Here is a 70,909-nt window from a genome sequence, read left to right as displayed (position 1 = left end):
GTGCTGACTGACATCTACTGGTACACCGAAACAGGCTGATAAGGTAACTAGAAGCTTGGCTGTATTTGCATTTGTGGGGTCGGGGGATTTATGTGTTCCTTTTAAACATGAAGTTAGGCTTGCTCATTGTTAAGACTATTGGCATCATGTTCTTGGAGAGACATGACCAGGAGCTGTCCGTGCTCATGGCCACGGCTGGTTGGGGCTGCTTATTGCCAATGCCTGAGCCTCCTCTCAGACATCACTGCCATGCCCTTCCCTGCACACATCCACGAATCTCTCTCTGCCTCGCCTGTACTTTGGAATCATGGCTAGGACACCTCTTCCTTCCCCCTTGGCTCTGAACCAGGAGCCGACCAGGAGCTCTCCGTGCTCGTGGCCACAGCTGGTTGGGGCTGCTTACTGCCAATGCCTGAGCCTCCTCTCAGACATCACTGCCATGCCCTTCCCTGCACACATCCACGAATCTCTGCCTCGCTTGTACTTTGGAATCATGGCTAGGACACCTCTTCCTTCCCCCTTGGCTCTGAACCAGGAGCACACACAGCACCTGCCACAGTGGGCCTCAGACTACATCCACTGCTAGTGCCAACATAAATAACAGTGATAACTGCTGATATCTCTTCAAGCACTTCATGCTTTTCCAAACCTCTTCCCAAAGATTTTACCCACTTCAAGGCACAGCTGGCACAGTGCAGTTTGGAAGGCTACCCTCTACAACTGAAATAAAACACAATCATGCACCTTTTTTGGAGGAACAAATACTTTACTTTACCCATCAGACATGTATAATCTAAGTAATATCAGCTCCTGATGGGAGGTCTGACCACACATATTTGAAAAGAAAAGCTGGATGAACTTACCATTTGGTGTATTGATGTTATAATTCAACCAGCTTGAAAACACAATTGCACAAAAGCAAATACTGGGGACAAGTAAGTTCCCTGCCTGCTCTAGGACACATCATATACATGACAGCATTGACAAAGAAGAGACAAGGCACAGTGACATAAAAATGTACAAGAAATATGAGATTAATGCAGGCACATGCCAGTAACAGAGGCTGTTTTACACTGAGAAGCACTAGCACTACAAAAATCACCACAGGGGGAAGTGGTCTTTCTGCCAGGAAGGGGGAAAAGAGCTGACCTGGGAGACCACTATAGCCTGCAGTTCTTGTCTGATCACAGCCAGAGCTGGTTTAGGGCTCCTCAGCAGGGCAGACTGACTGCTGTCCCCCAGGTGCCAGGCTGTCCTTGCCAGAGAGAAAGGGACAGCTCTGGCAAGCTGGGACTGTCATTCAACTACAAGGAGAAAAGAGCTGACCTGGGAGACCACTGTAGCCTGCAGTTCTTGTCTGATCACACCCAGAGCTGGTTTAGGGCTCCATAGCAGGGCAGGCTGACTGCTGTCCCCCAGGTGCAAAGGAGAGGAAGCTGCTTGCCAGAGAGAAAGGGACAGCTCTGGCAAGCTGGGACTGTCATTCAACTACAAGGGCCAGTCAGGAGCTGTGAGAAGGAGCTTATTGCCCAGCCCACAGGGAGCTTAGATTTCAAACAGGAGCTGTGGAGGCAGGAACTGCAGGGTCTCATGACTCATTTCCCATCATCAGCTGGTCCTGCTGTTGGGAACAAGACTTACCTGTGAGATATTACCATGGTTCTTCACTCCCACTGTCTTGTGGCTGTGGCAGCCCTGAAACCTGGGCCATCTGAGGACAGGGCTCATCCTGAGGTCCTTCAGGCATTGCCAAAGAGGCTTTCCCCAGAATGCAGTGATACATCCATCTTAAAAAAGGTGGCAATACAAGATGCCCCTCCACAAGGTCCCCACTAAACCTGTCACTGCACAGCACACTAAACAGTGTAGCACTAATGAGAGCTGTTAGCAGTGGTCTGGTACAGCTCACATTTCTATTGGCTTTAAGCCTATGGAGCCTATTTGAGATTAACTATTCAGAATATCAGTCATTAAGGTATTTGAAATATATTTACAATGGCCCTGTAATAGCAGCAATAGCCTGCACCAATTACAAGGAAAGAGAAGTCTCAGGAAACAGAAGAATGCTTGGAAAATAAGTATTTTGCATGTGGTAAAAAACTGACACTCATCTGATTTTTACAATATTCTTCAACACAAATGGTGTCAGCACCCAAAACTGCGAATTTGTTTCCTTGACAAAAACAAGAGGCATCAAACTTCATAAATGGGGTGCTAGTTTGCAAGGTGCAAGAACCTTGAGATGCAATTTAAGGAGTGTGAAAATAAATGACAGATTTCTTTGTGTCAACAACTGTGTTAGAAATCATATAACCAGAAGTTTGCTCCCTAACACTCAGACCTAGGACTTCACCAACTGCTTCTCATTTCAGAATATTTCAAACCTTCTCCAATTACACTGGTGTCAACTCTTATTGTAGTTATCCAGAGTTAAGTACTAGTAACCTCTTTCCTCAACACCTGAATCTAAGGTACAGAGGGTTACCAAGGTAATCTGGAAACAAACTACAACAGAACAAAACTGGCTGTAGCCAAGTAGAAACAACTACATTTCTTCTTCCCATTTCACACTGGTGATTATATTCTGCTTTCTTTACACGACAGCCATATCTTTCTCCTGCAGACCATCGTGTGTTGGGAACAAGTTGCAATATGCCTATCTGGACACAAACGGTCAGAGTTCTGGGGTCCTTACTTTTTGGGGAAGGTTAGATAAAAAATGTTGGGCCGGCCTCTTCAGAGGCAGAAACCTAATACATCACCTAGTGCCAAATTTCACCTCTTCCTGAGATATGGGTACGGGGGAGAAGGTGAAGGGGGACAAGTGACATGATACATCATTACATTGGAGAAAAACATCCCTGATTTTTCACATTAAGAATTGCTGGCAACAGTAGTGTCTGTGTCCAGCTCTCTGCATTATCCTAATAGTGGGGGGAAAATTGGCAGTGACTCGGTACCATGGCAGCCAGACTAGGAGCACTGGGCTGTTGAGCACTGCTATAGAAGTGCACTTCAGACTGGCTAGAGGTTGTTGGGCACCTGAGACCCCAGCACACTTGACTTGGGCAAGATGTGATAGACCCCATTTTGGGAAGAGTTGCCACTCAGGTTGTTTCTCTGTATGTGTTCCATCCCCCAACTTTCTGCTTCTTTTCCCAGCTGGTCTAGGCTCTGGGAATGCAGCTCTTCCTGACTGGCTTCTTTCTCCTGTGAACAAGAAGAAAGTGTGACCTGCAATGTCAGCAAGCTACCAAGAAGTCTAGCAACACTCTAGGAGAGAGGCAAGGTGTGCATGATACTAAAATATCTTCCCACTTTCTCTCAGAAATTAGAACAAGCCTGCCTGTCTATTAAAGATCCAATACACTGCTGCGATACATTGATGAATGCACATTCAAGCTTTAGACAAACAAGGAGAGATTCATCCCTTTTCCTCCTTTATGAGCACCTTCACAGAAATTCTGTGGCACAGCAAATCTGCAAACAAACACTTGCATAAGATTTTGGGCATGTTCACATGAGTAGGACCTCCCAAAACACTCTTTCAGATGTGAAGGGATTGCATGACTACTCTGCAAAAGGGAGACTTCTTTCTGACTCTGCTATGTCACTTTGTCTGTTTGTCTATTCTCATTATTGAAGCCACAAAACCATGGAGTAGTGACATGGCTCCCACATGCCTTGCTGCCTTTGACTTTAAAGCTGGAGATCCAAAATACACTGGTTGACTCAATATGGGCACTCTTTGGCAAAAGTCACAATTTGGCAGTGATAGGTTATAAGCACACAGTTGGCCAATCTTCCACCACACATGTGATAAATAATCCACAGGCAAGATGTTAAGATCACAGTCTTAACCATGAGCACCATGAGCTGCTCTTGCTGGAAAGGACAGTTTGATCATTTAATATCTGAGGATGAAGAGCTAGAAAGCAACTGACGACAGGCAAATTTTATCCACTGCCACAGGGCTGAGGCTGGCCTCAAAGGAGCCAGAAGGTGTGTTGAAAGGTATTAGAGTTAACTGTGGGGACACGAAAACAAGAGGTTTTATGTCATTTTACTTAAACAGAAAAGGATTGATCATACACCCTGCCCAAGCATTTTTATCTTAAGTCAATGAAGATTGGAAAAACAAAGATGATACCAGGCCCTTTCTCCCAGCAGAGCTAGTCACCTGATCTGAAGCTGGTCCAAATGCATGGTGGAGGGCTACCAACCTTGCTAACATCACCCAGTGGTTTGCCCAACAGATCCTTCCTCTTCAGCTCTTTTCTTTCTGGCACATTGAGCTTGTTCACCACTGCATCAATCTTGGAGCCAATGCTGTTTATGGACTGTTCCAGCTGCAGCACACGATGCAGGAGGCTGAGGGAGACATGGAGAGCATTTGTAAGCTTTTTCTTGTGATTAGTAAAGGGATTTGCTGCAGACATCTCCCAGAGACCTCAAACAGAAGTGAATGCTCCCAGATCACTGATTATGTCACCTACTGGTGACATAACTCCCTGCTACACTGTGTTTTCATCTGTAATCAGTGGTTCTGCTTAGGATGGATCCCAACCGCCTAAACACAGCATAATTGCATTATTAAATATTGCACCTGCCTCTCCTTTGATATGGCCCTGTGTGGTTTGCTCAGTGTTTCTCAGTAGCAGAATCAAGATATACTGATTCACTGTGCTGTGTTTATCCTGTGCTCCTCCTATGGAAGAAATAGCCAAGTGTTATTCTTGGACCTGAAGGATAAAGGCCAACTAGGCTATAAATCAAGGATATTTATTGCTACAGGACCTTCTGTAAAGGTATCAGCTTTCCCTGGCCCAGTTATTTGGGCCACCTCTGACCTGAAACATGACAGCATATTGCCTCTTGAATAACCTCTGCAGATGATAGCTGCAGAGGTTATTCAAGAGCAGAAAGCAAAATTTCTTAACTCAATCTTTTACACGAACAAGTAAACTACCTTACTAGAACAGTCCCAGTTATCTCCTGAGCTGTTTATTTACACACGTGCAAGATAAAAGGGACAAGTCTTACTGAAACTGCTCAGCACCACTGTAAAGAGTTACATCAGAGAAGGAAGCAGTGGAAATTGGACCCCTCATTTGCAGGGTGTTTAAACTACTGACAGCACAAACATACACTTGGAACTCTTCTTTGGAGACCCAGGTGGCCTTATTGGTGTGGTTATTCCTTGCTTCCATGTAGGTCACATTCTCATCCGGGTTGTTGTCACCATAGGATTTCCCCAGATTTTCAATCTCTGTATTCAGAGCAACCTGGAAAACAAAAACTCCTGCAAATATGGATACTAACTCTGTGGCTGGCTTTACTGTCAATGACACAGAGCTTCACAGGCAACAATACACTCAGCTGCATGCAAGTAGAGTTGCAACTATATTTTAGTTGCCTTCTTAGTTTATACCATAAATCCAAAGATTCCTGAGGCCACTTTGCAGTGATGTCTACCAAACAGAAGATTTTTTTTTTTTCCTTGCCCCTTTTTTTACCCTTTTTGCCTCTAGGTCACGCTTCATCTGCTGTTGCTCCTCCTCATCAAGGATGTGGTTGCCATCTTTGTCAAATCTGGAGAAAGCTGCTGTGATCTCATGGTCTGCATGGCCCAGTCTGCAAAAGAATAGAAATAGAAAGCTCAAAGCATAGAATCATACTGTTAAGCTGTAACAGAGTGGGAATTCTGAAATCAGTGTATTGTTTCCTCCTGCCAGTGATAAAACTAAACATCCCAAATGGGCAAGAAATAGTTACACAAACCTATTTAGAACAGGAAATTTTTAAAAAATTATCTTTCCTCAAATATTTAATCTTAAATTGCCTAGATCTGAGCTAATTGCTCTCATCTTGAAAAGCAGAAAATTTAAATTACTGTATTACTAAGAGAAAAAACTAAGTATCCCTCAAACTGACTCACTCACTCCTTCAAGCTGTTCTTGAAGTCTTCAAAGTCTAGTTGTTTCCTTCCATTCTGCAGGGCTTTCTGCACATCAGAAATCCTCTCCTTCTTCAGCTTCAGCCTCGTGAGTGTCCGGTTGTAGCTCTGTGACCGAAGATACAGACACAGAATCATGTACACAGAGCAGTGAAAAGTAGAGCAGAGTGGGCAGTGTGATACAGGGAGGATATGCTAAGTAATAGCAGGAGTTTTCAAGATTTCCACAAGCAAAAAATAAAGCACTGTGGTATGAACCTCATCTCTAAACTAGAATCGCGCCTCCAGAGCGACACTAACATGCTAACCCTCTGCTTTTCTCACCCCAGTTCTTCTTTTATCTGATTTCCCAACACATCAGCTGTTTAAGATAATGTCTCAAATACTGTTTCTTGTAGAATAATGGTCCCATAGCAGAATTGTGACCTTCCAGGAACTCTTCTGTAATTTGTCCATGGGAAAGACAGATTTAACCTGCTAGAATTGTGCCACTGTAACAGGCTCAACTTAGCACAGCAGGACGTGCCATGTTATTGATCAATGTCCATTTTATGAAGGACTGAAAGAGCTTTGTCTACAGACCATAGTGGGAAGAAAAGTCTCTCAGAAACACTACATGGATTCACCCAACACCTGCTTTCTCATCTTCCCATTGCCAAAGGGTCTGTCAGCTTGATTTATCCCAGAAAGGAATTGTGACTCTAGTGCTCACAAAGAAAGGGGATCTGGAGATGGCAACCATTGTTTCTCTCTAGTAAATTCCACTTAGGTCAGGGACTTCCAAAAATTGCTTCATGATTTAGCTAGAAAGTAGCACAGCTTTCACCATTCATCACCTGCTTCAAGATGTCAGAGAGCTGCAGCTCATCCTTCTGGCTCGAAAGCTCCTCCTTGACTTCGGAGTAGGTGTCATTGATGATGGCCAGAAACATGTTCTAGGAAAAGGGGAAGAAGTGAGATGAGTATGCGTGAGACATCTTGCCTGCTCCAGCAGCTGAAGCAGCAAGAAGCAGGCACAGATGAGCAAGACTTAGTTAAACAAGGAATTGTTTCCCTATGGGATATCTCTTGGGCAAATTAAAGAGGGTCAAGAAAAGGCCTACTTCAGCCACACCATGTTTTCTAAAGTGTTTGCGGTTAAAGCAGTGGCTGAAAGTACAATTGTTCCCACCTCAAATACTACCTTTGGTAGCTTCTCTTGCAAAATCTTAGGTTACATATGGACTCCTGACACTGCGTGTTTAAGCTGATTATTATGAGCATCCCTTTACATCCATTGCCTAGGAAGGCAATAAGTTTCAGTCTTCACCTTAACAGATGTAGGCCCTTAATCACCCTAATAATCAACTTCCCAATTGTAGTAACACACTTTGCCTACTGTGGTCTATTTGCACTGCAAAGCTATTGTAACTGAAACTCCTTTTCTAAGCATTTGCACCTAACCCAGGGATTGTCAGGAGGGGTCTCTTAAACATTGCTTTCAGTACAGGGACAAGGAGGACTTTGTTGCTTACCAGAAGCACAAAGAAAACAAAGAACACATAGGTGACAAAGTAAAGAGGCCCAAGGACCCTGTTGGCATTGTCAATGGAATTGTAGTCAAAATCACCAAGAATGATCCGAAACTGGGTGAAACTGGGGGAAAGAAAGAGCACAGGGTCACACAAAGGCACACACAAACAGTCCTGAGGTGAACCTGAACCTCCCTGCAGCCCCGATGGGCACAGGCACAAACTACAGCAGGGTCTAAGTCACTCCAGAGTGGCAAATTAAATGTATCCATAGTATTTCAGGGGTGAGGCAAGCTGATCTTGTTACAGCAAGAGGAACTAAAATGTGGTTTCCACACAAATTCACATTATCCAGAGTGTGCTTTGGTATAAGTAGGAGTGAAAAACAAAACAACCTCAATTTTCCCTGATTAAAGGCATTTGACTCAAAGTCATCTCTTGCAAGAGAGTTTGTGAGACTCTGGAGGGATATTAGAACTGGATAGTGCTCTTCAACCTTTTGTAGTTCATAGCCCCTGTAATGACGGACATTTAAGTGTATTGATCCTAAGCTTCCTTATCTCTGTTTTCTCTTGTGGACTCTTCAAAGGCAGGACCTGGATGCCCAGAGGTCTGTGGAACACAAACTGAAAACCATTTCTGTTAACATCACACATTACTTGAGCAGGCCCATGGACTGCAGGATTGTCTGAGATGGGATTTTGACTCACTTCCCCAACACTCCCTTCCATGTGTGCTCATCCACCCACTGGTCATCCTCCATTTCAGATATATTGATCAGTATCTGTGGGACTTCTATGGAAATAGATATCCTTACCAATATCCACCATATCTCTTGTACTTACTGATAAACACCAGACAAACAGAAATCTGTCTGTAGCCCTCAGTTTTCTTATTGCATTCTTTTGTCCATGAAGAGGTCAAAGCCAGAAAGCTGTGAGCAACTTATTAACTATTGGGGCTTTATTACAATGAGATACAACAGGTCTCTGATTGTCATTGAGATTTGCAACTGGGGGAAGAGTGGAAAGCACTTAAAATGATTTTGATAAAATTATGGAAACGTGGTACTAACTTACACACTTACATGCATTTAACAAAGGTACTGAAGTTTTCCACTTGTGTCCCAAAAAGAAGGTAACCCAGCTGGGCATAGGCAAAGAAGACAATGAAGAACATAATGGCAAAGCCCAGGATGTCCTTGGCACAACGTGCCAGCGTGGAGGAGAGCTGGGTCATTGTTTTGTTAAAGCTAATGTACTTGAATATCTGCAGGATGGAAGAATGGGGACAAAGTTAGGCCAAACCGTCAGCTAGGTCAGTCTCTCTCATGTACACACATGCTTACTAAGACAAGAGGTTCACTACAGCACCAAAGTACTGAAGAGAAAGGTGGCTAGGGAATGGTGGCTTAGTCTTCAGGGCATTTATCCCAGGTGTGCCACCATCCTTCTCTGGGTTCATAAACATATGACTTTGTTTCTTTTGTCAAATGAAAATATAAACAGGAACTGCTAGAAGCACAAACCTCTTAAGGCTGAGGAGGAGCCCCTGGGTGGCTTTCTGCCACACCAAGATGCTTCAGTTGAAATGCAAGGTCCATGTTAACAGATGAGTCATTTCCAGCTCTTGAGTGACCATCATGAAAAAAACCATGGTTTGCAGATTGTCCTCAAGAATACCAAAAACAGTATAGGATGGAGCAAGTTACATGGTACTCAGCATTTTCTATAACCACTTTTACACCACAGTGTCTGAGTTCATATCCCTGACTGTTACCTCTAAATAACTGACCTCAGAATGAAGGGTGAAAAATTGCCCAGATTTACTGCAAAACAGAGCATGTGACTTCGTGACTTTTGAGCTGTTCTACAGCTGTTACACTCAGTTACTCAGAGGGATGGAAGACACAACCCTGAAGCCATCCAGAAGGAGAGGCCTGACTGGAGACCTGGCACCTCCCAGATCCCCTACAGTACCTTGATCCAGGCAAAAAATAAGTTGACTGCATTCATGTTGTTGTACTGCGTCTGCCAGAATGCCAGGAATTCAAAGTCTGCATAGGTGTCGGGGTGCTCCAGCAGCTCTCCCAGCAGCCTGTTCACCTCAGTGGTGCGAAAGATGTGAAACCCAATAGCAACAATGGAGAGCTGCAAAGAGGAAGAGGAGTAGTCTGCAGTAATCACTGTTCCTATGCTTTCCATGGAAATCAAAATGTCACAGAACTCATTGCAGTCCCACTTCAGAACTGCAGTCTAGCGGTGGGCTATGAAAATATGGTCTTGATGTGCTGAATGATACCCTGACTTCACAGTCTGTTGGGCATCTCTAAGAAAGAATTTTCTCCTAGCAGTTCTTCCAGACACAAGAGCATGGGCTCATTTACTCTGCTGTTCATTGTAGTATTAGAGCAAAACATGTGCCAGTTGTCCCATCTAGACTAATTTCCACTTTCCTTCATTTATTTTGGCTCTTACACATCTCTGCCATTCCTCCCCCCAAAAAATGTGCCAGGATCCTCACCAGAATGACAACCACATCCAGAATGTTCCAGATGCTGGTGAAGTACTGAAACTTGTGGATACGGAGCTCCAAAGCTTCTTCCACCACATAGTAGAAGATGAAGACACAGAACACGATTTCACAGGCAACAATGAAGAAGTCCCATGTGCTGACATATCGTATAAGCTTCACTGTCCGGATTTGCCAGGAGGGAATGGCACCACCAGTTGCTGGAAACTCAACCACTAACCTTGAAGGGGACAAGGAAACAATTTCAAACTAGGGGATGGAAGCTCAGAGATAATTTTGTGAGGCATCAAACTTGAGCATGAGTTATCCACCAGACCACGAGTGGAAGTGTTGTGTATGTGTTTATGCAGCCATATTTCTGCTGCTTCACTGTCTGTGATAGGAAGGGTGAAAGGTGACAAGAAGTGTGACTGGTTATGGCAGGAAGACCAAGACTTCTCACTAAACCATACAGTTTCTACTGACATCGCTCAGTAGTAGTAGGGGGGTGGTCACCACCCCACTGGTGGACCATAATAAAATATTTACATTTTAAGCAACACACTGAGGCATTGAAGAAGATGCAAAAGGCTAAAGAATTTTCATCAGGACTCAGCTTACCTCAGAACACAGAATAGATTGATATTTGCATTATACACAGAGAAATCAATAAAGACAACTCGTGTTCCCCGGTCCAGCCACAGTTTCTCCTTCAAGACCTGCAGGGCTTCAGCACTCTCTTCTCTGGTCATCTTGAGGTCTATGTAGTATCCTCCCCCACTGTAACTGGTTAGTCTTCCCCAGTGAGATGAACCACCCAGCTCCTCCTCAGAATGGTACCTCCACCTGCAACAGACAAGGCACAAAGAAAGGCTTCAGCTGCACAGGCTTGAATATGGCCTTGTGCCCTGGAAAAAATATATCTTCAAGGGGCAGAGCAGTTTTCAATTGAAGATCCTGCACAATACTGGTAACTATTTTGGTTAGTTTTCTGGTTTAGTGCTTCCCAGCAGTGACACAACATGAATTGCAATACTATGGAGGGAAAATGCTGAGGTTTGTTTGCTATATCAGTCTTGTTTTTATGGATTTACTCTATTACCTTCTACCACTTCACACACAACCATTTGCTTAGAATACTCTTGTACTAGTATTTCCTAATGAATAATAGCTTCTCATTCATGGATCAAGATTCATGCAGTCAGCAAAGATATTAAACTGCAGCTACCTCACATTATTATAGAGAAACAGGTTGTCCAGATGAAAGGGATGCACCCACTTTTCTCTGGCTCCTGAAATCCCAGAGGAAAGCAAATAGTAACTTGCCAGCTAAATGCCAGATTGCCATTTGATGGATCTGGGCCCAAAGGTCATTATTTATTCTCACTCTCTTTAAAATACACAACAATTTCTTCCTATATTCCCACTCGATTTTTTCCATGGCTTCCCAACATGAAAACTCATTCTGTTGTGTTTCCCCACAAAGAGACACTAGACCTTATTGATAGACAAAAAGGACTTTCTACCTCTTACTGCAAGGGGAATTCCAGCCTTATGTGAGAAACTCACCCCAGCATCCTGCAGCTCAGCAGCTCTTATTTGAGCTAGAAGAGACTAATTTGGATTAGATGTACTTACGCCGTTCCATTGATGAGCCCAAAGGAGACCCTTTCCTCCTTGTCTTCAGAGTATACATCATAGCAACCTGAGATTTCCTCCTTGAAGTCATCGTGAACCACACAGGAGTTATTCTTCACCTTGAGTTGCCTCATGCGTGGGACGCCCAGCAGCAGGTTCTCGTAGTAGATGTACGACTGGGTGCTGCGCGCCGCCAGGGACTCGTTGTTGTACCACTTTGTCCAGTACAGGTTATCCAGCAGGGGACCTTGTGCATACTGCAGAGGAGGCAGAGGAGAACAGCTCCTTTGTAGCTCACACATCAGAGGAATTTTCTTTGTCTGGGACTGATGTAGTGAGACCTGACCCACCCCTCTCCGGTCGCCAAGATGGAAAGTAGCAGAAGGTTGTGTTGCGTGTATGTTAAGGAAGACCAGGGCTGGTGGTAGAGGAGGGATGCTGGGCACCAGGGTCATCGTTGGTTTTACAGGCCTGTAATGTATCTGTGGCACCTTCTGTGCCTAATGAAGAGAAAAAAGCCCTACAAGTCTCATTGTCCCTTCTACTTCAGTCAGCACAAGTCTCAAGGAATTGCCTTGGCACAAGTTGTGAATGATGAAAAGTGCATGTGCCAGTGTCCTGGAAACAGGGGTGGGGAAACAATAGGGCCATTGTTTGCTGGAGTGTTTTAATACAACAGAAAAGGGCAATTCTAATTGACAAATAACTTCTGTCTGTCAGAGATAAGTGGTTGCAATAACTCAATGGCCTTCACTGAGGCTCTTGTTATTCTTTCACCCATTCTTTGACAGAAATATGTTAGACCCCAGATGTTTGTCCCCTTTATTCTCTTTGACAAAAGTCACTGCAAATTTTAATCCAGCTTCTTCCTAAAGAATCTATAGATTAGACAAGCACAGACGTGAATTACAGGTAGGTTAATTTTGATGTTCTCAAAATGCCATGAAAGTGGACATAGGCTATTACTAAGATACCAGCTTGAAGACATTGAACTCTAGGATTCAAAGCCACTTGTGTCACATGGAAACCTGAAGTAAATCCCTTGGCTTCTCTAGGCCAGTACTTCCTATCTGTGCAATGAGCTGATGCCTGTATCACTAAAATTATTTTGTTATGTCCTGCCTGTTTTACTGGGAAATGGACTCTTCTGGGCACACACAAAACTTAGCATGGCCAGTATTCTGGACACAGTGCTCAGGGATAAACTGTACTTTAAATCAGTTAATGTTTTGCATGCAAATGTTATTGTGACTATTGCTAGTCCAGCTGGCAAAAGCTTGTGGCAACAAAATGTCTTGCTGAAGTCACTAGATAGTACTTCAGAGGGAACTGAATACCCCAGTCTAGCTGAGTTTCAGGGTTCCCCATGGCAGGCCAGATTTGTACTCACCACCCAGAAGTCAGCCATGCTGCCAATGGACTGGAAGGAGACACGACCATCTGTAGAGGTCTGCAGGAAGAGCTCAGACATCACTTTGGTGTAGTAATAGGCATTGGAACTTGTCATTCCGTATGTCACTAAGAGAACAAGAGGAGGGTCTTTTCTTATACCTGAATATTGGAACCTGATATAACTGGATTTATATATTCAGTTTCTATGTACTTTATATTTTCACAGGTAAGCTGAACAAGACACAAGAGAATAAATCTTAGGGCTTTCTGCTTTCTTAGGGATTTCCAAACTTATCTGCTCTGTGTTGCAGAGTTTAAACTGTCAGACTGACTGACTATAAGAATTAAATATTAGGAGAAGACCATTGGAGGATACAACAGAACATTCTGGATAACACTTTTTATTCCCAGACAGAATTTCTGAGGGAAATTTTATTTCTCAGAACCAAGTCCATGACCTATGTTTTGAATTTCTGATGTGAAGTCATCAAGGCACAAAGACCACTTTATTTTCCCAAGTTAAAAGCTCCAGGTAAGTTTTGAAATACCAAGAAACCCCAAGAGGAGCTCTGACTTCCACAAACATGTTGTTTCAACTTTGCAGTGCTCCTTCCTTCAGAAAAACATCCATCATGGTGATCACTAAGAACATGTGCTACTCTTGAAAGGACACCAGGAAAAAAAAGCACCTGACATTCAAGACACAACCCCCCACACCTCCTGGATGAGTCAGTGTGTGACAACATGAACGTCTGAGCATGACAACGTGTACGTCTGTGTGCGTGTCTTGGTTCTTTAGGAAGAGTGACTGAAGCATTGTCTCCCTGGGCCAGCATGATAGTAACTTAGGGTGGTATTGTCTGTCCATCTCTCCTGCCATAGGGTACATGAAATATAACCCTCTCCACTGTCCCATGCCACAGGTGCTCACTTGTGATAACGAATGAACCTTTGCAGAACCAAACAGCCATTGTCCTTCTGACACAAAGTCCATATTAGCATTACCATTCAGTACAGGGACACATTACATTCACTCACGAGCAACAGGGTGAGCTGCCATCTGCTTTATCACCTCAGCCACCCATCCAGTCTCAGAGGGGAAAATCTCCCTGAATTGTCTTTGCCACCAGGAAGTTTCTAGAGGTGCTCTTGGGGGGTTGAGCATTTGCTGTGAAACTGAGAAAAGTCCTTGGGCAGATGCTCCTAGGACTGTGGAATCAATGGCTAGAACTGATAATGCCAATCAGATAATACTGCTTAAGTCTAACCAACATCAGTTAGCATTGGTCACTAATTTTACTTCTCTGTGCAGCATCAATTCTGTAAGTTAATGACAACTTCTTGCTGCTGTGAGCACCCATACAATAAGTGTAACATTTACAGCAGAGCAAGGAAGACTAGTAATAAAATCTCACATTATTCCCTTCACGCTGCACACAGAAATGGGGCCTGTGAGATAAGACAGCTACTTACAGAGGCAGATGTCCACCAGGAACATAACATAGACCAGCAGCTCTCGCAGGGTGGTCTTCACATACAGCTCCCTGTTTTCAGCTGTGTTCTCCGTCAGCGTAGTGCCCCACAGACCTGTTGGGTATAAAGAAGGGACTGTAGAGTTTTTCATGGCCATTCTCAAGGGCCATGTTCCAAAAAAGTGCTGTTGGGAGTTGAAGTTCTGTGGCTTTTCAAGGCCAAGCCACTTTTAATTTCAAAACTTGACCTATAAAAATTTGCTAAATACCCCTAAGAATAACCATTCCATCATGAATAAAAGATTTGTAGCTAACCAACACTGAAATATACTGGCTTTTTATTTTGCTACATCACTATTTAGTTTTATGTTTCTTCTGTTTTCTGTTCATTATAGCCTGATCTTTTCCTGACTGTGTTTCAGCTTACTCTTTGCAGAAGTTCAGTCTTTGTCACAAATGCTCTTGAAACCATAATATTTCATCTCAGTCACCCATGTGCCAACAGCTGACCTTCTGAGAAGTCTTCCACTGCAGAACTGCATCTGGCGTTAGCTTTACAACTATTACTCCTTTTAGTGTGTACTGAACCACTAGGCCCCAAATATTTGTCTCTTGCTTTCCTAAAAACTCTTGCAAGTTTTCTTCTTGGTCATAAAACTCAATCAAATAACCCAACTCAGTATTTTCAGCATAACATTTAGAGCCAAATTATCTTCAGGACATCTAACAATGGAACTTAGCTGAATCCAATACACCAATTGCACCAGCTAAAGATCCTATTTCTTCACACAACTCATTAAATGTCACCAGGGTTGTCAATCAATAAGAGAGAAATGCTTCCTTTAAAAGAAGCCTTGATATTTTGTGTTTAATGAACCACCTAATGCTATTAGCGTATTTGTTTGTTCTTTTTGTAATGGCTTTCTGTTGTGATTTCTGGAATGCTCCTGAAGTTGAAAGGAATAAGAACTTTCAATTGAAAGCCTAGTGATGAAAGCCTTGTCAATAATTGTCATAGTCTTGCTGCTTTCTGCAGCTCCTAGAGAGCTCAGCCCTGATTCCTATCCCCAGTAGGATGGAACAACCGTCTTCCTGCAAACCAGGATCAAAGCTGATCAAAGGCCCTGCATTTGAAGTCATCTCTGGCAGATGACAAACTTCTTTTTTGTCTGGAGTAAGCAAAAGTGTTCTAGTGGTCTGTGTGCATTTATCCTGTCATTTTGATAGCACTTTGGCATCTCAAGAGGTTAGAGAGTTTTTTGCACCATGAACTACCATAGGGGCTGTTGCAGCATCTGCCATCACATCTGGGCAGACAAACCTGGACAATCCAGATCAGCAACAGAACTGACAGCCTGGAGATGATCTGGACTAACTCCTGTGGAGGGAAAAGTATCATGTGATCTACAGAAATCTTCACAATGGACTAAAACATGGGGAAAAAATCTGCCCATCTCTTCAGGTCGCTTTTAAATGACTACCTTCATCCTTAGCTATGACTACACCACAATCTTTTAACAGGTTTGTTTGGGGTTTTTCCATGAGCAGGGAACCCCTACTATCTATATGTTTTGAGCAAAGGCACAGACCTTATTTACTTTGAGAACAAAGTGTACTCAGGAACACCTAAATTCAAGGAGACTCAAATGTCCTTGAGAACTTGGTTCAGACTCAAAATGGTACCTGGAGGACCATGAGGCTGCTCCAGTCCTTTCAAACTGCATGCAGTAGTTGCAATACTGTATCAGCTGAGGTTTGTTTTCAGCTATGTCTTTAGGAAACATGCCAGGGAAATCTATCATCTCATACATGAAGCATGTCCCCATCTGTGTCTCCTTTGGCACCACCTACCCCCTTGGGGATGCAGCTATTTTGGACATGACATTTGGAGTAGAAGGACTCAAGGCTAGAAGATATCCAGTCTTCCTTATGGCACCTTGAATGACCATCCAGCACTCACATGGCTGAGCAAATTAAAAATAACAGAATCTAGAAAATAGGCTATGAATGCAATCCATTTATAAGTCTCACCTTCCTGACAGTAACAAGTGACTGATGAGAGTTACTGGCAACACCTGCATCACCTTCTGAGTGTGCTTTTAAACCAGACTTGTGACCCAGGTGAGTGACTAGGTCACAGTCTCAGGTACAGCTGGAGATCCTCTTCCAAAGGCAGTGGGAAGCTGGGTATCCCTCATCAACCACCATGCACCCAGATACCCAGCAAAGGGTGCCCATGGGCTGGCCATGAACCAGCACAGGTGGCAAGAACCAGGACACAGAGGTGCTTGGACACTGCTTAGAGAGGAACAGTCCTGAGCAGTGGCACTAGGAGCAGCAGCTACTCACTACTAACCCAGCACAGTAACTGATGAGGACAACAAAAAGAGGTTAATAATCCAACTATTGCCACTAGCTATGGACATGTAATCCCAGGAAATGGTTTTTAAGCAAAAAAGCTCTCAAACTCTCATTGACTAACTTATATGTACTACTTTATTTTCCATGTGAGACACCAAGGTGATTAAATGGAGAGGCAATGACAAATGATGAGCACCTAGTAAAAGATGCAAAGGAAGGAAGCAAATTCTTCAAGGAAAATGCTTCCACTTCTGCAAGGCTCAAAGACACCTTTGCTCTGTCTAGACTGGCCTTTAGATTCCCAGCTTCGGAAAGCTATTTACCTATTTACCACCCTTAGTGTCAGGACACACTGCTGCAACAGTACGAAGAAGAAAATGATGTAGTAACTTGACAGTTACCATCATTTGCATGCTCCAAATTCAACTTTGGCAGCTCAAAAAAGGAAATTTGATGTTAAAGTATGGATATGTTTTTTCCATATTAAGTCTCAAACAATGCCTAGAAGAAAGCATTTCAGAATAAGCCAGGTAAATTATACACTACCTAAGAGTAATCTGTAATTAGCTACCAAACCCACTCACCACTGTTCCTTGGCCAGGAGAAATCTCTAAAGCCTCTGAATTCCATGTAAATTAGTAGTGTCAGACTGTAATGGCAATGACAAAAGCACTGATCGTAGAGGGGCTGTGCAATTCAGGACCAAGCTGTGCTGTTATTCACCCACTCTTACTGTTAGAGGGTATGGCTCTGAGAAAGGCTCTTGCCTTCCAAGTAAGGAAAAAGAAGACACATTGGCAATAATTTTTTTCTTTATCTTTTCTGTTTTTAAAATATTGGGATTTTATGCCTTCTATGAGAAACTGTTCAAATAATGCCTTTACCCAGGACTGTGTTCTGACAGGAGACTTATCTTGCCCCCAGGGTTTTGTTTGCCTCTGAATAAGCCTACATAGATATTTCATTCCCCTTTGTCTTTTAAACTGGAAAACAGCACCACTTTCAGCTATCTTCAAGCAAAACATCATTTGATGCATTGCTGTAATCCCCTACATTTCAGTCCTGACAGTGCTAGACTTTCTCTGGTAGATAGGTCTGTCAGTTCTTATCTTGCTGTAGCACAGGGACCAGTACCATTCTATCTAGAAAATGCACACAAAGACAGAATAGTCTCACCAGCACAGTGATGGCTCCTGGGGATTCAGAGCACCTAGGCTGTGCCAACAGATTCACTGCATGACCTTGAGCATGAGACCCACTGAGTCTCTTACCTTGCAGTAAAGGACAGACCGTGAAGCTATAGCAAGGCACACAGAACGAGGATGCTCCTTTCAGCTCAGCCAAAGATGATTTTTGGAGTAATGCTACTGCATATTGAACAGGTCCCTGGCTACACAGACACTATGAGGTTTCTAAATTCTGCATCCCTTCTCTTCCTCCCCTCACCATTGCTCTGAGGGCTAATAAGTCCCTTCTAATGAGATAGAGATTTACCTCGGATGCCTCTGAGGATGTAGAAGCAGCACTTGAGGAAAGGAGTTGTCTTCCCATTCACAGCTTTGCTCTGTTCTTCCTGGTAGGGCAGTGGATCCCCAACCTCTTCAAAATTCTCATAGGGATTCTCCAGGACAGACTTGGGGTTGTAGATGGTTTGAATTTTCAAGGAGGTAGAGGGAGAGCCATTGTAAACAGGATTGTCCCAAGCTTTTTTCCCCACTGTCTCCAGTTCATGCACCTCTGACACTTTAAAGTGGCTCTCAGCTCTGTTGTTTAGGTGAGACAAATTCATGACTACTCGCTGCCAGCAGAAGTACTTTTTGGTTGGAATTGTGACAATTGCCTGCCCAGACTGGGATTAAAAGTTAGCAGAGAGATAATCAATGCCAAACAGCTTGTCTGCCTCAGCAGCCAGGAGAGGGCACACCAGCAGCTCCCTACAGAGAGTAAGCATCCTCTCTGTCTTTTATATCGGCTCAGCTGGTGACACCGATCAGAGGGGTGGCACTGCCCCTCGCTAGGAACCACCGTCAGCCCTGTCATCCCAGTCGCCCTGGGAGCCCCGGCAAGTCCAGGAGTCCTCCTGTGCTGCAGGAGGCAGTGACAGAGCCAGCTGCCGCCGTGAGCAGAGGAGCTGCAAGGAGCCGGCCCTGGGGATGTCCCGGACCCCGAGAGAGCAGGAGCCGGCCGGCAGCCCCTGCCCGGGCTGCGGGACTCGTCCTTGCAGAGAAGGGCGAGGAGCAGGAGCTCCCCGAGCGGAGCGCCCGGGCGGCGCAGCATCCTCCGCCCTGCTGGGTGGAAACGCGGCGGTGAAACGCGGGATGAATGGAGTGGTCCTTTTGGAAACCAGGGCGTGCAATCTCCTGCTTTCGCGGTATTTCCACAAGCCCTGCAGTGCCTGCCAGCTCTGAGGCAAGCCTGATTTAAAAAGAAAGGGGAAAAAAAAAAAAGAGAAACAACAAAAAACACCACAACAAAAAACCCCAAGCAAAAAAAAAAAAAAAAACCACCAAAAAAAACCCCCAAACAATAAAACCCAAACACAAAAAACCCCAAGCAAACAAACAAAACAAAAACAAAAAAAAAACCCAAAAAAACAAACAAACAAAAAAAACCCCCAAGCATAAAACCCAAACAAACAAAAAACTGCAATAACAGTGGCTGGGAGCTGCCTGCATCCACCTTGCCACTGGCCACCAGAGAGAAGTCATGCCAGGCACCACAGGTGCTGCAGGTCTGTGACTGTACCCTGAGGGGTCCCGGGGCTTAATCCCAGGACACCACACTTGTCTTGGTGGTGAGACTATAAAAGAATGTGTAACCTGAGCCTGGTGCTTCCTCAGGTCTGAATGCATAATTCAGAAGAGGTGCCTCTCCACGGGTACTGAGGGTTGCTCTTTTTCCGGCATTAGCCAAGGAAGCAGCATGTCTCTCACACCTGTAGGCCCAGAAAAGGATGTTTTCTTTGGACTCTGATGTTCATACAGGTGATGTTGCCAAGCCAGCTAGGATATGCAGAGATGTCCCCTAGATGCCACCTAAGATCATGGCACTAAGCAGCTGCTTGAACAACAGTGAGACAAGACCTAACTTGGCACAGGGCACTAAGAGGGCAGCCTTAGTGGCTGAAAAGTCACTGGAAGTCTGGGTTGGATCCTTTGACTGAATTTGGTATTTTTAGAGTCCGTTGTGTTTTATTACTTGCTAACCAGGTGAAAGCAGTGGCTTGGAATCTGCTGGTTCAATGGATGGGAAGCACTTGCAGAGCTCCCTGGCAGCAGCAGCGCTAAGGAGTAAGGTGAGCCTCAGTGAAAGGCCACCTGCCAGAGGTGCCAGTGCACTCCTGGGACCATACAGCAGATACCCCTGCCCAAGCACCAGTAGCACAACTTACGTGTGGAACTGCTGCTTTGGGGGAATGTGGGGTTTTTTCACAGTGCAGCTCTTGCTGCCTGTGGCACAGCACATCCCACCCCATCCTTCAGGAGCCAGGTACAGATCTGCCTTCTCAGAGGCTGGGGCACAGAGCAGGTGGTGAAAGGGGTCACACTGTCCTGTATTGAAAGACCAAGTCACCCACCTAGCTCAGCAGACAGATCATGTCTGTGTCACCTGATTTTGAAGAGCCTAACACAAGGCAGAACCAAGAGCACTCTATAATTAAGGAAACACATGCAACTCTTTACAGGCAGCATGAGGTGACTCAATTTATGTGGGTCTAAAAAGCTCCTTTTCAGCCAGTAAACTTGAATGAGGAGATGTGTCAGCTGGGGGAGAATGTGATCCAGACTTTAGGACCTCATAGATCACTCTGGTGTGCCCTCTGTGGTGTTTGATGTAAGCCCATGTGGAGCAGCAGTATTTCCTGGCTAAGTGTGTGTCTGGTAGCATCTGTGAGCACTTACCTCCCATCTCTTTTCCTTACAGTGCCTTGGGCCTTGTTCACCAAACTTTCGTTCTTGTGAAAACCAGCCAACAGAATTTCTCTTCTCCATTCTTCTTTTTCCCTTCTTTGTTGAGATTCATTTTTCAGCAGGCCTAGAAGAAACCTTTCAGAGATATCCAGGGAAGACTGTTTCTAAAACCAGAAACCACATGACAACAGGATTCAGCATGTTAGAATAAGACAAAGCACCACAGCCACTGAAGTTTTTCTGTCAGTGTGCCAAGCACACAGACCTTTAAACAATATCCCACACTTAATTCCTTTGTTTAAAAAGAAGAGAGTACCAAAGAGTTCATAAATTCCCCACCCCCTCCAAAAAAACGCTCTCAAACACTGAATTAGAACTACAAAGAATTTAGATGTCATGGTTAGAAAAAAAGTCCTACCAGTTAACAAGAACTTGTTGGTACTGAAGGAAAGTCTGCTCACAGACCCAAGAGGTCAGGCTGTCCAGGAGCTCACCAGCCCCCGCTGAAGTGGCCCTGGTGGGAATGTTTCACCAGCTAGAGGAGATGCTGCGACACCAGCTGCAGACCAACTTTCTGTGCTGAATAGAGCTGGTAGAGGACCAGGACAGAAGTATCCAGCTCTATAACAGAATCAGTTTTGGCACAGATTTTGAAAAATACTTTCAGTTTTCTTCCCAGAGTTTAATCAGCATCACTGAGGTTTAAAGTTTTGCAGATGCCTTGTTCTTGAGAAATCTTTTATATAAGTTTAGCAATACACAGTATTCTATAGTCATTCTTCACTGCATCTAAAACAAACAAAGAAAGAGACACAACCATGCATAAACAATTCTATATCCAAGTTCTTGTTTTCTTACTTAGGGTGCTATGTTAATTCTCTTGGCAATAATCCATTTTCAGTGGGTTTTCATCAACTCAAGCATTTGGTTCCCACTTCCAGGCAACATAAACAGAGTTAGAGATAGTTGTTATCTCTATGGATTGCATCAGGAATAGGGAAAGGGAAAGTGGTGGTGACACCACTAATCAACTGTTAAACATCAGAAATAAAAAAACAGACTTCCAAGCACAGTACCTTGGTGTTGAGTAAACTGCTTATGAGACATTTTGAAAAATTTCCCAACACAATATATTAATGTTCATGTGTTTTCATTACTTTTCATCTAAATGAAGTCTTCTCTGTCGATCTCTTTTCTTGCAAACAGGTGGATTTTATCTACATTTTAAAAATACCATTCTTATTCTAGTTATGTTCAGAGGCTAGAGAATCCAACCATCTCATGAAAGACTTGTTGAGGAACCAGCACAAAAGGTGCTTTCTGCAGACTAAGATATAAGAACTGTTGCAGAAAGCAACCCTACATGTCTCCAATCTGTCAAGATAAATTGGCCTGAGGAGGAGAAGGTGAAGAGAGTAACTCTTAGGACATTTTAGCTAAGGACAGATTGAAATTGACCTATAAAAACTTGTTACCATGATGTACAACTTAGCAGTAATTTTCATGAACATCTGTACAAAGACACATTTTCTAATGCTTACAGATTTGCTAACACATTGGAGAGCTCTCTTACATTCATGTACCTGTGCAGTGGCCTTCAGTGGGGACTTCACTGGCTGGGTGCAAATTCACAGGGACTGTGCATGTGCAACTCCATCTGAGCAGAAAGAAGCAGGTTTAGGATGAAGTTATCAGGTCCTTTACAAGATAATGTTGATTTTTCCTATTTTTTAGAACACAGAACTAAATTTTCTTGATCTCTAAATACAGTTTTGATTACAAAGAACCTTTACTGTCACTCTGCAGGGTGTTGTTTAGTTGAGACTTCGCTGTGATACGTGCAGCTGTGCAGATCCATGTGTGGGCATGTTAGCACACACACGTGCAGCAGACACGCTCTGTGCTCCTAGGAACTGTCTGGGCCAGCTGGCACTGCTGGGAGAAAGTCTGTGTTTGACACACCGTGGGCAGTGATGAACGCCCAGCTGAGCACCACGCCTAAAAATACAGAGGTGCCTCAGGAGGACCAGCTTCAAAACAAAAGGTATTTCTTCCTGTGCAATGAAGCCAGCTCTGGGGTGGCAACCAACCCACAGTTTACTCCCAGAGGTGACCCCACTTGTCACAAGTCAGGGAGCTTCCATCAAAGGGCTCAAGGAGTCACTTCTCATAAGCTGGGCTGCTGTCAGTAACAGGGTGCTTGGATACAGGCTGCTCTTTTTACCCAGATTTATCACAGCCAGCAAGAAGAAGGACACACACGGTCTGTGTCCCATGGCATATCACAAGCAAACACCTGCCACTGTCCCTACAAAGACAAAGCAGGGCTCAGACCAAAGATTTCTTCCCCAATCCAGCTATCTGCCAGATGCAAGAGAGTGTCTGTATAATATCCCTGAGAACACAGCAGGCTGCAAGCATGCGTTGAATAAGTGTGATAAGAAAGAATGCTGATCCCTTGGTTTTTGGGAAATGTTGGATTAATACATGTTGCATTAACACATTGGGGAAAAAAATAGCAGGATGCATCAGATGTGAGAGAGGAGATAGTTTCCATCAGCTTTGTTAACAGAAGCAAGCACAATGGAGAATTACAGTGCTATATCCAGCTTTCTGATGGAATAGAAGAACTCATATAATGGGAGACTCATAAGGGAAGGTCTCTGCTGAGGAATTGTCTCCCTCCTCCAGAATTTGTGTGCCTGCTGGTGTTCCCACTTTTAAATGCACCACCACTTTTTAAAGCATTTAATCTCTGAAGCGTAGGTAATGTCTGTGGATTTTTTCAGTTTATTCACAGTAAATCTTGCACCAAAATATTGTTTGGTTTCATTAGCTATTATTTATATTTCAGTGCTTTTCATCTACTCTTCAGTTACATGCTTATGAGTTTGGTAAAGCACTTAAACTCACTGTTGTGACCACCTAGGGTATACTGGGCAGTTATTTGCTCGTGGCTACAAACTGGCACAGGGTTGTCCTGTTTGGAAAAGCTCACTTGGAGCATCGCTGATCTTTTCCGCCTTTTTGGAGGAACCCCACGAGGATGGTGTTCAGATCTCTCAGCGATGGCAGTCCAGCCCACCTCAGAGACGGAGAGGTGAAATTCTCCGGCTGAGCGCCGCGGGACGCTGCGAGGCTCCGGGGCGGCTCCGGGCCGGGCGGGACCGCCAGGTGGCGGCAGCGCTCCGTCCCGCTCTGTCCCGATCCTCTCCGCCCCGCGTGTCCCGGGCCCCGGGCGCCGCCGCTCCGCGCCCCGGGCCTCCGTGCAGCTGGTCCCCCCTGCCGGCACTGCTCCCTCCTCAGACTGCTCTTCTGCCTGGAACCACATTCCCCAGCAGACACAAGCCCTGCAAATCCCAATCCCGCCAGCGCTCACCTTCCATACCACACTGGGCTTGTCCTTTGTCAAACTCAGTCAATTACTGCCTGTCATCCCGCATAACAAGAACAATATGGGCAGAGCCAGCACAGCCTCAACAAGACCCAGCCTGTCCTTGCCAGGACAAAGCAGCAGCAATAGCCTACAAGCAGCAGCCAGGCTTCTTTAAATGCTCAGCAGAGCGCTCAGCTATCAACCAATCCCACCTGAGGACCAGTGCAGGTGTCTGTGATGAAGGGAGTGCAGTTTATTCCACATGGGAAAACTTTCTCTTGCTGATTACTAACCCATGCATATTATGCACAAGCTACAGCATGAGTGGCAGACATGCTATGAAGGACATACTGTGGCCATCTGCTAAAAGTTGCCAGGTTCTTTGCAGTTTAATCATTGCATGTTGACTTTAGGAATGCTTCCACCTCTCAGGGCCTCTGGTAGGGGCAGACAATGGTGATATCCCATGTGGAATAATTTAGGGAAAGTCTAAAGGGTGGGGCTGGGGGTATAAAACTGGATTAGCTGTTCAAACATAAACCCTCAGCACTGGTTAACTGTCATGTAACTCACTCCTGGACTGGGAACTCACCCTGCCTGTTCCTGTCATGCCTGGAGCAAACTTTAGCAATGAGAGATACTGAAATCAGGGTCATCCAAGGCAAAACTTCAGGCATCTCTGATATCTGCTGCAGGAGTATCCCTCTCCCCCTCCTCTAGCAGTTGTCAAGTGTCAGCAGTTGACATCTTGATGTTGTTTTTCCCATAGTCTATAGCTAAAGCTCACTTTAACACACGATGAAGAGGAGATACCCTGTTCCCAGGGGTGAAAGAAATGTCTGTGATTCATTCAGCAGCAGCACCAGAAGAAAGGCAGGGTCCCTGCATCTGAAGGCCTGGCACCTCCTGAGATCCAGCTGTGAGCCCCAGGGAGGAAATGCAAAAGAAGGAATCCTGACATTTTTGGAAACCAAGACCGGAATACTCTGGACACTAAAGAGCTGCTCTAGTTTTACGTCAGCACATCCTGAGCTCACTCCACTGTTCTGGGGAAAGGTGCTGGCCAAGTGCTGGCTGGAGACCAGAGAAGCAGATTCCTCAGGAGCTGCAAACAGTTCTCTGGTTTTCTGAACCAAATAACTGTTTAGATGAAAATCATTTGTCTGCAGTGAATTATACCCATTCAACCTGCACAGTCCCATGCTGCACAGTACTTATTTTTCTCTCCTTATTCCTCACCATGTAATTCCAAATAATCCCTGACGTTTATATTTTATGGGTAGAAAGACAAGATGGGAAAGACTTAGGTGGCCATTTGAACACCAAGAGTCTGTCATCAGTTTTGGGATTAGGTGCTGCATGTGATTGATATTCAGGGATGAGCCAATCACCTGATTGAGCCAATTTTTTAAGGATATACTTGAGTGATTGAGCAAGAGGAGGTGAAGAAGGAGTTGGGGCCAAACCAGTCTCTGGCAGCATTGTGTGTTTGCACATCAGTTAGCTCCTATCTGTGTTCCAGTGCTTTCCAGACTCATTCTATCTCAGCATTCAGGCATGTTAGCTGGGATCCTGGAGTATCTGTGGGGTGCTCTCAGAATATTACAGAAGCTGTGATGAGGTGGGGACATCATTGGGCAGGAGACATTGCAATCCCTTGATAGGGGTTTGAGAGATACCATCCTGACAGGCACTTATCCCCCAAAGCTGTACAGCTGAGTATCACACATGAAACCAAAACTTTGCTGCTGCAGGATAGGCAGCAAGTGATTCTGCCTGGGTTCTCTCTGTGATATTTTTGCTGTTCAGGGAGGCTCTTTAAGTTTTAGAGTTGCTAATCTTTACATGCAAGTCCTTTTTCAGAATTGTTATTCCCAAGGCACACCACCAAGTCAGCAGGCTATTTAAAAAGCAAAATGGCACAGTGGAAAAACAAAGAAAACCCTCAGGCCTTGGGTGTCCCCAGAGCCAAGCAGAACCAGACAGTCACTCCCTGTGTCTGTCCTATGCCACTATTTGTACACCTACAGTTCGCCCTGCTTGTAGTGTTGCATTGTGAGCACACGTTCCACTCTGGTCACAGACTGATCTGCAGAACTGCTGTCTCACCAAGATACTCTCCCAGTGCAGGTTTGGATGGTTAACTCTTCACCTCAAACTAGAGCTTTGTACTTTCCTAGTGAATTGCATCCTATTATTTAGTTCAGTCCATGTATCCCATTTGCAAGATCTTACTGGAAATCTAAGCAGGGTGATCTCCAACACATTTTCTACTCCTCCTAGTCCACTACAGTCTACAGAAGGAAGAAGTTTGCTCTGTCTTTCTTCACGTGTATCAGTGGGGAAATTCAAAGTAGCTGTACTGCAGCTATGCATCTCAGAGCTGTTCCAGCAACCCTCAAACTGAAAGAGGGGACTCTTAGCCCAGCTTCTCAACACCTCCACAAAGGAGGAAACACACACCTTTGGACAAAGGAAAACACACACCTTCCAAAACATACCAAATGTTTGTGTGAATGTGTGTGGTGATCAATCATCTGCTCACCTCTCCAGTGCTATGAGGACCAGACTTTGTAAGAAGCCTTTGTAGACTGACATTTTGAATGAGACTGCTGTGTTAGTACTGTCACATGATTTTAGAGACAAAATGAGGATGCTTTAAAAAGGTAACAGAAGTAGCTAAAAGCAGATTATCATCTGCTTGGGCCGCAGGGTCCCCTCAGTGTTACCTGCCCAGGATTTCTTTTATACTTGTAACAGAACTTTCTCTCTATTAACATTCCAAACACAAACACCAGGTTAATATGGGACATGTTTACCCACCAAAACTAACAGGAACCCAGAAGTCTGCAGCCCTTTACTTTATGTGAGGAGGTTGACATGGAAAGGGAAGAGTATTTGCAGCTCCATTCTTTATAGCAGACAGGGTAGACAAGTTCTTTAAAGACCTGAAAAGGCAGCAAAACCAGGCAGGCAAGTAGAGAAGCAAGAAAGGAAATCTAAAAATGTTCCTGGCCAGAAACCTAACAGCTTATGAGACCTTTTGCTGGGCAGAAACATAACAGCTTGTAGGATGTTTCTCCTTGAGGACTCAAAATGTCATTTACTGGGCCAGCCATGCACACTGCTGCAGCCTATACACCATGGTGAGGAGGCACTCTGCTCAGAGGGGAATCCTGAAGGATTTTCAGTTGCAAATGAACATAAACAAAGACAGGAGCACCATCCCTGTAGCCAAAAAAAAAAAAATCCCCAAACCAATAAAATGCTGCTGACAATACAAAACTCTTCACTGGGATAAGCAGGGAGCGAAAAGAGGAAAAGCAATGCTGGCTTCTGGAGGAGTACAGAACTCTGCCCTAGTCCTGTTGTCCAAGAGGAAAGAAAACAATCACTTTAAAAGCACCTGAGGTATGGATGTAGATAAAGTCGGAAGCAGCAGACAGGGAGAGGCACACCCCATCTTTGAGGCTTTCTTCTGTATGCCATTGATAAGACTAGAGTAGGGAGGATTGGGTTGAGTGTCCAGCAAGTTTCTCCTTTGTCCTTCCTGCTTCTTATCCCAGCAGCAGGTGTGCATTCTCAGGGCAACCCCACCAGAGTGTCCCTGTTGGGGTATGCCTGCTTCCCCTAACAGGAGTCTATCAGAAACCTCTCCAGGATAAAAAGGAATATCTGAGATTCAGCCAGCAAGTATGTAAGGGAGATGTCTCCCAAATCTTTAGACCCCAGGTTATTTTTAACTTTGGTAAACTATTTTTGTTCTCCTAAATGTTGGGACAGTCATCAAAAGGTCAGGCTGCTGTTGCAGTGGGGAGGCAGAAAGCAATGATGCAGAGCACGCACACAAACAGTGCCATGGGACACCGTGCTCTGCCCAAGAGGCAGCTGCAAACTGACCTTGGATGCGCCCTCCCCATCCCCCGGTGCTGCAATTTCCCCCCGTGCTGACGATGTGGCAATGTGTCCCCGGGGCTCACGCTCACAGCCACGCAGCATCGCCTCTCTGCCCACACGGAGGAGATCCGCTTGTGTCGCGGCCGTGTGAGCCGGGCTGGCACCGCGGAGCAGGGACACTGCGCCGCCTCAGCTGGGCCACATCTGCCACCAGGAGGGGCATTCCTGCAGATCCCCGCTCGGCACTCCCACGGGCCGGCAGCAGGGCAGGGGGTTCCCAGAGGAGCCCTGAGGAGAGGGGCAGATGGAGGCTGCAGACGTGGGGAAGAAGGCACGCAAGGGCTGGAGGAGGAGACAGGCCGGCTGAGATGAGGCAGCGCTGCAGCCCGAGGAAGGGAGGCTGCAGCAGCGCGGAGGTGCCGCTGCCCCAGAGCGGGGATGGGCGTGCGGCTCCTTGGCACCTGGCCTGCCGTGTCTGCTGTGGGCAGAGGGACACCAGAGAGCACCAGCGCTGAAGAGAGGGTGGCAACACAAAGACCGCTGTGTTCCTCTGGTCCCCATCCCTTTCTCCCCCTCCTCTCCCAATTTATTTACCCGAGTTCCAAAGACAGCCTCACAGTCCCGAGGGGCTGGCTGAAGTGGCCAAGGGGTGGGCTGTGAGGTCATCTTCAATGAGGGCAAAAATCCAGTACCAACAATGCTGCCCATTGTATGGCCCTGTTTAGACAATACCGGCTGGGTTCTTGCTGCTGGCAGCCCGAGGACTGGGAGCAAAGCCTGTTTGGGGTAACAGGAGGGGAGGAGGGTGGGCAGAGTGTGTGGCATTGAGTCAGACCGCCAGGGATGGAGCAAAGTGCAGAGATAAGCACCCTACCCCAGTCATCAGCATGTTATCAGCCTTTTTCTTGATGCTGATAAGATTATCTTGACGCTTATTCTCTCATCAATGGCAGGGAATTTAGCCATCCTGGCCATAGCCTGGAGCCGTGGCCGTCACCCCAGTTACATTTGCATTCCCTTCTAACCCTGGCAATGAGACTCGAGTGATTTCAGCTACTTTATTGACTCCCTTTAACCCCACATTTCCCACTCAGCATCAGCAGGGTGGCAATGTAAGCATCAGCTTCTTCTTCCAGCCCTTGCCCTTCCAAAGGCTGCTGGGGGTTTGGCCATTGCTACTCTTGTGGGTGCTCCCAGCTGAGGAGCCCAGGTGATCCATACTGAGCTTGGCCATGCTTGAAGAGTGAGGAGGGAGCAGGGGATCTTCAGGAATTTGTGGAAACTGTTGAATTTATAGAGCAACAGTTGATGTTTTAAGGTGTGTGTGTGGTGGGGGGAACATGATAGAAAGCAAGCAAGTGACCAGGATGCTGCCAGTTCTTGTAAACATAAATAGCACTTTTGGTAAATGCCATGACACCAGGCTCCTCAAGTCAATGTGTCTGGAGCCATGTGACTAAACAATTCTTAGCTTTCCACTTCAAATATGAAAGCCATTTTCTATCTCTCCTGGAGTGTGTGAAAATATAACAGAGATTCATCACCTCCCAAAGAAAGTGTGGGGAGAAAACAACATTAAACAAGGGTGGTGATCCCCCTAGCTGGCATCTGATCCCTGGCACCTGAACTCCTGAAACACACAACCCTGAAAGACCTGCAGCTGCCATCATCCTTCAAGCAGCCATTAACTCTGAACTCTCGTAGTCTGAGCCAACTGGTCCTGTCCCAACTCATTCTGGAGCCATGGTCCCCTACCCTATTTCTCTGCAACACATAACTGTGCCCAAAAGTCAACTTGTCAAAACCAGAGACACCATTAACCTAAGAGACTGCTGGCAGCAGTGGTGAATGATGCCAGTGTTCATCTGCTCTGCAGAGTGGGCTCAGCACCTTTGAAGAGCAGATTCTTTATGAGGGCAAGGAGGAGAGAAAGCATTGGTGAAAGGATGGAAAGCCACCCCAGCACTGCTCTTTGAATGGAGCACCCACACCCATGGCATGATTCTCTATCTCCAGAAAAAGTTCTAAAGCTGGAATTGCTTCATATTTCTTCAGGAAATCAATTTTTGCAAACCTTTATTTTTGGCATAGGGTTAATTTCTTTCCCCAGTTTTCAGCTTATTCCCTCATTACTTGAGTCCCCTCTTCTTGTCTCAACTTCCAGCTGTGAAATAGAAGACAAAGTGGGAGACAGGGAATGTTGTTAAAGATGAATAAACAACATTAAACAAACCTTGCAAAGCCCTTGCAGCAAGCATTTTTGTGTACATGGCTTTTTCAACAGTTTTGGGGGGGTAACTGAGGAGATCCAATAAAATTTCCAAGATGTCAACACCAGATGAAATAGATTAAATCTCCTTGCAAAACTTACTGCTAAATGGAAAAAGGAAGGAATGTGTTATGGTAAAAGAATGTTAGCTTAGTTTTGATGTGTTTATCTGCATTCTGGCACTGTGGTAGCAAAACCAGGGTGGTTAGTTCATCCCAGGACAGGAATGTGACAGTTCTTTCTCTTAAAGCATCTGCTCACTGATACTGTCTTGTGGTAAACCTCACTGCTGGTTTGTGCCTCATTGTCTCCAATCTTGATGAAAAACTGTGAAATCCTCTGACAAAAAGAATTCTGCAAGAATTTTTCACTAGCCCAGTGCCTCAGCTGAGTTGTGAATCAGTGGGGAGGTCTTAGGAAGGTGGAAACAGCCTTACATTAGACCATGTATTTCTAAAGAAATCCAGTGCTGAAGTTCATGGCCTGAGCTGCCCATGACACTGGCTCTGCTCATTGCTGCCATGCACCATGGCCCTGGCATTGCATCAGCTCTTTTATGAAAGACTATGACCCTGGGCAGCAGTCACCAGATGCAGAAAAATTGAATCAGTTTCCTGAGGACGATGGCTGAAGCCAAATCTTCATGAAGCAGTGTTGGTGCACACCACAAGCAATGTAATTCTGCTGAAGGCTCACCTGGGAAGTTCTCCCTGGAAAGAGGGAAAAACCTGTCTGGAGACATACAAACTAGAGCGGGAGAAGCCTGATTTAAGCTGTATTGCTGTGTTTATATAAACATTTCTGTTTTCCCACCTGGGCTGTCCCTTTTGTCTCAAGCCTTTGAGCAGCAAAGCTGAAGTCTGCAGCTGGGACTCAGCTGGGCAGGCCCGGGTGGTGGGGCCAGGGGTGTGCAGGGTGCAGGCCACTGGCATGGCCAGCAGCTCTCCACAGGAGGGAGCCTGGCTGGCACAGCATGGCCAAGCCTCTAGCCCACATACGGCCAAAAAGCTTTTTGACAGCAAGGCCAGATCTGCGGCAGTGCAAGCACTGGAAAAGCAAACCACACTGCACATTCTCCACTTCCTCACCAAGGTGTCAATGCCTGAACCTCGTGGCCACATTCAGGAGCATTAATGTGTTTCAAAAGTGATGAAAATGGCAGCTGGAGAAGCTGTGCAGGGCATTTCTCAGGACTATCCTTGGCACAGAACACTTGAAACCTTCCAGGTGAACACAGCCCCAACGATGGTCAAGATCCGTCTTTCCTTCTATGCAACAAAAATTTGTGATGGTCACCCCGCAGAGTAACTGGGCAGGGGAATGTGCAGAAAACTTATTCATGTTGTGAGGGAGCAGCCAAATATGTTCTTGGTTTTAGATGGTAAAAGTCTAGCAGCCCTGTATAATGCCTCATAGTTGTACTCCATGTCTGAGGAAAGAAACCTGTGGAAAAGAAAAGGGCTCTGGTGGGGCTGAGTGTCTGCAAAACTGCAAACCTTGAGTTCCCCAAAGCCTCACCGTCACCTACCAGTAGCAATTCCAGGTCCACCCCTGGTTCATGACATTAAGATTATTTTCCCCATGTGTTATGAGCTGGAGAGTACCTCTTTAAAATCATCAAGTACCACTCTCTTTTTAAAAATTTTATTTATTTTCTGGTTTTCTTTTGGAAATAGCAGGAGTCAGGTTTCCTTGGGGTATTTTTTAGCTCAGTTTGTAGTTCTTTCGGCACTCACATAGAAAATAGGTAGAATCTTTAAATTAAACATAATTTCTCCTCAGTGTTGTTAACCAGACATTTAATGGAGAGTCTTAAAAGAGACGGCTGAACGTCCCTCCCTGACTCATGTCCACTTTCACCATCCAGGAACATCTTCTGATTTGGGCTTTCTGTTTAAATATTGTGTCTCAAAAGGCAGGCATGACTCAAGATCCGAATATCAAATTTAAACACATACTCCTCACAGACCTCTTCATCCATCATCGTGAAATGAAAAAGCAGGGACATATTTTCCCCTTTGCTGGACACCTCTAAATCTGGAGAACAAATGGGCTACTGTCATTTTTCATTGTCACTTTTCCCTTCCAGTGATTACAAAGTAACTCACTTTTGACAGCTGCCACTGAATAAGCCACGATATGTCTGAGCAGGATCAGCCCAGGGATGGACTCTGCAAGATCTTGGTTGTCTGTCTGCACACTTCGTGTGGTCAGCTCCATCACGGCAGGAGAGCTCCGGACAGGATATATGTCAGAGGATATGGGCACACTTTTGGCTTTTCTCGTCCCTGCTCCACTCTCCCAAAATGACTCATGTGTCAGCAGGGGACAGAAACTGAACACGGGACACACTACTGAGTAGGGCAAGGAGCTACAAGAGGTCCTGGCCAGGGTGATGGCGAGGGTACCCTAAGCCTTGGTGCTAAATGACTGAGGTGCTGGCACGGTGACCACACGGTGGAGTTAGGAGAGCTGCCTCCGGGCTCTGCCACCGAAAAGGTTTGATTTGTAAGAGCCCTGGTTTTCACTTTTAGTGGTGGAGGCCTCTGTGGGATAGAGTTTGAATTTCAGATAGAGCTTGGATTTTGGATAGAAGCTGGATATTGCTGGTGTTACTGGCTAGCGGGAACGTTGTTAAGGAAAATAGTTGATGGCAATCTGAGCTACTACTTTTTCCTTCTGTCCTCTGCTGAAGGCACTGTTTTCTGGGGACAACAGATAGGATTCTTTTTAAAATGTTACAGCCAACAGTTTCCAAACTATTTGCACATATTGTGATGAACATCTACACAGACATACATGCTTATCTGGACGTAAGTTGTGGGGAGCTTTTCTTTGCAGAAATGTGTGACTTCTATACACGCATATACATGTAGATTGCGCCCCAGACAGCTCCCCGATACAGAGCAGACGTTTCATGCTGAATCCCCTTCTTCCCCCGCCGCAACCCACATCCAGCTGGGGAAGGGGGACGGGGCTCCCTGACATCCCTCACCCCTCGGGAGCCCCTTATTTCAGGAGGGGCAGCCCTGGCGGCGGCGGAAGGGGCTCTCGGGGGACCGCAGCAGCCCCGGCGCTCCCCGGCGGGCGCGGAGCGGGGCGCGCAGCGGGACGCGCAGGGTGCGCGCCGCGGGGAGCGAACAGCAGATTGCGGGCAGCCAATGGCGAGGGCAAGCCGAGGTGGCACCAAATTTCCCGCAACCAATCAGCTCGCAAGGGGGAGGGAGGGGAGGAAAAAAAAAAAAAAAAAAAAAAAAAAAAAAAAAAGGAAGAAAAAAAAAAAGAAAAAAGCAGCCAGGCATCATGAGAGAGCCTGGCCCTCGTCATCCTCCTCTTCCTCAGCATCCTTCCTCCCTCCCGCCCCCCTGCCCGCTCCGCCCCGCCTCTCCCCCCGGCTACGTCGAGAGCCGGGCCCCCGCCGCGATTCGCCGCCCTCCGCGCTGACCCCGCGCATCCCAGCCGCGGGCAGGGGGTCACCGGGAGGCCGGGGCGCGCAGAGCCCGGCCCCGCCAGCCGCCGAGCAAGCAGCCCCCCTTAAATACCTCCGCACCCGCCTCCGCGAGCCGCAGAGCTCGCCGAGCGAGGAGCCGAGCAGAGGCAGCCTCTCGCCAGCGCCGGGGAGCTGCGCGCCCGCGTACCGCCGCCGAGGAGCAGACACAGGGCCGCCCATGCCTGCGCACTTGCTGCAGGAGGAGGTAAGCGGGGCCCCGGGTGCGGGTGCTTTGTCTTCCCCTCGCCCCTTCCTCCTTCATCCCCGCGGCTCCGGCAGCGCTGCGCCGCTGCTGTGCTGGGGAAGAAGGTGCGGGCATCCACGCGTGTCTGTGCGTGCACACACACACGTATTCACACGTGCGTGCCTGTGTGCTCCCCGCTCCGCTCCCTCAGGCGGAGGGGTTCAGTGGAAACTTAAAACATCACCCAAGCCTGGGGGGCAGCCCATGGATGAAGCGGAGACATCCGCCTTTGAGGTGATCTTCCTGGATCCTGTGCCCCCAGGTAGACTGAGCATAAAATACAGGGTTATTTTGAAAACACCCATCGAAACACGCTGGGTGCTTGAATAGCATGAAGGGCTATTCAAGAAGATATTTTGTGCCAAGAAGTCATAAGTTTTTTGATAATACTCAGACTGGGATTTTTAAAGAATTTTCTTAATTCGTTTTATTTTTTATAAGAGAGGGGTTTTACTCGCAGTGTTTTAAGACCAAATACTGCAGCAGGAAGCGTCTCTAGGACAGACGCAAGGTGAAAGCTGGCTGCCCACATGAAATGAATGACTGTGTCTGCATTGCTTGAGCCAAGCAAGCATACAATAGGGAGACTGCCCATTTTTGGCATAAGAAGGTCTGAATAACAACCTGATGCCAGTAAGACATGTGGAGCTGTTGGATTTTTAAAGATTTTCTTTTTTTTTTTTATTTTTTTGACCCTTATAGCAGTCACCCTTTGCCCAAGAGGAGGAGGCAGGCACTTGATTCTAGTGTTTGTGCTCTCACCTTCTCATCCTTCCCCCCTCTGCCAATGCCTAAAAGAGGATGTAAATCATACCCCTGCTCTTTTCCTATCACCAGCACCCACTGTCTCCCTTAGTGCTTCTGTGAAGGTGCCATGACCTTCCAGGGATGCTGTGATGTAAAAACTTGACTTTTTTCCCCTCCCAAAATGGATGTGAAAGGCAGTGTGTTCAAACCATGTTTCATGGTTTTGGCATGTATTTTGGGTCATATCCTGGAAGCTGGAAAGAATCCTGTCCCTGGGTCATGCTGGGCATATTCAAATACACCGGACCCGAGATTCAGTGCCCTGGGGCCCATACACTGCCCGGTGCAGGAGCCTTTGAGCTGCAGTTGGTTGTATAAGCTGGCTGGATACCAGGATCACCTATGGCATGTTCAGTGCTGGGGAGGTGGGGGTGTACACGGGGAAACACATCTGTTCTGCAGATGAGAGCAGCAAACTCATTCAGAAATGAGGAAAGCTAATGAAAATTATTTAGCTGGCCTCCTCCTTCTCAGCCCTAGACCCTAGATCAATTGCCATCCCATTTTCCTCGGTAGGAGCCACTATGGTCATAAGGGGATAAAAATCCTCTTTTTTTCCTCGTTTCCCCCGTTTCTACCTCTCTCCCTCCCTCTTTCCCCCATGCTCCTCCCACCAAGCCTGTAACGGTGGAGCTGTTTCACAGCTGCTTTATAGCCCTTTTGTTCAAGGTTAGTTTACATGTGAGAAATGACCAGCCTGATTATATCAGTGTAATTCCAGTAGCATAGGTATGCTGGTAAAATTCCTCATGTGGCTACTACAACTCCAGAAGAGATTTTTTCCTCTCTGCTGTTTTCTTTGCGCTTTCCCTCCTCCTTCTCTGCCCCTGTGTAACTTTGACAGTGACATAAGCTATCATGGAGGAGAAAAATGCAACTCCAACCCCACATTCTTACTCTGGAAGCGCATGTCCATATGGGGTGTGTTACCTGTCTAATTATACCACCAATCACTGCTGGGAATTTTTCCTGCATAGACAAGTCTTGGGTCTTTTTGGTAGATTGTCTTGCAGCCAAGAAAGACAATTGTACATTTCTGCCAAAATGCTAGATGAGACTATTTAACACTTGGGAACAGGCAGGACTTCTCCTTGCCTAATCTCTGGATTAGAAGCCATTTCTCATGGCTCTTTTGGTGTGGGGATTACCTCTAAATTCTCCAGCAGACGAGAGTATCATACCTTCAACACATTAACTAGGAAAGCAGGCAGAGACAGCCTATAGCCAGGATGCAGAAGTGCCAGTCCCAAGCTCAGCAGCTTGGCTGTGTGCAGTGAAGATAGCAGGATACTTTGTGTCCAGTTTTTTTTCCTTTCAAACCTTTGATTCCCCAAGGAAAAACTAAAAGCGCTCCTCTGTAGAGATCATTTTACTTCCCAAATGTGGGGAATCTGTCGGCCTTGCCAGCTCCTCCCCATCGGAAGGTATGTCTGTAACCCTCTAGTTTCAAGCCTTGGGAAAGGGAGGAGTTGGGGTGGCCACGTAAGCTGCCTGGCCTGATTTTAATGCCTCCCTCAGGAAACTAGGCCATGGCAGGATGGTGGTCTTTTATGAATCCTGAACACCTGAGTGGGAATCTGCTGTTAATTCAGGAGAGGTTTTTTTTGGGAGAGGAACTTTCCCAGCTTGACCATGCTCCCTCCCGGAGTCTCAGCTCTCCTGTTCCTGCTGGCTGGCCTTTAGTGCCCCTTCACCCATGGAGGCAGCAGTCTGGTGGCAGAGGGATGTGTCCCTTGGGCAGGGGATGGGGTGATGTGTGCGGGGCACACCGCTTGCATCCCACGTGCTGGGCACTTGGGCTTGGGGCTGACAAAGGGCTGCGAGTACCAGCAAGCACACGGCTGTCTGGATGGAGATGGAAATCGGTGATTCAGGCTTCAGTGACCTGTCTCATTAGGTCAGTCCTGCCTGCTCCTTTTGTCATGCATGCCTGATCGGGCAGGCTGTCACTCAGCCAGGGCAAACAAGCATGTTCTGAGGGAATGTTGTGTCAGTTACAGAAGGGAGCCAGGAGCCAAGCCGAGCCAACTTTGCTGCTTAAAACTTCCTCTCTGCATGCTGGTGGCCATAGATCAGAGGATTGTCTTCCCTTGCCTCAGTTTGCCTGTGGGTGGGAAATGAGAGAGGGATAAGAGTCTTAGCAGCAAGCACAGGATAAGTAGCTGCAGTTCTAACTAGAAGTACCTCACCTGACTGCTTCCATCCACTGATCTTCAAGCATGTTGGTCTTGCCACATCCCATCTTGGAAGGTGAGGCAGGCAAGATAAAGAGGCACCCCAGAGGAATCCCCTTGTGATCCCAGGCGTGGTGAAAAATAAGTAGGACTTCAGTAGCAGCCCACTGATTAATTAGAAAACTGTGTTTCAGACCATATTTCCTTCCCACCTCTTTGTTCATTCACAAGATTTCCTTTATTGTCTGCTTATGCACAAGCCCAGACCACTAACCCTACTAACCCCCACTAACCCTAACTAAAAATATCCACTAATCAAACTGAACAAAAACAAAAATCCTTGCAGTCTGCAAATGATCTCATCAAGGCCGCTGGTGGAAAAGAGACTGGCTTTCAAGTATTTAGTATTTTTCTTTACTTGGCACCCTACCTTTCATTCACCTCCTCTCTAGAAAGATCAGGTCCCTGCCCTCTCAAGCCATGACTCCATGTGGCCAGAGCAGGCTCTTCTTTGTGCCAAGGGCTCAGCTGAAAGAATGGAGCCTTCCAGGGAAACCACAGGCTGTGAATCTTTACACTGCCAGCCTAGATGCATGTGTTTCTATTTCTTTAATTGATAACCACCAACTTCTTATTTTGTTTTCCCTTCTTTCCTTTCTTGAAAACATCCATTGCTACCTCTTCAAGGAGTTCTCCTCCACCTCCAACACCACTGCTGGTGACACAGTCACCTCCCGGGTGACCAGGAATGGAAATGGCGTCATGGAGAAGGACTTACTCAACCATGAGGACTTGGCAGGAGACCGGGGCATGATAGACGATATCTTTGATGAGACCTACCGGGAGAAAGAGGGTCCCAAGCCCCCGCTGCGATACGTGTGGAGGAATATCATCCTCATGAGCCTGCTGCACCTAGGGGCCCTGTTCGCCTTGACACTGATACCTTCTGCAAAGATCCAGACACTGGCGTGGGGTAAGCACATTCCTCTATCTGTTTCTTGGCATCTGCAACCCCCAAATCTCTTGGGTGTTTTTTTTTTTCCCTTCAGGCCTACAGACTTGGGGATGAGAAAGAAGCAGGGGTGTTCTTCTAGAAGCAGCTGTAGAGCCAGATTTGTAGCAAGCTGTGGAAGGACGTGCTAGTGTCTCTTGTAAGGTCATACATGAGAGGGAAAGATTTGGCAGGATTTGGCTTGTCTGCTCAAAGAACAAACTTGATTCACAGACATTAGGATTGGAAATATCCTGAATTTGTAGCTGCTTCTGGGGTGAAGCATAAAAACTGTTTGATAGAGTACTGTGACAGTGCTAGAAAGTTAGGAAGAAACATGCTAGCAAAAGCACCTTAATGGGTTTTTGGGGAGGCAAGGTACAGAGCACTATTTGCCATGAGACTGCTGCCCAGACATGAGAACCATTCCTGCCCTTACCAGGGAAGCGTAAATCCCACAGACCCTCAATGTGTGTATGAGGGAAAAGAGACAAAATACAGTTGTGCTGAAGATAAAAGTAAAGAATTAAGTCTGAAGCTCAGGTCTTTTATCATTCTTAAAAAAGCACAGATTAGCCACTGTCATCCCAGAACTAAGCCTGACAACTTTCAGAAAATAAATAAGCGTCTCTCCAGGCAGCAAATTCCAGCGGAAAGCACAACCCAGCAGAAGGTAGCTAGGCAAAGCTCTGCTTTCTCAGAGATCTTGCCTTGGGTAGAAACCAAACTTCTCCTTTGACTGCCTGAAAGACAGCTGGGCCCAGGGCCCACTCTGCAGGGGAGATTTGCTTTCCACAAGCTTTTGTGTGGACCCCTGGAGGAGTCCAGAAACCAAATGGCTCCCAGTAGGGAGGTCGAGAGATTGCATCCAGCCCCTGCCTCCCTGTGAAACAGAACATCCTGAAACAAAAAGCAACAGTCTAGATTGAGGTCTGCTGGGCTGGCTTATGGGTTCAGTAGTGCTCCCACTTCCTGGTCAGCCCGGCTATGGATCCTGGGGTGATCCACCTGGTCTATCACACTCTCAAAGTCTGTCTTCCTGGTGGCTGTGTGCAACAAGTATCACAGCTGAACCGGGAAGGAGATGGCTTCCTGCATGGCCAGGCTGACTCTTCCTCTGTAACCTTATCAGCCTCTCACAGGCAGAGGTCTGGGGGATGAACTTCACTGGAGGCAACGGTCAGAGTCTGGCTACAGCATCCACAAAAGCAGAGGCCTTGATGTGTTCCTTGTGCAGCCAGCATGGCCTTTCAGGGGGATGTTGTGAAACAAGACTTTGCTGGGCCTTTCCCTTGTGAAAACCTGACAGGCTGTACTTTCCCCTGGCCTATCAGAGCTGGGCAGAACATGCAGCCTCAGCATGATGTTGGAGGAGCATTTCAGGGCTCTTGGTCCTGTTCTGTGTGTCCCATCTCTGGGCTGGAGGCTAAGCAAAGACTGCTGGCTTCTCTGGAAGCTGAGCTGAGCTGACAGCCTGGGTCCTCCAATTCCAGTCAGATAACCTCAGGATGTTGGGGCAAGGAGAATGAAAAAAAGTGAGTTGAATTTACTGATCTCATTTCAAGCTGTTGATATGCTCCATGATTTCCAAATCCATGCAACCCTTTTCCCTTGAGTGCCCTTGGGATACTTACGAGGGCTTGAGCCACTTTATCCAGAAAGTTAATGCTGTTTTGCATTCTGCTAAACCCCACCCTACCCCAAAATGGTCTCTGAGGCAGTGTCTTTGCAACCGTGCATCTCTTTAGGATGACTGTATGGCATCTCATGGCACTTCCCAGGAATCTGCTTTGCTTTTTATCTGATGTCAATCTCTTCTGCTCTCCTTGCTCAGTCAACTCTGATGTGAAGTGCCAGTTGCTCTCCTGCCACTGTGAGGCACTGCAAGATTCCGTGGTGGATTCTGGAGTGATGTGTTTTGGAAATGGGAGAAGGACGTGGTGTTTGGGGGAAGTGCACTGTTCTGGACTGGCTGAAGATCTGTCTGGCCTTACCAAAGCTAGAGTAGCTCCACCAAGCTCCCTGTCCTGCACTCCTGTTCTGGGAAAGAACCACCGTTCATGGCACCTTACAGCCAAGTCAGAGTTCCCTTATAGTCCATTCTCCTCCAGCACTAACTGGAACTGGAATACTCTGATTCTCCACACCTACCTTCTCAGCAAGGCATCTTGCTCCTTGCATGGCCCTTTTCTCAGCTCATACGTTTATTTGGCATATACAAGGCATGTGAGGCTGTCATGTCAGTGACTTGCTGTTTTCTCCCATCACCCTCTGGTAGCAAGGAGAGGACTGCAGTTCCTATGTTACACTCAAGGATAGTGCAGCAGAGACTTGAGTTGCTCCTGGCAGTACACTGTGGGCTTATGGCAGGCCAGCTCTAGCAATGGTAGTTCTGGAGCTGCTGGAATTTTTGCTTGTTTCTGTGTTTGTTTTTCAGCTAATTTCTTCCTTAGGTTGTGTACATATAATATAAAATTAGCATGGTCCCGGTTGTTCTCTGTTGTGTTGCAACAGGCAGCTGTGGGGCCTGGTAGCTCATCTACCTTCTATAATTTATCCATTGCTTACACCCACTTCATCCAGGCCACCATCTCCTTGATGTTACTCTCCCTTTGAAACCAGTCATATTGGTGACTGTCCTCTTTTGTTTTCATTTCTCTATGTGCTAATTCCTCTTTGTCTCTCAAGCTCCACCACCCTGCCTTCATCATTGTTTGCTGTTCTGCTTTGCTGTGTGCATTGTATCCCCTGATCTCTTTCTGGTACAGAGCTTCCCAGAATGAGCTCGGCTTGTTGGTCAGGTGAGAGCTCACCATCACAAGAGCTCTCTGAGCCTGTCCAGCACTAGCTTTCTAGTCAGCTCTTCTTTTATTTATTATCTTTTCCACTGCACTTCTCAAAGTCTTGCTTAGTCTTTTCAAGGATCATGGGCACATTTTACGTCATTCACCAAATGGCACAGAGACTGAGTCTAAAAGGGCAGGATGAGAAGGTGATGAGCAATTTCTTCTCTAATTTCTCAGATCCAACCTGGAAACATGATTTGTGGGTAGTCTTTTTAGCCCTTGGATGCAGCAGACCGACAGTAATTGTGTTAGCTCCTGTTGGCCTGGACAGCAGTGTCTGTAAATAGGAATGGTTCCTCTTGACATGGTGCTCTGTCAACACCTCAGTTCCCCGCAGTGCCAGAGGCTCTAGAAGCATGGGTTGATACCATATTTTGTTGTTGCTGTATTATCTTTGGACCAGAGTGAACCTTGCTGGGTAATTTAGGCAATTCTGACAGTCAGAAAATCTCAGCCAACACTACCCCCAGAGATATGACCAGCAAAGTGTTTACAGTGGTTCTTTTCCTTTCCCATCAAGACTACAGCTGGCAACACCTTGCCAGTTAGTGTTCCCTCCAGGCTTAAGTAGCAGGTGGTGTGCTTCTCTGAGTGTGGCAGGGAAGTTAGGTTCCAGTGACAGCAGATCCTATTACTCCTCCTAAACACTGTTCCCTTTATGCAACCTGTAAATTTCATTGCCCCTGGTATCTTTCTCCTGAGAGTAGCAGGACTCATCTGGCTAATAGGGACTGGGCAGCAAGGAGGGAACAGTCCTGCACTGAGCAAAAGCCCAAGGACACATGCTGGATCAGGAGCAGCTCTTCATGTAAACATCCCTGGTGTTCACTGCAGGTGGCAATGCTTTCAGCACATTCCTGATTTCTCATCATAACTTGGGTCTGAATCTGGGCCCTAAAGAGGTAAAGCCTAATGAGTCATAGCTATGACTGAACGCGGAATGTTTTCTGTTTAAGTTTTGGAGCATTGAGTGCTTATTACTGCCAGTGGTCATAATTCTTTGTATTCCAGTTGAATGGGTCACTGGGAATATCACCTGTGAGTTGCCAATATTTTGACTCTCGTTTAGTTCAAAGCACAGTATGGAAGATGCCTTTGAATCCTCAGCTGATGGAGTCCCTAAGTCCTTCAGTTTGGGGCAGCATCACAGGGCAGGTGTGAAAATCTGTGCTACTTTTATTTCACCTTTTCTACTCTCTTTCCAATTGAATTCTTAGTGGATGATCTTGGAGGAGTTTTTCTTCTTCCCTGTGAGATGCTAATTCCCTGACTATGCAATGATCATCACTGTACCTGTTTGTGAGGGTGAACTCTCTGAATCATAAGGTTGCTGGATTCTTCTGTATTCCACAAGGATTTCAGTCATTGTGCATATCCTGTCACTGTCACATAAACTCTTAGATATGGCTGATGGGTCTAATTGTCTCCAGGTAGGGTTTGGCTTTCTTTGGGGCTGGTGCCATGAATGCATAGACTGAGAATCAATTGCTTTCCCACAGAAAGTGTCTGCCCCTTAGATAAACTACAGCTTCTGTATACAGGCATGAGGCCAGGCAGCACAGCATTATAATTAGAGTTATGGCCATTGTAGTGACCTGGGATGCAGGTCCAAGAGAAGTCAGCATGAGCTGCTGAGGCTCATGGCTTTGGATGGAGGCTGAGTCTGTTCTATGCCAGGGTACCCAAAAGTAGGTACTTTTCCACATTTTTTACAAAAGCTTCCAGGAAAGGATACCCAAAAGCAGATACTGGGTTGTATGGTTTGGAGTCTGTTGGTGTCCCCATCACATCTCTTTTGCGATTCCCTGTGCTTGCTGATAATGTTATTGTTGCTGGTGTCATCTTTTCCCAACAGGGATATCCACAGGCAAATTCTGAGAATTGTCTGTATAATTGTATTGGATAGCTTTGTGAGCTTGGTTCAGCTCCGTTGTCTCTTGCAAAGACTGGATCCTGCTGTATTTGCATGCTTGGCTCTTCTGAAAGATTGCCAGGTTGGTGGGAGACACAAGGCAGAGTTGTGCTGGTCCAAGGCTTGTGCTGTATTCAGCAGCAGGCAGGGGAACCAAGGGAGAAGATGATGGGGAATCACAGTCAGATCAGCAGACAGGGAAGGTCACTCTTGTGCAGTGGGATGGAAGTGAGAAGGGTTCATGCAAGTTTAAGGGGCCAGAAGATGATGTTAAATCAGCCAAGACAGGCTTTTAGTGGATAAGAGATTAGACTGGGAATGTAGAAAAACAAAAAGGAGGTGACAGAAGGAAGACGAAGCAGGAGATGAACAGAAATAAAGCTTGCATTATTTTCAGTGAAAGAACCGGGCCATGCCTGGCACAGATCTCAGATTTCTGATTCCAGACAAGTTTCTGTCAGAGTATCTGGTTTTCTGGATTCAAGATAAACTTGATTAGAGCTATTTGGCTGGACTGAATGGCTGAACATCAAGCACACTACCAGCAATTCCTATCCATGGACTTACATGAAGGAATAAGGAACTCTTTTCATGACTGATTCAATTGGCTGAAATGTGCAAATTTATACCAGGAGAGTTTCCCCTGGGCAACTGGTAAGAAGCATTGCTTCCTTCAGAGGACTAGAGGTGGATCAGTTGACGTGTTCACAGATGTGCACCCTTCCCTCTTTGTGTCTGAGCTTGCAGAGCAAACCAGCTGTTGAATGCTCTCTTTCTGCCAAACTTCCTGACCCTTCCTTCCTAGAGGAAGAGTTAATCTGCAGAACCAATTTTCTTATTACCCTACTTTCCTAGTGCAATGCTACTATGAAACTCTTGGGATCTGTTTTAGGATCAGATGCTGGAGCTGAGGTTTATTTCCAGAATTCCCAGGAGGATAAACAGGCACACAGAGCAGGGCAAATATGAACTCATGATGTATGGGAGAGGGATGTGGTTTTTTACTAGATGCCAAAGGGGCAAGGAATTCCTTCTGCCCTGCGTGAAGAGGGAACACATGAAGCAGCCTCAAAGCTCAACAGGGCCCAGCAACATCTGCCTCTGCCATGGGCACAACTTGCAATGAGTTGTTAGCCCTGGGGTTTCCCTCTGTGAAAGGTGCAGCAGTTGAGCAGAGGGAGGGATCAAAAAGACCCTAGGAACAGTAGCCTCTGGGCAGATTTTAAACCAGTGCTAGGGCTGAAGGTGAAGCCCAGGCTTCAGTGGGAGGATAGGTTAGATCTTTTTTTTAGCCAGCTTCTGCTGGGAAAGAGAGCAGAAGAAAAGCATTACCCTGGGCTTGAGTTGTCCCCCTCAAGAATGCTAAGATTGTCTACCATCTCTTTGTGAAAATAATGCAGAAGAGATTTAGGGGCGATTGGTGACATAGGAAAGCAAGAGTCTGGATTATTCGGGGTGGAAGGAAAGGGAGAAGCTGTTCCCTGGTGGACTGCAGTGCTTTTACAACTGTGCTTTATGAAAGCAGCCAGTTTATACAATTTTGACTACATGGCACTATGCTGAAGAACCAACTTTGTGAGTTTTCTAAGGGGGAGCCCCCTTCCTTGTTAGAGATGAAGAGCTGAATTGATTTGTCCCACATTGCCTAGGAGGCCTGTAGTAGCTCAGGCCATCTCATATTGAGTTTTATTGCCCCAATCTGAGTTCTCCGTGGATTCCTCTCTTGCTTATACAGCTTTGGGGGAAGGCCCACCTTTGTATTGCTCTGCCTGAAGCTTTGCTCCAACTGCTTAAACACCTTTTTTTCCTTTGTAGCTCTTCTGTGTTTCGTGGTGAGTGCTCTGGGGATCACAGCTGGATCTCACCGCCTCTGGAGTCATCGCTCCTACAAAGCCACGCTGCCCCTGCGCATCTTCCTGACTATTGCCAACTCCATGGCCTTCCAGGTAAGCACTTCCTCAATGTGCCAGAGGTCCTCAGAAGGAATCCCTGTCTCAGATATGGGACGCAATCTGATGAAGAGGTTCCTCTCTCCTACTACCTCTTGTTAAGAAAAAGAGAGCCCTTTCCATCTAACACTGAGGTGCTAGAGTCTGTCTCATTTTCTTTACCTTGTCCCATCAGAGGATAACTCTGAAACAAACCCAGTGTTGAGAGGACAACTGGCCAAAACCAAAGCAGGAATGCACCTTTCTGTTAAGGTGTGGTCCCCCTGTGCTTGCACCAGGTCCCATGAAAGAGGTGTGGAAGTGTTAAGTGTTCTCCTGGTGTTGCCTCACTCTCCTTTTGCTGTGTGCCTGGTAAAGGAGAAGACTGCAAAGCCAAGGATGTAGAATTCTACGGGATGTAGAATTTGCTACTTCATAATGACCAAGAACTTGTTGAGATTTAGGGGATGTTTCTTTCATTCAGAAGAGTGATATTTAGGACTAATCATGTTACAAATCACTCCACTGCCTTTCAGAGAGTTGTCCCAGGTCAGTGATATTTTAAGGAGAGAAGGGTTGGGCCCATTCAGAGTGGCACAAGTGACTGCAGGCACTGTTAAGCACCTTGGGAAATTGCTTCACCTCTCAAATGGCCCTAACCTCAGGAAATTGCCTAACTACTGTGAGAGTACTTCACAGTCCCCAAAACAAACAAAACTGCAAATCTGTAGAAGTCAGAGTGAAAACCCAGATTGGCATGGCACAGAAAAATAAATCTTCTCTCAGGCTTGCTGCTGTAAGTCAGCCCTAACAACACTCCATCCTCCAATGGTACTGAAGGGTTGCTTGTCTGTGGGAAGTACTCAGGAAGGTGTCAGAATGCAGAATAAAAAGGTGAACACAAAAGTATCATTGCTGTGCTCTTAAGTAATTCTCCAGAGGATATTACTTTTTTTACATGTACTCAAAACAGAGTGAAGTTTTTTAAGCCTTGACAAACTTTCTAAAACATCATTGAATTTCTTCTTCTCTGATAGTACCAAACAGTTATCTTTGATGAGGAAGGGGAGGGACCAAGCTGCTGATTCCAGCCAGTGGTCCAGCACTCAGCAAGGCAACAGGATGAGTTGCTATGTATTAGCTAGTCCTGTACAAAGACCATCTTTCACAGGGTTATAGGGCAGAGGGGGAAAGAATTTGCTGAGCTATTGCTGTAGGGGATAGGAATAGACAAAGATGAGAGACAGACAGATATTTCAGCTTCAATAGGAACTAATCCAAAGTTTTACTGAAAATTCTATACTATTCCTCATGGATTTTTTTAGTAGTTACTTCCAGTGAGATCAGAGAAGATTTATGTTGAAATTATGTTGTTCCTATTAGTGGCAGGAAATCAGGAACCTTTAAGATCAGAGAAGTTTATGGACTGTTTTATCTTAGCTCATCCAGAAAATGCCTGTTGGCTGCTCAGAGACCTGTGACTTGTAATTTCTGAGAATTTGTGAATTCTGCCTCTAACTGGCTTTTCCACCTGCAAGACCTGTCAGCTGCAGCACAACAGAAGGTCTCATGGTTATAGCCTGTAGCTGGAAACTCCCAAGGAAGAAGACATTCTCCTTGGCTTTGCTTGCTCTCCTCAGAAAGTCATGATTTTCATTCAGGGTTGCAGTTAGAGGTGGTCCCAAAATAAGACCTGTGGAAAAGATAATGAGCTAAAGTTTGTGTCAAGATACAGATTTTTCAGGTTTGAGACTCCTGATTTTGTTTGTAGACAGGATGTGGTGGATGAAGTCATACCATGATCCAGCTGTGTTACATGGTCTCTTTCCAAATTTGTGCCTCCTGCCTCCAGCAAGATGGGGAAAACCTTCCCATATGTGCAAGCCCAAGTTGTCAGTCAACTTTCAGACTGGGCTTTCTCATGTTACATGGTGCTGTGTAGGGTCTGGAATGTGAAAGAGACTTTGGGTCACTGGTGAAACTTGGGTTTCACCCATAGCACAGATACGAGTTGAGTTTCTCTGCTTACTTAGAAGGTGGCAGCTGGGCCACCCTCTTCTGGGGGAATACTGAGTGACCAAGCTCTGGCCACAATCAGCAAGGGTTGCTGATACTTGGAGATACTTGGCTGGAAGGAAGGCAGCACTTTCCACTATTAGGAAACAAGTAAGAGTTTAACTCTGGCCCATTGCCGTCTTGAATGGCCTGCAGGTAAATCATTTTATCTCAGGTAAAGGAGGAGTGGTTACAATCCTTGAAAAGGGCTTGAGGAGTCATGTCTCTGTTAGAGGCTCCCTGTGTGGACAAGTCCCTTACTCTTTTGAGGCAAAAAAATAGGGATTGCCATTTCCCTGCCTTCAAAGATTTTCAGGAAAAGTCCTGGGTATGCAGGAGATTAAGGAGCTTCTTGTGTAATACAGGTAATAGAGCCATGGTTAGATCTCTATTTCATGTTTTGTAGGATGGTGTAATACATGGCTTTAAGCTCATTGAAATCTTGATACAAAGAAATGATCACAGGCTTATGAAAATCTATTCTTAAAAAGAGCCAAAGCAATCATTTCATAATACAAATGATAAAAGCATTGACATTTTCCAAACAGTATTGATTTTGCTGCTTAAATGGAACAGTAATGGGGCTGAAGAGAGGTATTTTTGAGAAATGTCATTGAAATGGTGTGTTTGTTCTCCTTCTAAAAAGGGACCGTAATTTTAAGACTGTTTGATTTCCAATGGGAAAAAAAAAGTTAAAAAAAGCCTTGCCCCCCCGAAGTTAAACATCTGATTAGGCAATCCCAGGACAAGCAAGGCAGGATGACCTATGGGAAATGTCAGGTAGAGGGAAGGGGCAGGTCAGGCCTGGCTGGCAATGTGCAGGGATAAGGATGGGGACAGGGATGGGGATGGCACAGGAGCCGAGCATAGGAGAGGAGGCAGCAGCCAGCCAATGAGAGTGGCTGCTGCAGGGGTGGGGCACAGGCTGAGCAATCAGAGCCTGCAGCACCATGGGTGTGGTGCAACCCCCCAGCCCAGAGCTGGCCAATCAAAGAGCAGCACTGAGGCACCCCTGGAGCTGCTTCCCAAAAAACTGGAGCGGTGCAGCCAAAACCCAGCCTCTGTTTTAAAGGTCAGAACCTCCAAACTCTAATGAGACAGAATGCGACTGATACAAGTTCACGTCAATAGGATTTGAGTATTTAAACATTTCGGGCCGTTTTGTAATTTGAAGGGAACGTCTCCAGCCCTGACCCCTAAGTTTTCACTCCTGCTGACTTGCAGAATGACATCTACGAGTGGGTCCGGGACCACCGTGTGCATCACAAGTTCTCCGAAACAGATGCAGACCCACACAACGCCATGCGGGGCTTCTTCTTCTCCCACATTGGCTGGCTGCTGGTGCGCAAGCACCCCGACGTCATCGAGAAGGGACAGAAGCTGGACCTGAGTGACATAAAGGCTGACAAAGTGGTGATGTTCCAGCGCAGGTGAGTAGTGGGGTCAGCCCTAGTGGGGAGCCATGGGGAATGGAGCAGGGACAAATGGGCTGGGAACTCAAGTGGCTTTGATGGAATGTGAGAGGATTGGGGGCATCATGTAAGAAATGTGACTCTTCAGCATGGCCAAGGCTTTGCTGTGGGATGAACTGTGAGAAATGAGCTGTTCCCCTCCTATGGGAAATGTTTAGAATCCAGTGCTACCTCTAGCCCTCCCTTCTCTTGCCTGCAGCATCTTGCCAGCAGCAGGCTGAGCTTCCCACCACAAAGCCCCCCCACACCTCACCCCACAGCCCAGCTGCTGTTTTAGCTGGCCCAGAGCCCACACACAGGTGCCTCTGAGACATCCTTGGAGATTGTACACCTTCCAGGCCATGTGTGTGCCCCTCTTCCCTCAAGTCTTCTGGAAACTGGTAAAAGAGTTGAAAATGGAGATGTGAGAGGGGCAGCAACTGGGAAGAACAGCTTTGATTCAGTGGTGCCTCTTGGGTAGGGTATCTCTCACCCATCTGGAGCTATACTAGGACCCAGAGCAGGTGACCCTATTGCAAGGGCTGCAGGGATGTGGGACTGAACCCAGTAGTAACCAGCCTAAGTGAGACAGTTCCTAGTACAGTCCCAAACTGACTTCTTGTGGGTCATCAGAGTGGTTCACCTTCCTCTATTCCCATTCTTCTAGTGTGAGAGAGCCCACGTGCTCATCTGTGCCACTTGCTTGCACTTGTTGATGGGGTGTATTTGTAGGCAGACCCGAGTCTGCAAGGAGGAGTTGCAGCACTGGGCCAATGCCAGAGAAAGGACCATCAGTGGGACTCTGGAAGTATGGGGTTGCCTTTATGGGGAGCAATGTAGCTGAGAAGCAAATGACAGATGAGGCCAAAAGCAGCAGCTTTTCTGGGTGTCTGAGTGTCTGGACTCTCACTCATCCCCATGGTGATGGGAGCATTGCTTTGTGCAGATGTGAGGAGAGCATGATTTAGTCTGAGTCTCTTGCTTGATGGTAGGGCTTGGGAATCTCCAGGCATGGCTTCTGCATATCCAGAGCAAAAGATACAAGGCTCAGGAGTGAGGCATTTCTGCACTTGATTTTCCCTGTATAGCTGAGCATGAATCCTTCAAATGGAGGACTGAATCAGTCCTTCCTGTTCTGCTTCTGCCACTGAACACCTTCCTCCTGGTCCCTTCCTTTCCAGATACTACAAGCCTTCAGTGGTGTTGCTGTGCTTCACACTGCCAGCTGTAGTGCCCTGGTACTTCTGGGATGAATCCATCATCATCAGCTTCTTCATTCCAGCCATCCTGCGCTACACCTTAGGGCTCAATGCCACTTGGCTAGTGAACAGTGCTGCTCACATGTTTGGCAACCGGCCGTATGACCAGAACATCAACCCGCGGGAGAACCCCTTGGTCAGCCTGGGGGCCCTAGGTATGTTCAACACCTGTGTCTCTGCTGCAGGGGGACTCTAGAGCAGGGACTGCCTCTCGGGGCTGCAGCTGCTTCTAGGAATTTCTGTCAATCCAGGTGACCCTATTTCCCCTGCACCCTTCCCTTCCAGCCTTTGCATCTGAGGGTGTTTCCTGTGCTGGCCAGTGAGTACATAAGGGCAGTGGGGTTATCAGCTCCCATCAGACTCTTTCCAGGCTGGAAAGGACTCTGCTACACTTAGCACCTTCTTATCTCAATGGCAGTATTTTATTTACCCCGTTCAGAGGTCTGTCTGCCATGTTCACTAGACTGAAAAACATGTGCTGCCGTCACTGCATATCTCTCTGAGATTTGTCAACTTGAAAACCAGCAGATTCACATTTTGACATGTTCTCAGGACAGCTGTTGATTTTGGGGGTACTTGAGGGTAAGAAAAGATGGAGTAAAAAGCTTTCATGCTTTTTACTGAAATTTTGGAGATGTAGTAAAGTACATCGCAGGATCAGCATATGCTCTTATCTGATTTCCCCAGCCTAAATCCTCATCTGTTTTGCACCACTGTACCTCAGTGAGGCTCCACTGATTTCCACCACCAAAGGATCTGCTTGTGGAATTTTAGTAGAGAGGGATTTGAGCTGCAGAGATTCAGGGGTAGGAGCAGGAGTTGAGGCAGTGTCTTTGAAGGGGTCCTAAGCACTGAAGCCAGTGTTGACAGTGTCCAGAACAGATAGTGGCTGACTGGTGTAGATTGCTTAGCAGAAGTGTCTTAGAAGTGTCTGCTTTTTTCCCCATCTGGAAATGTCCTTTGGATTTGACATTAGGATTGCTAGTGTTGTGGGAGTATTGATTAGCCTGGTTTGCTTGGGGCTTGCTGCTGGTCTAGCTGGTAGCTGAATTAATACTAGAAGATTTCTTCTGGTGGGAGGGGAAAAACTATTAGGAATCATCCAGGTTTTTGGTGCAGCTGGGGAACCAGGGCCTTTCACCATTCCTTGCCACATGCTTATTCTCCTCTAAAGCATCAAAAATCCTCTGTGACTGTTATTGTCTCAGCCCTAGCATGCTGGGTCATGCCCAAATGATACAGGGTAGATTGCAAAAGGGTGAAATTGGGCTGAGAGGAGAGAGGAACTTGGACTCAATCCAGAGCCCATTACAAGAATATGGTGCTTTGGGTCAAGATAAAGGGTCTATCATCTAGAGCTCTGCAACATCCTCTCCCTGGTCATGTTTTTTAGGAGAAGGCTTCCACAACTACCACCACACCTTCCCCTATGACTACTCCACCAGTGAGTTTGGCTGGCGCTTCAACTTAACCACAGCCTTCATTGACCTCATGTGCCTGCTGGGGCTGGCCAGTGATCGCAAGAAGGTCTCCAAGGAGGTCATCCTGGCTCGGAAAATGCGGACTGGAGATGGAAGTCACAAGAGTGGCTGAGTTCCTGCTCCCTTTCACACACACATCCACACCTCTCCTTCCTCCTTTTTTCTCCCTTCCCACCCCCTCCAAACACGCTGGACAAAAGTTTAATGTTCTGTTAACTAACTACTGAATAATGCTACCAGTTTGCTTAAGATAATGATAATGAGTTTTAACACCCCCTCACACGCTGCATTTTGCGGGATGTATTTAAGATCTAGGACTCTGCCGTTGTAACACAAGGCCACCCTTTCCCTCCTTTCCTTTCCCTTTCTGTTTTCCTCTCCAGCCTCTCTAACCTGACTCCTGCTTTACATTTTCCCAGTCTCCGCCTGGAAGAGAAGCTGTCAGGAAGTGGCCTGGGGAGGCCCATTGCAGTTGGCTATGTACTATTTAGTTAAGGGAAGCCTGAACTAGCCAGATGAAGAGTTAAGCCAAAGTCAGTGACCCTCTCCCCACTACCTTCCTCTCAAAGTTTTTGCCACTGTCCCTCCTCTTTTCTCAAGGGCTGCTCACAGACATGACATGGCTAAAATGTTCTTCCTGGGAAAAGCAGCCCCATCCCTTGCTCTTGCCATCAGAAGAATTGCTTCTTTCCAAGATGTCTCTTGGGAAGTGTTCTCCACTGCTCCTCACCACCTAGCCACTTTGGCTGGGAAGAGTAGAGTGCCCAGACTCTCTCAGATCCCCAGGTCCACCACTAGCCAGAGGATGCAGTAACAGCAGTGGGCACTGGAGAGGGAGTGATGGTGGCCTTAATTTGCGCTCCCTCTGGTGTCACAGCCTCCCTCCCTGCACTGCCCTCTATGCCATGAGGGACTGAAGGCAGAGTGTGACTCTGAGCTCCACAGCTGTTTTGGAGAGGAGAGCCACAGTGAGGAGGAGGACAGATGGGTGTGCCACTGGCTGCCAAGGGGCAGGACCAGCCCATAGTGTGTTTTGTTCACCTCCACCGAGATTTTTACTGGCAAATGGAACTTTGCCAAAATGGAGAGGAGGAGAAGGATTTAAACCAAAGCTCCACCTCTGAGCTAAGCTGCTTTATGTGCTGGAAAAACAGGGTCCCTTCTGGGTGGTAGGCAGATCCACATTTTTGCTGAGCACCAAGACAGGACAAGGGAGCACCTGCAGGTATAGAGAGGAGTGAAGGTGTCTGCAGGATCAGGTATTTTCATCCTCGGGGGCTCCACTGAACAAGTGCCTGAAAAACACCAATGTGGGGCCAGGTGGCACAGGGGGCTTGAGGAAGTTGAGACCTCAAGGTGAGACACTGCCACCTGTGTGAGCTACCTCTGTGCTTTCTTGCCCAGGGTCTGCTGTGTTGGTTTGCCATTCCCTGCTGCCCAGAGGGAGTGGGAAGGAGAGGCAAAACCAGCTCCTTGTTAGTCCCTTAGCTTGCTTCCCGGCCCCCTCGGCGAGCCATCCCGCCACCTCGCTCCTTTGCCAGCGACACAGGCAGCGAGGGCGGCTGAGCCTGCAGAAAGGTCACTTACATCACTGAGCCCATGTGGGCATGCAGCTGGAGGGTGCTGGGGAAAAAGTCCACGTGGGTGTTGTTTCCTGCAAGTTGCAGAGACTAGCTTGAGTTCAGGCAGTCGGTTACATTCTGGATGTTACGGCATCACGCCCCTCACTGAGCTGAACGTGCTTTTTCCCCCTTAATTCTCCTAGTTATTATTAATTTTTATTACTATTATTGTTATTAGTTGTAGCAATAGTACTGTTTTTGTTGCTTCAATGCATCAATCGGAGCTGGAGGAAAGCACAAGAGGTAGCTGGAACAAAGTGATATTGGAGTGGGGTTTGCAGCGTCTCCCTTATTCAGGCAGGCCAGGGAAGGCAGAGACAGTGCAGATGCCAACTTCCTCACCTCAGCTCTGCCACGTCGCAGCCAGGGAAGCCTCACGGGAGCGAGTGTCTGCAGCTTTGCTTCCTCCTGCTGCAGTGAAACTCGCCAGGAGCCAGGATAGCTCTGTGATGTTCTTCTTAACAAGAACGAGCTTGTTACTCAGAAAATAAGTCTGTCTCCTCACCTTCCCCTCCCTGCCACCACCATGACCTTGCTTTTGCTCAGCAATGGGACCCTTTGAATTTTTGAGCCATTAGGAGTGATGTGGTCTCCAGCCAAGAGGAACAAGGACAAATGTAGAAGAGAGTCCTTCAGCTCTTGGTTTCAGGAGGCAGCGTCCTTACTGCTCTGAGGCTGTTAACTGCCTGGGTGCTGGCTGGAGCAAAGGGAGTTGTGGCTACAGCTGTATCCCACCATTTGAAAAAAAACAAACAAAATCCCTCCAAAAATGGGAAACACTGTTAGCTCTGTAATTGTGGGCTGACTTTGCTCTAATGTAAACCCCTCTGAACTCATGGAACTCCTCAGAGAGGATGAATTTGATCCAGCCAGTAATTAGAAAGGGGTGAGGGGAGGGGAGAAGGGGAGAATGATTTCCTTGCTCCTGGTGCCCTTAAGGTATAGTGTGACATACTCTACAGTAGAGATGCGTGCTGTGAAATGCAGCAGTATTTCACATCCTCTCAGCAGAGAAGCAGGGCTTGACATCAAGGGTTCCTTTCAAATTTCAAGTGCTGATTCAGGTCCAGAATCTGGAATGAGAGTGGAAGCTGAGGAGCAGTAACCAAACAGTCCTGGTGTTTGTCCAGTCACTTTAAAGGTAGATTGGCAAATATCTCTGGGTGCCTTAAATCTTTCTTTAATATACATAGAAGTATTGACAGCTATTTGCCGTTTTTTTTTTTCTGAGTTATGAGCATTCAAGGGGTTTCTTAATTATTTAATTGCCTACATTGAATTGTGGGTGCAGGTGATTTTGAATGTATTTGAGTTAGAATTTTTGTTAGATTAAGAAACAGATACAACAGTTTAAGTAGAACTTTGTTTGAGATATATATATATATATATACGTATAAATATATATATATTTTTGGTGGCATGTTTGTGTTCTGGACGCATCGTCTGTATGTTTAGCTTAAATGAGTCTGTGAAAGGTGGAAGCAGAAAAAGCAGCAGTGGGACCTCATGGCTAAAGCAGCTGGGACCTGTTTCCAGCTTAACAACTTGCTCGCTGCATCATTTGGGACAAAGTCACTTAAAAACTGTGCCTCAGTTTCCCTATCTGTAATGGGGTGTTACAGCCTGCCTCCCAGAGATGTGGGTGAGGCTCGCTGCTGACCAGCCGAGCACAGGAAGGAACAGTATGAACCACACACACTGCTGCTGGCAGAAGCATGGACTGGTTTGTTTTCCAAAACCGTTCCCAGCCCTGCTGGTATTGTGAAGAGCAGAAGTCTAAATGTTGAGTGTTCAGGGAAGGACTGGAAAGTTGAATCTGCACATTGTCTAAGCTCTGTCACTGTTGAAATGTGAGTAGGATACGATTTTTCACAGCTTAGGGATTTCTGCATAGTAGTATCTCTGTTTTGTGTACTGGAAAAAAAAACTTTTTGAAATAATTTCTACTAATATGGAAACAGACATCTGGTTGTGCTGATCTGAAATTTTATTTGTTCATAATAAAATTGATAAATGTTACTTTAAAACTTGTTGGATTGATGACATGGTGGGCAGGGCTTGGTAAAGCATGAGATACTCCATCAGGATGGGAATGCTGTGCCTTACTGCTTCCAAACCCTTCTCTTCCAGGAGGACCAGGGGAAAAACGCCTCTGGCGCTTTAAGCATCATGAATGAGTGGATTATAATGGCTTTCATACTCCAGCGCAGGCCAGGCAGGCACACCCCGCCAAGGCTGCCCTTGGGGTTACTGCAGGTTAATTCCAGCCGGGGCCCCTTGCCAGGGCCTTGCGGCTGGCGGATGCACATGCGGCACAACACGTAATACCGGCAGCGCGCCCGTCAGGCGGGTTCATCAGCCTCTGCAGGGGAATTTTCCTCACGCAGCAGTGAGTGGCCCTGCTTATCCCCACCCCTTCTGCAGCTGGAGGGAAGTGAAAGGAAAAGGGGGAAATCCCCTGACCAAGTATCACTTTGATTGATAGAGGCTTCCCTGCACTCCCATCCAAATGCCTTTTGAGCACAGTGGCGAGTAAGGCCATCTCCACATGGCACCAGCTTGCTCCATGCACAAGCAGGCAGGGGGGATGGCCTTGTTCGTGGCATCTTTGCCACCTGCAGCACACTGGGACCCCTGGTCCAGCCCATGTTTGCTGGCACCGCCAGACCCTTGCAGCTGGGCATGCTGAATCCCTTGGGAAAACAGGCCCATGCTTTGGTTTCCAGCTGCAGCTACTTTGGGTGGGAAGGCCAGAGCCGGCACACTGCAAATTGGAACTGGGGGGGGGGATGAAAAGAGAGTTAGACAGAAGGTTGAGGCTCTTCCAGCAGCTGTGTTCTTCCACCTGGAGGTATGTGGCCAGCCCAACCAATCTGACATATGGCTGCTTTGAACTGTAGAAAAAAAGCAAAGCAAATGCTCCTGCTCATCAGCTGGTCACAGTACCATGTCCCTGGAAGTGACAGAGAGGTGCTGCTTCTGGTAATCTGGTGCACTTTTGATCCCAGCTGTGAGAGCACAGCCCCTCCTAAAACAAGTGAAACAGAGAAGGCAAGTCAAGTCTTCAAAACTCCCTGATTATTCAGCCAAGTCTAAAAATAAAGTTAATGATCCCTCTGTCTGGATTTCATGAGTGCAACTCCAATCGCAACCTCTCCCTCTTCGTTAAAGACTGTTATTAAATCCCCTGCCCAAAATATGTTTTCCTAAACTATCAAGCCCTTCAGCAGTGCCAGCTCAGCATTTTAGGTCATTGCCTAGAAGTATTTCATGCATGATCATTCCTGGTTTCCTCTGTAATCTGCACATTTGGGTTGCAATTCCAGTGCACCCCAACTTTCCTCCCCTGAAAATCTCCCAGCCACCAGAGAAGGAGAGGGAAAGGAAGAGTTAATGTACAAGCCAGCTCTGCTGGGTAGGAGAGAGCCGGCAAACAAGTGCCTGCTTGTTCAGACCCAAGGGAGGGAGAGCAGGGAGGACTGCAGGCTACCAGGGGAGAGTTTGCTGCATCTTTTTGCTCTGAACACAACATGCAAAAGATGCCAATGTGTTCCTTAGAAGAAACCAGGTTCCAGCTGCAATCCACTCACTCCCCAGGGGTGGGATGCAGTGAACACAGCTGTGAGGAACCCAGTGTGTCCAGCCCAGGAGCAGGACCAGGGAGGGTGCCCTAGGGAGAGCAGCAATCCCCCCAGGAGCAGGACTGGGTAGCAGCTCTGCTCCGAGCCATGCCCTCCGAACAGAGCGAGACAGCACCAGCTGCTGATGACCCTCCACGCGGGCCCCACAAGCCCGTGGAGACTTTCGCGAAGAGGGAACAAAGTCCCAGAAAAGCACGTGGAGGAGATGGCACCAGAGCAGCCCCGAAGAGCAGGGGGACGGATGGAGTGGCATGTGCTGACTGCCAGTCGCCTCAGCGCGGCCCCTGAGGGAGCTCGTGTCCCGGGGCCCGGCCGCGCTGTGAGGGCGGCGCAGCCCGGCGCCCTGGTGGGCGGGCAGGGCCGGGCACGGCCGGGGCCAGCTGACGGTGCAGGGCCGCGGCCTGAGGGGAACACCCGCGGTGGGCCGGGCTTCCCCGGGGTTACTGCCGGTCGCCGGGGCCCGGAGCCGCGTGTGTGCAACAGCCCACGGCGCCTGACCGCGCCGGGCCAATCCCGCCCCGCCGCCCGGCCCGGCCCCGCTGCCGCCCCGCCTGCCCGCTGCCTGCCCCGCTCCCAGCCCCGCTCCCAGCCCCTCGGTGGACTGTCTCAAAAAAAGCGCCAGATGCTGGAGTCGTGGGAAATGCCAGCGCTTCAGCTCGTGTTTAAAAATGAGCTCCGGTTTTAGCTTTAAAAAGACAGCAGAAAAATCCGGAAGGCAAAACATTGTAATTCAGTATGCGTGTGGACGCATGTAGTCACACTCAAATATGGACCTATATACACATACATAAATAACACTAAAGTATCACTCATAAAGCAGAATACTTAGATTTGGGACAGAGGCTTAAAAGTATGGTTTTCATGCATATAAATGTTAACTGTGTGGTAGTTTTGTAACTGTATTTTGAAAGATGGCATTACATGAAAACAATCAAATCCTTACTCTTATTCAGTTAATTCTTAACTAAAAAAAAAAAAAAGAACCCAAAAAAAAAACCAACCAAAAAACCCACCTTGTAAAATTATGTCTTGTATTTCTTTTTAAACTGCATGGAAAGATACAACACTTTGCAGAACAAATAGTATTTCATAATAGAGAACACAGTGACGACAGCTCTTACATGCCACTTTGGCTTTGTAACAAACACAGCTGTTTGTTTTACTTTTTTTTTTTTTTTCCAGTTCTCCTAAAATAGCTTTTTACAAAACTCTGGTTTTTATCACTCGAACAGAAGAAATACCTATGACCTTCAGGCACCTAAGTGAAGTTGTCATTTTGACAAAATCATCTTAATTATGTGTTCCTTCATCTACAGAGAGGTCTAACATTCTGTCACATTTACACAGTTATAAAAAATTAAAAATTCCTAAGCTAATCACATAATTCTGGTAACCTCTTCCATGTGACATTTAATGTTCAGAAACAGGAAGAGATTTACACAATCATAACCTTTCTCTTCTTCCTTGTGTTTTTGAGTTTCCTAATTACAGGCTGGTGATTCAAATATCACGCATTTTACTACTATATTATCAGCTAAAACAGATTTGGCCTGATCCTGAATCCCAAAGAAATTATTCTTGGATGCATTGTTCTTGGGTGGTCACTGGTAAGTGAATCATTAGAAAAACAAGATAATTATTTTAAAAGCCTTGAACGACTACAACTGTGACTGAGGTCAGGATGTGTTCGTACCTCAATCAGGTACAGAACATCAGGCTGCTCTTCACTCACCTGTCCACTATCCCCCTTCAGCCAAAAGTCTTTCAAGTTGACTCAGAAATCATGTGTCTCTTTTCATAGGGCAAAGATGATGGGGACAGGTTTCAATTAGCTTCAGCAATTTTAAACATGTGTGAAATCCACTTTGGTTAAATAAGCATCCTCCAGTCAGGGGAGACATGGAGGTGGTGCTCACAGTGACTCACAGCAGCAGTCTGAGATACCTGTTTTAGAAAAGGGTGAATCATCTGCTGGTGGTGCATCTGTAACTTCTATATACGGATACCTGGATTGGTTTTTGGATGCCTGTCTTTTAGATCATGAGTTTGGTGCAATGAGTTCCACACGTGGGTATTAATGAGGAGAGCCCTCAACTCTAAGCATGGGCTCTGAGTGCTCAGAGTGAGAAACATGTCATCTGAGGCATCTTGATGGCTTTGGCCTATGACTAAGCTGCCTTGTTTGAAGGTAAGGAGTTTTAAAATGCCCCAAGAATTACTGGAAATTTGAAATGCACTTGACATATAAGCATATGTTTGTTTTTTTCCTACTGGGGGTGATTAACTTCTGGAAATTGTTTCCAATTTCCACAGCTTCAACAGATTCACCAATGCTTTAGGAAGACTCACAGCAAACAAGGTCCATGACCAGATGGCAAAAGCCAAGACGTGCCCTCTGACACACACAAAAGGTTCATGGACACAGGTCGGAGTGGAGCAGACCTGGAACAGCCTCAAACAGCTTGCAGGCTCTCCTAAACAGCCCCTCTGGCTGCCACTGATGGAAAATATGACATGTCAGGCATGTACAGCGGGATTGGGAGTAGCTGTCAGTAGTTACCCTGCTCTAAATTCTGCTTTCATGACAGCCCCTCTTACAGGTTACAGCATGGGGACACAGAGGGCTGGAGTCACTGTGGGTCCCATGATCCCACCCGGCTTTGGACGCAGCACTCCCATTCCTCCACGTCATTCCTTCCAGATCTTCCAGGTCTCTTCCCCAGGCTTTGTTAGAGCACTCCAAGCCTCTAAGAAGGCCAGCCATCAAATTATGAAGATGTTTGATGGCACATAATAAATACTGCATCTTTGGGAAAGAGACTCATAACTGAGTTTGCCACTCCTGACTAACAAAGCCATCTCAGACTCATAAATGAATATGTTCTTCGGACTAATGACCATGTAACATACTGGAATTGATGCTGTGGAAGATACTACAGACATGAGAGTTTTCAGGAAATAAGTCTCTAGAACTGCAACTAACAATGCAGTAGCTTTGTTTTAATATTTCTGTGTGATTTATTTTCTGTGTTTATGAAATTTTTTCTTTGTCTCTAGTGTCTCCAATGCCAATTAAGCCAAGTCACATGATGGCAGATCATAGGAGGTTATAATAGAGAAGCATCAAAAAGGGAAATTTTTGTTTCACAACTAGCTTTAATTTGGATTCAGAAAGGTGAAAAATTGAAGGAAAAATTTACAAAAACTTATTGGATTTATCTGAAAACAGACAAAAAGCTCCCAGCTTTCTTGTGTGGTTGATTGCTTATAAGGCAGTTTCAGCCTTAAGTGTTTGCCTTCCTTTGTCTTTGAGTTGACTCCTTCCATTCCACATAATAAGGTCACCACCTTTGCACACAAATACAGTTGAAGAGTCTTTTCCAAGCAACATCTAGAAGCACTTCATTTTGAAAATACCCAAACAAGGAAACTTCAAAATGTCCAGAACATCCTTTTTCTCCTTCTGGTTTCAAACAGTGTTTCAGTTATGATGACCACATTTTCTGCTGGCAGGTGGCTCTCTCAGTGGAATTTATCCAGTCACAAGGATGATGCAGTTTTATATGGGCTGGGCCAGCCTCTAGTCTGAATCACTACTAGTGAATTTGGTTCCCACTCTGCTGTTGACTTCCTATGTGATGATGTGCAGATTTCTTAATCCTCCAGGAACTGGGAAAATTCTGCTTTCCTCCTTCCCAGGTTTTCTGCTATCCTCTGTGGATAAAAGTCTTCATGTTCCACATCCAGCAGAGGGAAGCCAGAGCGTTGTTAGGGATGTTTTAAGACAAAGCGCTGTCATAGAAACCTTCCATCTTACCTGATTTACTTAGAGTTCAGCCATTCCTGTTTCTCTCAAATTCACAAGGCAGGTTCTCAGGCAATCCTTCAGTCTTTGAGGAAAACCAGAGCACAGTATCCCATCCTTTGCTGCTACAGAAACCCTTGCCATAACAAAACCGCAATGAAAGACACTGAAACAGTGAAACGAAACCACCTTATCTCAGGAGATGCGTGCAGAGTTTGTTTTTTTGTTTGGTTTTTTTTTTTCTCAAGAGACTCAAACCAGTTACAATCGTACATTTAAATACATAATGCTTTTGAGTGATTGATGGGTTGAGGCACAGCTCTCCTAGTTTGTTCTATGCCCTCATCCTTATCTGGATGCCTTGAGCTAACAGAACAGCACAGACTGATAATAAATGCTTCTGCCATGAGAACTGGACACATTTAATTTCTTAACAGCATTTTACTGTCAGATTCTTCTTCTATCTGAGCAGGTACAGGACATACTGCAAGGATCACTAATTGCCTGACACATCTTTGTCAGTAACCCCTTAGCTGAGTTTTCCCTGCCCTGGTGAGTTACTTTCAGTCAGCTGCAGTATGGGCTGTGCTGTGATAGATTTCTGTTTGGCTGGAGAAACACTTCTGCATCTCCTGCCCAGTGCTGCTCTGCCATGCAGCAGCAGAGCCACTAAGCTGGGGCACAGGAGACCTCTAAGCTCAGCCCCTTTGCCCTTTAGTGGCACCCTCAATATACATACACCTCCTTCCCATGTGGCCAGCACATACAGACATTTCCAACCCAAATGTTTGCCTGGGCACAGTGTATGGTGTCAGTGCCAATGGCCTCCGGCCTCTTCTGGTCCCCAAGAGATAAGGCAGAGAGCTTTCCTGGCCTCATGACATCAGCTCTATCACAAGGGTGGTACCACACACATCCTTATAAATGTGCTTGCTGTTCACTATCAGTGTTTAAATGCATCAGACTGGTCCAGGCATATAAAATAGTAAATATTTATAAGATCAGTCTGTGATCAGGTATTACGTCTTTAACATAAACCCCACTTCAGAACACTTTAGCGTACTAAATGCACTCAATTCCATTCTGTGAGGAGACTACTGCAGAGAAAGAACTGATTCCTGGTCATGAGGAGGCCACAGTGCAGCAGTAAAAGACAACAGTGTTCTCTTAGAAAGTGAGTTAGCTTAAAGATAATTACCCTCATCCTCAGTGTAAAGTGAGACACTTTAGACTAGCTGGCATAGATAAGGCACCTCCCAGTAAAAGCTCAGATTAATAACAACTGAAAAGGTGCCTCCTTCCTGGTGTATTTGCAAATAGCTTTTCGGTGGCTTAGAGCATAGGGTTAGGCAGCTCTTCCTGTTGGGGGAGATAGGGACACTGATACAAGAATGTTCTTACTGCAAGATAGCAATTGCAAGAGTACCACTGCAGAGAAACCAGCAGCAGAGGCTGAGAAATAACCTGGCTGCTAAAGAGCTGTTTGACTGAACCGGCAGGGAAAAGTGGGTGGGAGCTAATTCCAGTTAAGGGCATGACTGATAACAAATGCTTTAGTTGCCGTGGCTGGCAGGGTATCTATGACAATGACAAATAAATAAAGAAGAGAAAGCACTTGGCACTGCAAACCCCCAGTGAAGTCAATGCAGAGCACAGTCTGTCAAGAAGGGCTGCACATGCCTCTGATTTCCCAAATGACAGCTCTGTAGTAAGCTGGGTAAGAAACTCGGCTTTGTGAAACAACCTGTAGCACTTCACTTAGCACTTAAATCCACAGCTAGTGACTCTACTTCACTGACATTAGTATGGCCTTTTCATACTTTCCTGCTGGTTTATACTTTTTATCATATGATACACAAGCTACCACATGTTTTATATTTATAATTGTGTGTGGGACTTCTGAATGTTGTCAAAAACTAACAGAAAATGCCAGAGAGGGCAAGGCATGGAATGTATGCTAACCTGCACACCTGCCGTCTCCAGCTCCCCCATCACAGGGAATGGCTACACAGTCATCTGTCACACACAGCAGCACAACCCTCTCGGTTTTCTTCACTGTGAATGAATTTACTAGTTCGGAGTGTTTCTCCATTTTGGTTCCTCCTGAAAAGCCCACTACCCCTGTTTCCCTGGTTACAGTAGTCACATTCCTCCATGCATCCTGGCTCCCCTGCTGCTGGCTGTAATGTGGATCTCAGCATCAGGCTGCTGATAGATCAGATCCACTGGGTCTGCTGCAGTTGCACTGAGAGCTAGCCCTCTGGGTAAGACAGGGAACAAGATCTGAGGGATCCTGCAGTAGGGAAGGGCCCATGTAATGGTGATCAGGAACCCTCAAACTTCTCTATCTCAGTGCTCCTTTAACCCAACACCCTTATTCCCATCCACTCTGGCTTTTCAGGGCAGGAGCCTCTTCAGAGGGCCAGACTCCATGGAGGTGAAAAGGCAAGGCTGGATTTAGGAAGAATGTCAGAGCACTTATCCTTTTCCTTCAGTGTGGGGGCCCAAGATGGTAATAATTCTTTCTCCAGGCTAACTGCTGGCTTTACATTCAGGCTGGCCAGCTCTACACCATCTACAGCTCAGACTTTGGAGATGCTTGCTGTGCAGCCAGGAATAGGGTTTTTTCTTTCAACAGCAGAAGACCAAGACTCATCTGAAAGCCAACTAGGAGCACTAGCAAAGGCACCAGTGTGAGCCAGTGGTGCTCAAAAAGGAGCCAGACTGAGACCTGCTAAAGGAGCAGACTGTCTCATTAACCACTTGCATAGGAAAGCCCCAAGCAAACCTATTCATGAGTAACCAGCACTGCATGCCGTATGGCTGGGATCCTACAGAGCTCTCTCCTGGTTTGAAAGCTTGGGCCATCCTGCTCTGGTAAATTCCCATATAGGGCAGAGATGTAAATTGGTGTCTGTTGGGTGCTACACAATTTCATTGCTCCTCCCTAACCCTCCTAGGGTCTGCAGGGAACTCTGTTCTTCACCATGCTGGGCACTGCAGCACAGCTGTCAGAGGAGGTCATTGCTCCATGTATGAGAGAGCTGGATCACCAGGGGAACCCCAACCAGCCTGCAGAACATGAAGAGGAGCTGTGGCAGTCTTTCTATGTGTCACATACAGGCTCTTAAACCAGTTGGAGTAAGTAAATGTCAACTCCATCCATGGGAAGATGACAGCATCAGTGTGCCCAACTACTGGTCTCCATCCAGCTTATTCCAAATGAATTTGAGCCCACTTTAGGCCACAGTATCACATTTTCTGCAGAGGACATACATGTTTTACCACAACCCTAGTTAAATACTATCTCCTATATTCTATTCCTGTAGAAGCCCCCTTTGTACAAGTTTGTATGCTTCTATAGATTCAGATGGGGAAATAGTTACCAGGAAATATTACAGGATGAAGTCAAGAGATATATATGCTAAAAGAAATTATGTGAAAGTTTCCTAGGGGCTGATAAGCTTCAGAGATAACTAATCCTCATGAATTTGCAAGAAATTATAAACTTAGACCACCAGTGTTTAATGCTCTACAAGGCTGCCAGCACACATTAGAACCTGCAACAGGTTGTATAACTTGGATCACACCCAGGAGGACAGCAGCTGCTCTACACAGATTAAGAATACAGAGTTATGTATGCAGGTGGTGAAACAAAGTGCCCTCTGAAGGAATTTCTAAAGACCTGCCCAGAAGGCAGTGGTGAGTCAGGATGACCTTCTGCTTCCAAGCATTCACATTGGGATTGGCCTTCTAATGGCTGCTCCTGCTAACGAGTGAACATGAATGAGTGATGATGTGTGTGAATAGTTATCTGCTTTACTAATAACACCTTGATTCTATTAACAGCAGCTGATGAATAAAAGATATTTTAAGAAATAGCAGTTGTAATCTGAGTTTTCCCCCAAGAGTATTCCATATCAAAGAAAATAGGACCTTATACTACCTGTTTGGGAAAAACATGTTAAAGAGAATGTGGCACGCATAACTCTTCATGGTGGCACCTGCAGATCCAGCTAGGACAGACAGTGCTAGCACAAGACAGCTTCTGTGATGAAACAAACCATGAAATGGTTTGTGGAAAGCCCCATGAAACACATGCTACTGTTTGCCAGAGAGAATTAGTGTCTGTGGGGAACATGTTCCTCCCTCAGAAATATACTATAGGAAATTCAGCCATTTTCAGCCAAATTATATATTTGGCTGTATATTCAGTCAAATTCAGCCCTGTGGAGGGACTTGACAGGAACCACGTGCATGTCTCTAAGGGCAAGATCTGTTCAAAAGGAGAAGGTCCCACGTAAGAACCAGCTAAGTGCTTTCTGCTCCATCACCCACATGTTGTCTTCCCTTCATGCTTCAATGCATGGCTGGGGACCATGAACTGGCAGACCCAACTCTGCCACTTAGTCACTCTACAAACATGGGCATTGCTGTTTTACTAAAGCATCTCCACATGCCTTGTGGCTTCCACAGATGTCCAGAGAATCTGTGCAAACTCATCACTTCTAAAGCAGAAAAGTAACAAGTGTTGGAAGTCACACTGCTGCAAATAAATGAGACCTCTGACAATTTATCTTAATAAGCCTCCCTTTTAATCTCCCTCCAGCTAATCTGCATTCCCATCTCTCCAGGGCTCTGAAGTTTGTACCTCCAATTAAGCAACAGCCAGATTTTTCCATCTATAAAAAGAATGTGAGGTTGTTTGACTACCTATTGCAACAAAACTAGCTTTATTTTGTCAGACCAAAGGTATCCTCTGACTAACCACAGCCAGCAGCAGATGTTTTAAAGATGCTATAGAAGAACAGCCAGATTATATCTGGACCTCTATTTTTAATAACTACCAATAACCTCGCCTTCTGTGAAGCACTCCTTCCAGGTAAGTACTGAAAGGTTTGAGCAGATCGCACAATCTTGCAGCTCCTCCCCAGAGAGAGTTTATAACCCAAGAGGCAAAATCCCCATATACAAATACAGGCACAGAGCTGCCTTGCAAGAGGCAGCCCAGAGCATTCATGGCAAAGATGAGAATCAAATGCAGTCTCTTGCCACTAGGTTACATTTTCAAAACCCTCTGTCCAAAACATGATGAGAGTGATTAAACTAAAGAAACAAAAGCTTTGACAGATGAAATGTCCTTCCGGATATTCTGGTGCTGCTTCACCCTGATCACTGAAATCCCTCATGCACACCTGACGTTCAAGCACAAGCACAAGCACAGTCCTAGCTCATGCCCATTCAAGCAAAACTTCCTGCTTGATGAACTTATTGCCTCCAGTAACTCCTTCAGTACCAGCACACTAATATCAGCAGCATTATGATTTATTAAGACATACAACTGAGTTTTTCCAGTGTTTCCTCTTTCCCACCATTGTTACCACTGATGAGGTTCTGGCTTTGAGAGCTTTCTGGGTGCTGGCAGCTGGAGCTGGCAAGCTGTGGTCAGCAAACATTTGCAATCAGCAGCTGACTTCCCACTGTCACCTGCCTGCATGGGCAGATAATGAAATGCTTGCTTTTGTGCCCAGCACCTCATTTTGAGGGTGAAAGAAGACCCCCCAGGCCGTGGGACCTCCTGAGCCTACACATTGCCTACAGCTGTTGGATTTGTTTAGTGCTCAAGTGAAAGAAGCCAAATAGTGTGTGATCGAAGAACTGGGACAATGAGCTGGCTCAGCTATGCTTTAATGATATTAGTCATGAATTTTTACTCACTCAATGTTCTCAATTCTTGCTTTCCTTTTTCCTCTAATCTCTTTCATCTGTGTGAAACGGGTGATATCAATCCTGCTGAGACAGTCCTGAAAACTTTGCTTAGCTTTGCTTCTTCCACTTCTGCCTCAGACTTTAAGGAAAGCCTTTGGGGTGTAAGCACCTGTAGAGCTAGAGGAACTAATTTCTAATCCTCTCTACCAGTGCCAAAACATTGTCAAATCCCCACACTTCTAGCAGAAGCCTCCCAGCTTCAGAATGCAACATGCCTTTACCTCTTCCGTGCACCAGCAAGTCTGGCAGCCGATGGCATGGTTCCAGTGCCCTCTAAAGCTTCCCCACTGCTGCTGCCAGCAACCTAAACAGACGTCACCTCTTGTGGCATTTAGAAAGCCTTAGGGTACCAAGTGAGAGTTCTCCAAGGCTATATTGCCAGAAATGCCAGAGGGGAGCTAGCAAGAACACTAAGATTAAATCCCATCACTTTAGGACTTAAATTAATTACAAAGCAAGGGAACCTGTATGAGATAATTTATACCTCTATTCAAGTTAAACCCCAGTTACATCAATTCCTTCCCCTCAGAGAAATGTCTCTGGTCTGGCTCTGTATGCAACATGGTGAACATATCAGCTTCTCCATCAATAGGGCAGAAATTTTCAACTCCCCTTTACCCCTGTAAAAGTCTAATGAGAATTTTATAAATGTGCTTTTTTTCGCCTGATGCATAAAACATGAACTGGAGCTCATTCACACTCTGCCACTGATCAGCTGAGCAACTTCTTCCATATCCTCCATATCTTGCTGCTCCTTCTTCACAAGGACTACTAATCCCCACTGCACCTAGCTCTCTGCAACAAACCCCTGCTGTAGCCTGTGATCCTGCTGCACCCATTAAAGGAATAACTGCACCTATCCTGTATGGCCAGGGGCTTGGCAGAGCAGTTGGGTCTGAACCATCCACAGCCTATTTGATTCTGCAGTCTTGATTAAGATCTTTTCTCAAATGAAGGAAAAAGTCAATTGCAGGCCCAAAAGCCTTTACAAAAATTCACATCAATAAGTTATGAAAAGATTTGCAAACTGTTTATTTGCCTAGTGATGAAAGAGCAGGGGTATAGCCACTGGTAGCCTTTCAGCTCAATACCTTTTCAGATATCAGAGATATGATAGCTGTTGAGATCTAGTAGGGGTCCCAATGGACACTGTTTGAAGATCAAACTCTCATTTTCCCTCAGACCAGTTTCTGTCAACCACTGCAGGGACATGGTCACACTAACAAAAGTGCCAGATTTTCTGTTTGGCTACAAACACTAGGGAGTTGCCAAATCTTTGTCTGAGCACAGAAACCTGAGAACAGTGACCCTCAGATAAGAGTGGTGCCAGGCAAATGGCTCTTTGATGCACCCTCACACTCTCTGACATGTGAGGAACAAGGGGTTACTTCAGTGAAATGTCCTGAGCAGGCACTGCCAGCACACCAACCTTCACTAAGGATGACATCACCCAACCAAGATAGCAGGTGAGTGACAAACCTCATCCGAGGATGGCCTCAGTCTCCAGCACCTCTGATGGCAACTCCTGGAGCTCTGCCCCTCCACCCCAGTATCTGAGAGGTCATCAGCTGAGAAATACTCCTGGCTTGCCCAAAGAGATCCCACAGCAGACCTGCTCTGGCATAGGGAAGAGCCTACAATGAACGATTAAGATGTTCAGAGACCTAAAAACCATAGCTTTCCTGTGCCTCTGGAAGAGGGAACAAAGGCACTTAAAATAGCAGCTCTGTCCCCAGAAGTAATTAATAAACTTCTAGACCCTGATGATATCCCAACACTAAGTAGAGAAAGGCCACATGGGAGGTCAGACTGCCATATCATCAGAAGAGAGACTTTCACATGCCTTCATTGCATCTTAGGCTAGGGACAAGGGCACTGCTTTCTACAACAGCAGGAGACCCTGAACCCTCAGAAACATTTATAGGCTCTGTGGGGTTGCTTCAGGCTCTCAGTATCAGAGTGGTGAAGTGTCCTTTAAGCTATCCAGGGCATACCTAATACAGAAAAGAGATAGAAACAAGGGAGAATTAAAAAAGATAGGTCTCTGTTCAGCCAAGTATGCTTCCCTCCTTGAGAGCAGACCATGCATTGCTTTGCTCCCCTTCCCCTCCATACTACCAGTTATTTTATGTAGTATTCAAATTCATCTGTTTCCCCTTTTCTCTAGCAGGTGCTTTACCAGCCTTAAACAATGGCCTAAACCACTGAATTTCTGAGGCTTAATCTCTAAACCTGCATTACAGTTTTGCTGCAACCCACACTTTCCCTAGCATATGTCATAAATACCCTACATACCCACATCCACCAGTCTTCCAGAAGTTCTACCCCCATAGTCTCCTTTTATAGGAAAATCCAACTGCTCAGGTGCCCTCTATTCCCTAGAAATGCCCTCACCTGAAAGAAGGGATAAGGCATAGCTGGGGTTCAGTGGGGGTCAGTCTACCTTTTTTCAGCAGAGTAGTTACCACCTTGTGCTACTTTCAGTACAAACTTTAAAATGCACAGGCTGAGCCCCTAACTAGGCCTGAAAGATATTTATTAACATATTTGACTGACCATAAGGGAATGATCCACCATCTTAGCCTTGCATAAAGGACACCCAGCCCAAGGCTTTTATACACAGGTGATTTTGGAAATCCTACCAAAGACAGTGTGAAGCAGAGTTTTCAGAGGGGAGGGACTCTGTTTATTTTTCACAAACCAGAGATTCTTATGACTGGGGTTTTTTGTTTTGCTTTGGTTTTGTTTTGGTGGGGTTTTTTTAAGATGTTTTCTGAGTTTTGCTCTTGGAAACTAGGTAGTAATTGCTAGTTCCTCAGGAATTCTGGCTCTTGTTCTGTCAAGATAGCCCAGCAAAGTGGGAGGAAAACCAGCTCCAGATTAGCATTTAGCTGATGCAACAAACAACATATTTGGGGCCACCTTCTCCCTGTTATTATATTATTGAATGTGTGTTCTTTGACACACCTCAGATGAAGCCCCAGCTGTATCTGCTGGTGGTCCAAGACAGAAGAGTCACTCAACTCTCAAGGAGGCATCACATCTAGGGCACACTGGGATAAGGTCACAAGAGGACAGGGCACTGGACACTGTTCCCATTTGTTGCAACATCGAGGGTAGAAATCTCAGAGGACTGAGTGATTTTTGGAGGTCCTATAATCTCCCTTGAGGCATATAAGGCACTTACTGTTTTGGTGTTTGGGAAGATGGTGGACATGGTAGGATGCTGCTGAATTCTCCTCTACTACATCATTCATGCAGTTGTTTTGGGAGAGAAGGGGAAAGAGACCCCTAGCTTAGTGGAAATGCTGATAGAGTCCTGATACCCAGATGCTTCCTCTGAGAGGAGAACCTGTCACTGGGGTCAGCTTAGCAAGCAAGATGCCATTTGATTTCTGGCAGTATGGCCAGAAATTACTGCAAACTGCTTTGCCTTTGGCCAGACATTTGAGAGATTGCCACATTATTTATCTAATAAAGGAGTGAAGAAATCTGAACTGGATAAAAATAGCAAGGCTTGGATTAGAAAGTGGCTGGCTAATGAGGAACAGAAGTTCACCGTTGCTTTGGTATGCCTAGCGTTGCCAGGAGGATCCTGCACAGTGTGGATATGTTCTATTGAGCTGGGGTGGAGTAGACACATAAGGCACCAAAGTGGCCTAAGGAAGCACTACCAGACCTTTTGAATGACTGATTGATGTCTTGGTTAAGAGAGGTAGTAGTACACCAATGAAATAAACTGTCTGGTAGTGGCTGCACACAGATCTGCTCCTTGGAGCCCAGCAAAGCTGGAAGACATGCTCTTGGAGGCGAGGTACACTGTGGGGTCTGCTCTTCTGCCACACAAGATGGGAAGTTCACTCTCTTAGTGACGATGAAACACTATTAATGGTCCTCACACTACTTATGCTAAAAACCTCCCCATTAAAATGTCCTTTGAGATGTTTTTAGTCAAAATAAAGTTTTCCTTAAGAACTGATGCTTCCTGTCTCCTGTGGTGTTTCTAGCATGTACTTAAAAATGCAAAAGGGACTGGAGGGCTGGAGGGTCCAGTCTCCTCAAACCTGAGTGTTTGCTCTCTCTTCGGAGGGTAGAGTGTTCCCTTTTAACAGAGGTACCAGTTCCTTCTCTGGTGCCAGTGTAGTACTCAGCTCTCTAAGGAGCTGCTCCCTGCAGAGAGCCACAATTGCTACAAAATTGCCCTTGGGGATCCAAGACTTGGAATTAATTTATTTTCCCTACTCAGAAGAAAGCTTCTAGCAGGCAATGGAAATGGCACATACATTGTGTTGAGGTGCAGCGCTGCCACTTGGAGGGCACCCACCTCCACTCCCACTGCAAAAGTTACATCTTCAGTCATTTCAAAGACATAAAATGGTTTTACATACACAGTTTTCTGTGTCACTTCTTATCATGTGTCTGATTTGGAGTCAGTATGGCCAAAGGATTGTTCAGATAAATTGATTCAAATATAGACTTGGATGCTTCTTTAAGATAATGAGTGAAGGCTGCCATCAAGATCAAGGTCTCCATTGTTCTGGGTGCTGTACAGTATCAGTACTACATTCTGTATCTCCACGCTATGAGACACCCACTGTCTCCAAAAGCTTAGAGTCTAAATAGACATTTGAATGGGGAGAGAGACTGAGGAATGTGAAAGAGGAATAATTTATCCATGATCAAAGGCTGAGCTGGAATTATTAGAGCCTGTGTCCTGGGTGGGATCTGTTATCTCTTCTTAGCATAACCAACTACCAATGACTGACACTATCTGTAAATACTCATAATAAAAAGCATCCCAGAAACAAGACATGTAATTTCTTAGGACACTCTGTTCTTCCTCTGGTTACAATCCATGGGCAGGTAAGGGCTGTTGCAGCAGCTACATGCAAGGCTTCAGATGTAGCAAAAACAGGCAGACTGCGGTTGTAAGCAATCATCTTTCAGCACACCCAGTGGTACTAATAAAAAATCCCTTCACGGAGTGCACAGTGTGCATTATTAGCCGGAGTAAGAGCTGAGGCAGCATCGCCACCCTGGAGTCGGACAGGGAACTGCAGGCGCAATGTGTCTGAATTAGATTCCCCTTCGGTCACCCAGATGGCATGAAGTCTGAATTATGTTGCCATATTTCTCAAAA

General features: G+C 46.2%; 3 protein-coding genes across 3 annotated transcripts in view; 1 reads left to right on the top strand and 2 right to left on the bottom strand.

Moving 5' to 3' along the window:
• The window catches only part of LOC120502229 (broad substrate specificity ATP-binding cassette transporter ABCG2-like), a 26,724-nt gene extending 25,380 nt beyond the window's left edge, over positions 1 to 1,344 (bottom strand). The window contains exon 1 of the mRNA XM_039709455.1: positions 1,327 to 1,344. The gene's annotated coding sequence lies outside the window, so the exon portion shown is untranslated. The remainder of the gene's footprint in view (positions 1 to 1,326) is intronic.
• A 14-nt stretch (positions 1,345 to 1,358) lies between these two features.
• PKD2L1 (polycystin 2 like 1, transient receptor potential cation channel) lies at positions 1,359 to 24,266 on the bottom strand. The gene is made up of 19 exons (XM_039709450.1): positions 24,132 to 24,266; positions 22,326 to 22,409; positions 20,744 to 20,916; positions 19,661 to 19,776; positions 18,336 to 18,690; positions 14,482 to 14,595; positions 13,007 to 13,134; positions 11,617 to 11,873; positions 10,600 to 10,824; positions 9,991 to 10,219; positions 9,447 to 9,617; positions 8,555 to 8,736; positions 7,471 to 7,591; positions 6,793 to 6,891; positions 5,943 to 6,064; positions 5,517 to 5,634; positions 5,149 to 5,285; positions 4,224 to 4,371; positions 1,359 to 3,210 (listed from the first exon to the last, which is right to left on the bottom strand). The coding sequence occupies exons 4-19, from the start codon at positions 19,691 to 19,693 to the stop codon at positions 3,025 to 3,027; spliced, it is 2,625 nt and encodes an 874-aa protein (XP_039565384.1). The 5' UTR covers positions 19,694 to 19,776; positions 20,744 to 20,916; positions 22,326 to 22,409; positions 24,132 to 24,266; the 3' UTR covers positions 1,359 to 3,024.
• Positions 24,267 to 33,625: 9,359 nt separating this feature from the next.
• On the top strand, positions 33,626 to 54,581 carry SCD (stearoyl-CoA desaturase). The gene is made up of 6 exons (XM_039709184.1): positions 33,626 to 33,989; positions 37,697 to 37,982; positions 44,574 to 44,704; positions 47,966 to 48,171; positions 49,374 to 49,606; positions 50,845 to 54,581. Exons 1-6 carry the CDS (start codon positions 33,963 to 33,965, stop codon positions 51,042 to 51,044), a joined length of 1,083 nt encoding a protein of 360 aa, XP_039565118.1. The 5' UTR covers positions 33,626 to 33,962; the 3' UTR covers positions 51,045 to 54,581.
• The last annotated feature ends 16,328 nt before the right edge of the window (positions 54,582 to 70,909 follow it).

The sequence above is a fragment of the Passer montanus genome, unplaced genomic scaffold (genome assembly GCF_014805655.1).
Source record: "Passer montanus isolate IOZ18808 unplaced genomic scaffold, ASM1480565v1 scaffold21, whole genome shotgun sequence".
NCBI lineage: Eukaryota > Metazoa > Chordata > Aves > Passeriformes > Passeridae > Passer > Passer montanus.
This window is presented reverse-complemented; position numbering and strand designations above follow the sequence as displayed.

Coding starts and splice junctions, on each gene's coding strand:
- SCD (XM_039709184.1), top strand. CDS start 33,963: ATGCCTGCGCACTTGCTGCAGGAGGAG. Junction 37,983..44,573: donor GATCCAGACACTGGCGTGGG/GTAAGCACATTC, acceptor TTTCCTTTGTAG/CTCTTCTGTGTTTCGTGGTG. Junction 49,607..50,844: donor GGTCAGCCTGGGGGCCCTAG/GTATGTTCAACA, acceptor CATGTTTTTTAG/GAGAAGGCTTCCACAACTAC.
- PKD2L1 (XM_039709450.1), bottom strand. CDS start 19,693: ATGCATTCAGACCTGAGGAAGCACCAGGCTCAG. Junction 11,874..13,006: donor GCATGGCTGACTTCTGGGTG/GTGAGTACAAAT, acceptor CCTCCTCTGCAG/TATGCACAAGGTCCCCTGCT. Junction 10,220..10,599: donor AATCTATTCTGTGTTCTGAG/GTAAGCTGAGTC, acceptor GTCCCCTTCAAG/GTTAGTGGTTGAGTTTCCAG.